Source organism: Engystomops pustulosus, chromosome 1, assembly GCF_040894005.1.
Source record: "Engystomops pustulosus chromosome 1, aEngPut4.maternal, whole genome shotgun sequence".
NCBI classification, from domain to species: Eukaryota; Metazoa; Chordata; class Amphibia; order Anura; family Leptodactylidae; genus Engystomops; species Engystomops pustulosus.
Window position 1 is genome coordinate 22,865,546 of NC_092411.1, and position 63,123 is coordinate 22,928,668.

Sequence of the window (63,123 nt, forward strand, 5' to 3'; positions counted from 1 at the left end):
TAAAGCCAGCACTTGAGAACACTCCTGAGTGTAGAAGTATTTAATATATTCTAAGTATAGGGCAATCACTATGGGGAGCTAATAAAATTACTTTAAACTGTTCATACAACCTCTACTCGGGAGAACTCAGAAGATTAATAAATACTGTACATATACTGCCACTCGGGGAAGCTGCAGAAATGAATACATACTGTATCTGAAACCAACATGACAAGGGACTAAGGAGACCACTACATAGAGTATGCACACAACCACAAGAAAGAGACCAGGAGATTACTACACACTGGATAACCAGCCAGGGACTATACAGGCTAGGGGAGTTAGGAAGTATACTACGTACTGTATCTTACATCCTATTAGCACCAATAGGAGGTGCTAAAGAGATTACAAATTAGTTTAAATACAGCTATTGTTAGAATGATGTTAAGTGAAAAATAATAATAATAATAATAATAATACATACAAGACCACTGGGGGGAGCTCAAAAGATTAAGAAATATTGCAACCTGGATTGAATAATTCCGGGTTTATACCAGGTAATACATGGAACAATATTTGATGTTATACACTCACCGGCCACTTTATTAGGTACACCTGTCCAACTGCTCGTTAACACTTAATTTCTAATCAGCCAATCACATGGCGGCAACTCAGTGCATTTAGGCATGTAGACATGGTCAAGACAATCTCCTGCAGTTCAAACCGAGCATCAGTATGGGGAAGAAAGGTGATTTGAGGCCTTTGAACGTGGCATGGTTGTTGGTGCCAGAAGGACTGGTCTGAGTATTTCAGAAACTGCTGATCTACTGGGATTTTCACGCACAACCATCTCTAGGGTTTACAGAGAATGGTCCGAAAAAGAAAACACATCCAGTGAGCGGCAGTTCTGTGGGCGGAAATGCCTTGTTGATGCCAGAGGTCAGAGGAGAATGGGCAGACTGGTTCGAGCTGATAGAAAGGCAACAGTGACTCAAATCGCCACCCGTTACAACCAAGGTGAACGCACAGTACGTTGAACTTTGAGGCAGATGGGCTACAGCAGCAGAAGACCACACCGGGTGCCACTCCTTTCAGCTAAGAACAGGAAACTGAGGCTACAATTTGCACAAGCTCATCGAAATTGGACAGTAGAAGATTGGAAAAACGTTGCCTGGTCTGATGAGTCTCGATTTCTGCTGCGACATTCGGATGGTAGGGTCAGAATTTGGCGTCAACAACATGAAAGCATGGATCCATCCTGCCTGGCTGGTGGTGGTGGTGTCATGGTGTGGGGAATATTTTCTTGGCACTCTTTGGGCCCCTTGGTACCAATTGAGCATCGTTGCAACGCCACAGCCTACCTGAGTATTGTTGCTGACCATGTCCATCCCTTTATGACCACAATGTACCCTGTAACATCTGATGGCTACTTTCAGCAGGATAATGCGCCATGTCATAAAGCTGGAATCATCTCAGACTGGTTTCTTGAACATGACAATGAGGTCACTGGACTCAAATGGCCTCCACAGTCACCAGATCTCAATCCAATAGAGCATCTTTGGGATGTGGTGGAACGGGAGATTCGCATCATGGATGTGCAGCCGACATATCTGCGGCAACTGTGCGATGCCATCATGTCAATATGGACCAAAATCTCTGAGGAGCTTCCAGCACCTTGTTGAATCTATGCCACGAAGGATTGAGGCAGTTCTGAAGGCAAAAGGGGGTCCAACCCATTACTAGCATGGTGTACCTAATAAAGTTGCCGGTGAGTGTATATAATGGGGCACATTTACTAAGGGCTTTGCGCCTGTTTTCTATCCAACTTTGCATGTTCTTTTTAGTGCAAACTGCTTGCACAGGTATTTAAGAAGTGTCCGCACCACATTTGAGTCACACGCAACCTTTTTGTGGCGCAGCTTCCCTATATCTGATGCAACTCAAATGGCCCATGGTACACAAAAAAAAAAGTGGTACACTCTGTCGGAGCTATGCTGAGGGCAACATATTCATGATGAACCTATGTACTATTACCATATCTGTATAGTAGGCTTAGATTTGCTATTGCATCACGGAAGTAATCTTGAGTCTGTTTTCATATCTATACAGTAAGATGGTTTTGTTACAGTTAGCTTGCATTGCTTATCATCTATAAAGTAAGCTTGGTGCTGTTACCATATCTATACAGTAAGCTTTGTTCTGTTCATGTATCTATAAGGTAAACTGGGTTATCTTACTTTTCCTGCACAGTAAGCTGATGGTCCCAAACCTATACAGTAAGCTTAGCTCTGTTACTATATGTATATACAGTACGTTGGGTTCTCTTACCGTATATATACAGTAAGCTTGGCTATATTACTGTGTCTATACAGTAAGGCTGGTTTGGTTACTGCATGAATACAGTAAGCCTAGATGTGTTACTGTATTTCCTACCATACTTATACAGTGACGTGACATACTACAATATCTATACATTAAGCATTTATTAGCTATCTTATCTATAGCGTAAGCTTAGTTCTGTTACCATTTCTTCATCCTTTTTCATTTTATTCCACTCTTTATTTTCATTTTTTTCAAAGTAGAAATTATGAGTGAGAAGCAAGTGAGCAATAACCAGCTCCATATTCACATGAGATATTAAACAAGAACAAAGTAACAAGAAAGAAACATTGGTCTAATACAATGGATGGTTTCAAATTAGAAGTTTAAGCATGACAGCACCATAAGTAGCCTAGCAATACAGCTTAATTCTGCTATGGTATCTATGTAATAATGTTCCATCTGTTTTCATATCTATACAGCTAGTTTGGTTATGTGACACTATTAATAATTAATACAGTAAGTTTGTATTTCCTACCATACTTATACAGTAATATGACATACTACAATATCTATACACTAAGCATTTATTAGCTATCTTATCTATAGGGTAAGCTTAGTTCTGTAAACATTTCTGAACAGTAATCTTAATTCTGCTATGGTATCTATGTAATAATGTTGCATCTGTTTTCATATCTATACAACTAGCTTGGTTATGTGACCCTATTAATACAGTAAGCTTGGCTCTGTTGCCATATCCATCCAGTAAGCTTAGTTCGGTCACTGTATGTATACAGGAAACTTTGTTCTGTTACTTCTGTACAAAAACTATCAAGCATTCCATGGCTGCTGTGGGCAATACTTGATGGCTGCAGGGGGAAGGGGGTGTAAGCACTGTAAATACAGTATCAACATAAACTACTGACTCACATAGGTTGGAGATAAGTAGATGATAGCACCCTCTTTTATGTGCTCCATACACTTGGAGTGCAGTTTGGTGCTCCTGTCCTATACTGTGCTCTATGACATTATAAGGTTATTATAGTTCAGTAGAATAATATCTATAGTGTCCATCACCTCCCAGTACTCAGCACTGGGTTAACCCTTCCTGTGCCGGGCTGCAGGGTGAGCAGTCGGGCGGTGTGTGCGCCATGGTGTGGGTGTGGTGCGGCGGTGTGTGCGCAGGAGCAGCAGTCACAGGCGCAGGAGCAGGCAGAGCACTCAGCAGCAGCAGCAGCAGCAGCAGCAGGGGCAGGAGCGGCAATGGCTTCATCTCAAGGGAAGAGCGACCTGCAGTTTGCTGACTGGATGGCAAACCTTCCCGAGAGGATCCACCGGGTGCCACTCACTAGTTTAGCCATCCCAGGTAGGTACTGCCACCCAAACCACAACTTTATACCGGCACCGCACGGTGTGAATGGAGCCGTAGGGTAACTGCCGGGTATATGACCTCCTCAGCCTGTATAGAGGGGCATAGACTGTATATATAGGCTCTATAGGTGGCAGTCACGTGGTGGGAGCAGGCAGCAGCAGGTGGCATGTATAGTCTGATATCTGACGAGCAGGGGTCCTTACCTGTATGACCTGTCACTCTGTGAAGGACACATTAGTCTGTGCGCACAGGACAGACTCCAGGATGATGGGTGCTGTGTCCTCACACCAAGGTCCTTACAGCGCTGGGAGGCTGGAGGTGAAGGATTTGTTCTTAGACCTCACTACATGGGATAGATTTTGCTACAATGTATCTGCTGAAGTCAGGCTGATACAAAGGGAAGGATGTGCTCTCACTGCAAGGGTCAAGTGTCTATATGACAGTAATGCATGTGCTGTCACTGCAGGGGTTAAGTGTCTATACCCAGTAATACATGTGCCGTCTCTCCAGGGGTTAAGTGTCTATACCCAGTAATACATGTGCTGTCTCTCCAGGGGTTAAGTGTCTATACCCAGTAATACATGTGCCGTCACTGCAGGGGTTAAGTGTCTATACCCAGTAATACATGTGCCGTCTCTCTAGGGGTTAAGTGTCTATACCCAGTAATACATGTGCTGTCACTGTGGGGGTTAAGTGTCTATACCCGGTAATACATGTGCTGTCACTGTGGGGGTTAAGCGTCTATACCCAGTAATACATGTGCCGTCTCTCTAGGGGTTAAGTGTCTATACCCAGTAATACATGTGCTGTCACTGTAGGGGTTAAGTGTCTATACCCAGTTGTACATGTGCTGTCTCTGCAAGGGTTAAGTGTCTATACCCAGTAATACATGTGCTGTCACTGTAGGGGTTAAGTGTCTATACCCAGTTGTACATGTGCTGTCACTGTAAGGGTTAAGTGTCTATACCCAGTAATACATGTGCTGTCACTGCAGGGGTTAAGCGTCTATACCCAGTAATACATGTGCTGTCACTGCAGGGGTTAAGTGTCTATACCCAGTAATACATGTGCTGTCACTGCAGGGGTTAAGTGTCTATACCCAGTAATACATGGGATGTTACTGCAAGGGTTAAGTGTCTATACCCAGTAATACATGTGCTGTCACTGCAAGGGTTAAGTGTCTATACCCAGTAATACATGTGCTGTCACTGCAGGGGTTAAGTGTCTATATCCAGTAATACATGTGCTGTCACTGCAAGGGTTAAGTGTCTATACCCAGTAATACATGTGCTGTCACTGCAAGGGTTAAGTGTCTATACCCAGTAATACATGTGCTGTCACTGCAGGGGTTAAGTGTCTATATCCAGTAATACATGTGCTGTCACTGCAGGGGTTAAGTGTCTATACCCAGTAATACATGTGCTGTCACTGCAGGGGTTAAGTGTCTATACCCAGTAATACATGTGCTGTCACTGTAAGGGTTAAGTGTCTATACCCAGTAATACATGTGCTGTCACTGTAAGGGTTAAGTGTCTATACCCAGTAATACATGTGCTGTCACTCTAGGGGTTAAGTGTCTATACCCAGTAATACATGTGCTGTCACTGCAGGGGTTAAGTGTCTATACCCAGTAATACATGTGCTGTCACTGCAAGGGTTAAGTGTCTATACCCAGTAATACATGTGCTGTCACTGCAAGGGTTAAGTGTCTATACCCAGTTATACAATGTATCTGCCATTAGTTCTAGTGTTTATTAAACATTACACCCAGATATAGTACAAATCTGGTCACATGACCTATAAAGAGGGGCTCTCATTATGATGTGTGGACTCTGCCGCGCCTGGAGCCCCCTGCGCCTGGACCCCCGCCCGCCCCCTGGATCATTAATATTCTCCTCAAGTCTCTGCTAAATCGAAGTTTCATCCAGCGCAATGTTAGGCACTGATCAAAGGTTGCAGCACAGGAGGCTGCGGCTCAGCCATGAGGTCAGGCACAAGGCTGGGGCGGGGGGATATCACAGAGCTCCACTTTGGGGGCACTGACCCCACCAGGGGGTATCTAATGTAAGAGCAGAGCTGGGGTCTCCATGAATAACTACAATGGCCAATATCTGGCAGCAGAATTCATTAGATGGGAATCTGTGACCTGGAGCGGAGTAGCCCTGGCTTTAACCCTTCGCAGTACACAGAGGTCGCCGGCTAATTTGTATGGGAGCGAAGGTTAACAGAGGAGACGTCGGGATTAGGCGCTATAGTCTGGATGGATGACTAGTCGCTGACTATTGATTGGGATGTAATGGGTTTTCAGTGTGTGACAGTGTTTTTACACATACATTATACATGACACGTTTACTTTTTAGTAGTTTTTTTTTTAATGTTCCTATTATTTTACATTTCCTGCTATTTGTACAAGGTTTTCAGGCAGACGTGTTACCCCAGGATGCACTTAGACCCCAGGTCAGCTCCTTTCTTGCCTCTATCCCTACTGAAATAAATGTAACCCATAAAAGGTCTAGTGTCCATTACCAGCTACAAAGGAGATAGTGGGCTGTCAGGCGGCCATTCATACCTTAAAGAGAGAGTAGACTATGCAGGGGGTGTCCACAGGGGTGAACCTAACCTCTCTGCTGATTGAGACCAGCTATAGAATGGCGCCCCCTATGCCTCATCCAGTGCATCAGGTTATTTTGTTAGTAAGTAGGGTATTGCACACATGCTGACACCAGGTGTGAAGCAGATAACTGTCCCCCTTGACACTGCCGCCCATCTTGCTGCAAGTTGTGCTGCCGTCTGAGGCAAGAGGTCAACTTGCCTCATGGCTGGAGCACCCGTAGGTGTGGTGTCGAAATGCTTCAGGATGGATTACTATCACTGCCTTTATCAAGAAGGAAGAGCAGCTCTGGAGCACAAACTGTTCCATAGATTCAGCTTATTAGAAGCAGGTGGAGCTGCACTGTACCTTTATACTGTGACTATTACAGGACATCCTCTGTATTATGTGTGTTGTCTCCCGTGGCAAGCTCGCTCTGGTTGCCCTGGCAATAGTCTGGCTTTCTATAGGATTTGCCTGGAGGGACTGGTGATAGCCGGACCCGCTGCTGCTTGGCACATGTTACAGATATAAAGGACATAAAGAGATACTCTAGATACAAAAAATGCATCACCTGACTACACCACAGAGACCCCTACAATGTGTACGACAGTGGGGTCTGTCCTCCTGTTCTCATCCCAGTGGGCATGTGCGCCACTACTTCACACTACAGCAGTGATGGTGACAACTAACCAATCAGATCCCCCAACACTCATCACTTTAATCATGGGAAAGTGATACAGGCTGGCGGTGTACCCCTTTAATGGAGGCAATGTAGCCCCTTCAATAATTTTTCCTCTTAATAAAACCCCAAAAGGATCCTTTGTGACCTTTAAATAACTTTTAATAAACAACTTTAATTTGCTGGGAAAGGTCCTGCCAGCAGGGGTGAACCAGAAGTTTTTGTAGTCTAAGGGTGAATCATAAAATGGCGCCCGCTCCGCCGCATCCATTAGTAATATATGGTAAATATGGTTCTCCATGTAGTGTCACACACCCACGCTGAGATCTGGTGTGAAAAAACACTATTTTTAAGTGTCAAGTTCTGTCTTGTAGCAGGTGACTGCTCCCTTGATGCCGCCCCCCCATCTTGCTGCCTGAGGCAAGAGGCTCAACTCGCCCCATGGTTTGTGCACCTCTGCCGGCTAGTAAGGCCGACGGCACACGTGCCGTTTTGAACTGATTTTTGGGCCATTTTTAAGCAAGTTTTTTAAAAAACGCATGCGTTTTTGACTGGTTTTACTGATTATCTTAATTAAAAAAAGTCAAAAACGCATGCGTTCTCAAAAATGCATGCGTTTTTTAACAGACTGCTTAAAAACGGCCCAAAAACGGGATTCAAAACGCCATGTGTGCCACTAGTGGAGAAATACAGCATTACAACGAAAATCACTGGAAAATCCATTCACTCCACAGGCAGGTTCTTTGTATATCTGATCTAGTGATGGTCCTTTAGGAAACTACTTCTATCCATTTTCTTAAAGGGTGTGTGAAAATGGATTTTCTTATCCAGTAACCCCTTTAAGACAGTTCTGTCCTATAGTCTCTGCTCTAGTCTGCTACTACTGTACACAGATCAGAGGGTGGCGCTCCGATGTTGGCAGAGGGTATAATTGTTGTGATGGTGCCTTGGCATCTGTCATAGAACTATAGGACCTTGCCAGGGACAACAGGAACCAGCACAGCACAGACACTGCTGCGGGAGGGGATGACAAAGCTGCAGAGGGAGAGAATGCACGGAGCTCCTTATATTAGGATTTAATACCCAGGGTGCAGTGTATACCTTCTGCAATCCTTAGAAACAATTTACATGACACATTTGGGTGTCACGTTCCATCACATTTTCCTTCACTAGATACAATTTAATTTTTAAAAAATTTATTTTGCCATTTTTCCCCATTTATTTGCCGCCAGATGTGTGTAATAAGGGAAGAAAAGTAGCGGGAAGATAATGTCTCCCCCTTATTTTGCTGATGTATTCACAGAAGGATAATTGGTGTTTATTAGATATATGGTAATAAGCGTGATGAGCGCCGGCCCCAGATTACGGCGTACAGCTGGAAGCTGCAGCTGCTGATGGATTTATCTGCTGCTACTCAAGTGTTTCCTGTAAAATAAGATGCAGATTTGTCTCCGTCTTATATGAAAACCTATTATTCCACATGTCACTGACAGCAGCCGCGCTCCAGACCGGTATTCATCACAGAAAACGTTTTCTTTAAAAAAAAAATTTTACGCAAAATAGAGAATTGTCTCCATTACAGAAAATAGAAAAGTGTTTGGAATTTATTTGGTAATAACACAAGGAAAAGGGGAAGGAAATCATACATGAATTGTGTGCAGGAGGCTAAGGATCTGAACAAGGACATTTCCATTAAAGAGAACCTGTCAGCAGGTGTGACCAGGCTGCAGATTTATATTCCAGGATTGGGGCCGTTCCAAGTTGGGGTATGTCCTCACACTGCTGTGCTCTCTGCAGCCGGTGTAAAGTATTTCCAATGGAGATAAGTGTAATCCTACCATTGAGTATATTGTAAGTAGCAGCAGGATTGTGGATCTATTTTACAGGATTATAGCTTCTCCAAGTGCACTGAGGGGCATATCCTCACACTGCAGTGTTCTGTGCTCTCTGCAGGCAGTATTAGGGACTCTCACTGGAGAGCTGTGTAGTCATACCTTACTGTATGTTGTTAATAGCAGCAGGATTGTGAAATATGCATTTATTTTTCAGGATTATAGCTTCTCCAAGTGCACTGGGGGCATGCCCTGACACTTCTGTGCTCTTATCTCTGTGCAGGAAACATCCTTTCCTTCTGTTGCATGACAAGAGTTTAACCAAAAGACTGCTATAGATTGTTCCCGTGGCAAAGTACACTTTAATAAGCTACAACCATGGAACATAAATGTATTCACAGTCCTGCTGCTACTAACAACATACACAAAATATTCTTTAATCAGAAGTCAAACCCCTAGTGATTCCAAAAATAGGGGTCTGCAAGTTCCCCATTGTGAATAGAGGGCTGATGTGTATGATTGGCCATTGCTCTATTCACATTGGTGGGACGGCAGAATATCGTTGGAAGTCACTCTTACTCCTTTGTATGATGACTATGGATCCCAGGAGTCAGACTCTCACTCCCTGCTCTGGGGTAAATGGCATTAGTAAGTACCATGCCTTATATTCGCAGTGACTCTGAGCAGCCCCCACAATAGTTTGTTACTTCATTTACAACTTTACTGCTGAATCCCATTCACTTAAGTACAATGGCTAAAATATTAAAATCAATGTAAAATACCCCCTTTTCCGGCTCCTCACATCCGCTCTGGGGTGGAAACTGAATACTTCCCTGAATTATAGTGCTGCACTGCAGCTGAAAGGATCCAGATGTTAAGGACCCTATATACACAAAAGCGCAATATTGTTCCCATATAATACAGCTGTAGAGCGATCAGAGGGCTTTGTCACATAACATCACCAACCACAGTCACCCCAGAATAATGGTGTCCAAAATAGCAGTGACAACTATTTTCCTTAAAAGTTCTTTATCTTCGTTGCACTTAAAGGGAACCTGTCAACACATTTTTCACAAATACAGCTTTTGACAGGCTCCCACAAAGCCCTAATCACTAAATCCTTGCTTTGTTTAGCTAAAAATTGTTTTACTCACATCCTCATAAAATCAAATTTTTTATCTTTCCTAACATCAGCAGAGAGTCCTAGAGGGGGTGTCCTGCTCGGCTAAGAGGGGGTTTCCTGCACGGCTAAGAGGGGGCTAAGAGGAGTCCAGCGGCTCCTTCCCATGTCCCATGCCTCCTTCTCAGCATTCAGCGCTTCATGTCATGTGACTCTGATGATGTCATCTACGGTCCTTTACATATCTAAAATCCACCCCATGTATATATCTGATTACATGAAGTAATCACATGGAGGCATGGGGAGGAGTAGAGGTCCATGGAGGCTGCTGTCATTTCATGTGATTAGATACATACATGATTTTGCAAATGTTAGTGGGTAAAGGACCTTAGATGACATCACCCAGATCACACAACATGAAGTGCTGAATGGTGAGAAGGAGGCATGTGACATGGTGAGGAGCTGCTGGATGAAAGCCTGTATGAAAAGGATCCTGAGGGGCTCCAGGCTCCATAGGTGTTAATGGAGCCTATAGCCTCTCAGGCTCATTTGCATACAATCTTTCATCCTGGTGGTAGATGCCCTTTAAGCTACAACAGACGTCAGATGCCCTTTAAAGAACAATGGCATTTAGTTAATAGAGTTCTTTGGGAACCTATCATCAGCAATATGTGGTAACAGGTTCCCTTTAATGTATCATAGTATCATAGTAAGGCTGGAAGGAGACGCAAGTCCATCAAGTCCAACCTTTAAGAATTAAATAAATGTTTTATCCCCATAACCCGTGATATTTTTTCTCTCCAGAAAGTCATCCAGGCCTCTCTTGAACATGTACATAGAGTCTGCCATAACAACCTCCTGCGGCAGAGAGTTCCACAGTCTCACTGCTCTTATAGTAAAGAACCTTTGTCTATGGTGATGGTAAAATCGCCTCTCCTCTAGGCGTAGAGGATGCCCCCTTGTCCTGGTCACAGGCCTAGGTATAAAAAGATCTTTGGAGAGATCCTTGTACTGTCCGTTCTGGTATTTGTACATTGTAATGAGGTCTCCCCTCAGTCGTCTTTTTTCTAAACTGAATAATCCCAAGTTTTTTAATCTGTCAGTGTATTCTAGTTCCCCCATTCCCCTAATAATCCTGGTTGCTCTCCTCTGCACCCGTTCCAGCTCTACTATATCCTTTTTATACACTGGTGCCCAAAACTGTACACAATATTCCATGTGTGGTCTGACCAGGGATTTGTATAAGGGCAAAACTATGTCTTTATCATGAGAATCTATTCCTCTCTTGATACATCCCATTATTTTATTTGCTTTAGCAGCAGCCGCCTGGCTCTGGTCACTAAAATTAAGTTTACCATCCACCAATACCCCCAAGTCCTTTTCAGCTTCAGTTTTACTAAGTAATTGACCGTTTAGTACATAATTATACTTTTTGTTTCCATGGCCCAAGTGCATAACTTTACATTTATCTACATTAAACCTCATCAACCATTTCTCTGCCCACTCCTCAAGCTTCCACAAATCCCTCTGTAATGCTAAACTATTGACCTCAGTATTTATTACTTTACACAGCTTAGTATCATCTGCAAATATTGAAACTTGACTGTGTAAACCCACTACAAGGTCATTAATAGAAATATTAAAAAGAAGTGGCCCCAATACTGATGTCCTCACGGAGATCTCTGCTTGCTATTAGTCTGAACATTGCATGTACACGGTTTTGGTCTGCAGAATTGCACACTTTCTACTGAATCAGGGCAGAACCTCATGCCTAGCATGTAACTGCCATGACAGATGTTTCTCTATAAAAACAGCAAGCAGAGATCTTGAAAAGATGAAACAAACCCCATGAAAATTGTTTAAAAGCTGTGAAATGTTTCTCCATAAAATACCTTATTGAGACAACATCCGTATATGGATAGCAGCTCTGGCCGTCAGCTGATATCCACGTAATAATTCTAGACACTCATTCAGATGAAAACATTACTGCCATATCATGTATCCATCAGCCAAATCCTCCAGACAGGAATATGGTCTTTTTTTCCTAATTTAAAATCTCGTTAGTATGGCTAATAGTGTCAGTATCCAAAGCAGGTGCCATATAAACCCCCAGAAGCCATAATAATGGATGAAGGACATATATGGCGGTATTATGTGATGCTGTACTGCAAGAGGTCTGGGGCATGAAGCTGCTTAATCTATACGAGACCCCCAACTATAATGTATTATTTATCGTACTGGGGAAGGCGCGCCTTGTGTCCCCCCATGTGGTCATCAGCTGGGGTACCGGCAAACCCCCTGCACCTCCTCATTATGGGAGATGCCTCTCCATCCGAAAACTGAGTGACTTGTGTAAAAACGAAATATAAAATAAGTAAAGATGGAGTAATTGCCTCCATCGACCAGCAATCACATCTATATACACTGGCACTACTGCGGGAGTAGCGGCTTTCATCTCCACACACGTGGCGGTGTAATCTGTGATTTCGGATGCATACATTTTCTGTTTGGTAACGTTGTTGTTGCGGCGGCTCCCGCTCGGCACATCCGCTCGGAGCGGGCGGGCGGAGAGATGAAAGGAGTGAATGGAGCACAATATGTATCTCTTTCAATTAATATCACGCAGAATTTCTCTTACAAATGGAAATTGAGAGTTGGCTTTCCGCCTGTATTTCTTGCTAATTTCGGAATTGATAACGCTAATGTTTAATGGATTTGGCTTGTGAGGATCCTGCCAGACACAGGCGCTCCCGTTCACCGCGTAATGAGCTTTTCTTATCCGTTTTTCAAAAAGAAATTTAAAAAAAAAAGTAGAAAGAGAGAATGAATTTCAATGATTAATATAACCGAGCAGATAATTACTGATATTAACTCTGTAGTAACCTGCAATATTGTCCTGGCCAGAACCATATACTGATCTTTAATCCAGGTCTCCATTCTTTACAGTGACCTCTGCCCAGGTCACAGAGTATAGAAGTCAATAGATGAAGGACACAGGTTACCTCCCCTTTCCCACACTATGACCTCATCAAAGGTCACTAAGCATGCCCGCTACACAATCCCATATAGGTCAGTAGGTTATCTCCTGTTCCTTCCTGTACATCATATGGCATGCCCTCAACACGCTTCCTAAGAAGTGAATTAATGATGTCTATAGCTCCCATCCCCCTCCTCATTAATGCACAGGTCATGGAGCATGCCCCCAACACCCGCCCATAGAAGGTATAGGTGATGCCCACACCTCCCACTCTCCCCCTCCCAGCATAATGGCCCCCGCACAGGTCTCGGAGTATGTGCACTCTCTGATACAAGTTTGCCAGTTTTTTTGCATGGAGAAAGTTGGTTTCCCAACCTGCATCTCCCATGGTGAACGTGACCGGTCTGGCCAGGGAGCCCCTTAGTAAATCCGGTGCACAGTAAGCCAGGGCCGCTCCCATAATCATGAACAAAAATAAAAGAAAAATCTGGTATCGGAAAATACGAAAATATTTTACTACCTAGTTTTAATCACTAGAAGAAATGTATTTGATTTTTTTTAGTGAATCATTCCCTTTAAGGGCAACATTTTCCAAGGGAACTTGCTGCCCACTGGTAGAATCTGGGCTGCGATCCCTCGCCCGCCTACACGAGTCCTTCTAGTATTGAGTGCGCCTTGTGTTGTTTATCTGGTAGGGTCCTCAATACTGCTCTTATTGACCAGTGGTTTAGCACCTGCGTAGTGGGTATGTAATGCTAGGGTAACGGGTATGTAATGCTAGGGTAACGGGTATGTAATGCTAGGGTAACGGGTATGTAATGCCAGGGTAACGGGTGTGTAATGCCAGGGTAACGGGTGTGTAATGCCAGGGTAACGGGTGTGTAATGCCAGGGTAACGGGTGTGCAATGCCAGGGTAACGGGTGTGCAATGCCAGGGTAACGGGTGTGCAATGCCAGGGTAACGGGTGTGTAATGCCAGGGTAACGGGCATGCAATGGCAGGGTAACGGGTATACAATGGCAGGGTAACGGGTTTGTAACGCCAGCCAGTAAGGGGGGAGATGGGAAAACTGTATACAAATCACTAAGAGACCATTGACAGAGGAAATGACACTATGGGGGCCAAACCCACTACTAAGGTTATGCAGACCCCTATACTTTTTTCTAGGACCCTGTGAAATTAAAAATAATTTAAGGCACTTTAGGTAACCTTGGTAGGTATGTCAGTAACATACAAATCTTTTTCTATTAAAAAATGGAAGATCAATTGGAGACTTTCTGGGTACAAAAGTGAGATGAAGCAGCAAAGACTGTACCCAGGTACAGAAGTCAGAGGAGCAGTGTGAGTGCTGAGAGGAGACTGATCCTGGGTACAGGAGGAAATGGAGCAGTGTGAGAGTGCTGAGAGGAGACTGATCCTGGGTACAGAAAGGAGATGGAGCAGTGTGACAGTACATACAGGAGATTGAGCATTGTGGGAGTGCTGAGAGGAGACTGTTCTGGGATGCAGAAGGGAAATGGAGCAGTGGGACAGTGCTGAGAGGAGACTCCCCTGGGTACAGAAGGGAGATGGAGCAGTGTGACATTGCTAAAAAGGAGACTGTCCCAAGGCATAGAATAAAGGGGAGCAGTGTGAGAGTGCTGAGTGGAGACTCTTTTGGGATGCAAAAGGGAGATGGAGCTGTCTTAGAGTGCCGAGAGGAGACTGTCCTTGGCTATGGAAGGGAGATGGAGCAGTGTGACAGTACATAGAGGAGATGGAGCAGTGTGACAGTACATAGAGGAGATGCGACAGTGCTGAGAGGAGACTCCCCTGGATACAGAAGGGAGATGGAACAGTGACACAGTGCTGAAAGGAGACTGTTCTGAGGCATAGAATAAAGGGGGAGCAGTGTGGCAGAGAAAGGGGAGTAGTGTGAGTGTGTTGACAGGAGACTGTCCCCAGGTACAGAAGGGAGATGGAGAAGTCAGAGAGTGCTGACAGGACACTGTCCCCAGTTACAGAAGGGAGATGGAGAAGTAAGAGAGTGCCGACAGGAGACTGTCCCCAGTTACAGAAGGGAGATGGAGAAGTAAGAGAGTGCTGACAGGAGACTGTCCCCAGGTACAGAAGGGAGATGGAGAAGTAAGAGAGTGCTGACACGAGATTGTCCCCAGCTACAGGCGGGAGCTGAAGAAGTAAGAGTTCTGGCAGGAGACTGTCCCTGTGTACATAGGGGAGGGGTTTTATTTCTTGCTGCGTCATAGAGAAGCTTCCTGTCAACAAAGAAGAGACTTTAAAGGAAACCTACCACTTGTAGTGGCAGGTTTCAGATGGAAATACCGAGCACCAGCTCAGGGTGAGCTGGTGCCGGAGCTTATTTTTGTTAGTGTTTTAAACCGCTGTATCGCGGTTTAAAACACTATTTAAACTTTATAGCCGGTGCAGGGAGGTACGCGCTCTGCGCTTACCGTGCGCGCGGCTACATAGGAAGTGAAGGAGAGCCGCGCGCATGGTAAGCGCCGAGCGCGTACCTCCCTGCTCCGGCTATAAAGTTTAAATAGTGTTTTAAACCGCGATACAGCGGTTTAAAACACTAACAAAAATAAGCTCCGGCACCAGCTCACCCTGAGCTGGTGCTCGGTATTGCCATCGGAAACCTGCCACTACAAGTGGTATAAAATGGGGTTAGAAAACCAAGAAAAAGGCTGGCACGGCGCTATTATGGAGAGTCTTCTGGTAAGTTCAAATTGTTTATTCCAAAAACTGTAAACGCGTTTCGGGCGGAACACCCTTCTTCAAGTACAAATGGAAATAGCTAATCGTTGTGCGCTGGATCAATTCAGTGCTGGAGCACCTCACTTCAAGTGGTAGGTTTCCTTTAAAACTTATGAAAATGTCAAGATAATTCTGATTACATTATATGAGAAAATATTTAATTTGGCAACAAGATTCCAGTTTTGTATAAAACTAATAAAATGTTACATCGGAGACGACAGTCATTAATTCCCACATCCGCATAATGCATATAAGTGTGTGCTGAGCCGTGTAACGCCCCGATGTCTCTGTGACTCGGGTGTAGTCTCGCGGGTCTTATCATCCTTCCACGCTTTATTAACATCTTATTCCACATCCAGAAGCAGGACAGGGGATCGGAAATTGCAAATCTGAATCCCCACAATAGACATCAGTCATAATGTCACATTCATAGATGGTATCCAGACTGAAGTGAGATTCTATGTATCCTAGTGTGTTGAATCTGGTTCTTTTGGGACCCTTCACCCGTAAAAATTCTTAATTCTATGTATGTCTCCTCTTTGCACGACTTTTTCGAGCTGTATATATGGTTCTTTGTGGGGCTGGATCACTCACACGTCCCTACACTATAATTATCCATTTGTGCTCATATGTGGGAAGCATTGTAATCTATATTTATTAGGCTCAAGCAGCTAAAGCCTCTATAATTTGGAGCCGTACATTCTCCAGCCTGTCACTATAAAGCTGTGATGAAGTGAAGGGGGTGATGGGAGTCCAATTGACTCCTCCTTTCATATTCAGAATTATGCATTTCCTCCCCATCATGTCGCGCGGCTTTATGTCACAGCGCAGTGTTTTTTATTCAACACATACAGAGATCCCGGTAAAAGAATGCAAATATATTAGAAGTTTCAGGTTGCCGTGGCAACAGTCAGACTTCCCATAAAATTTACAAATGATTGGTAAAGAGGTATTTTACGAAAATGCTGAATTTTACCTTCGGGTTAATTTGCTCCGCTTGTTGTAACCCTTTCACTTCCGGAGGTTTTTGAGATAAATTCTTATACTTTCACATGCGTAAACAACATTATAAAATAAAATCAAATGATATTATGGTTTTTTTACCAAAATAGACACCTGGACGGCTTCATGCAATTTTGTATCAAAGTATAACATTTATTAAAATACAGGCGGTCCCCTACTTAAGGACACCTGACTTACAGACGACCCCTAGTTACAGACGGACCTCTCTGCCCACTGTGACCTCTGGTGAAGCTTTCTGGATGTTACTATAGTCCCAGGCTGCAATGATCAGCTGTAAAGTGTCTGTAATGAAGCTTTATTGATAATTCTTGGTCCAATCACAGCAAAAATGTTTGATACTCCAATTGTCACTGGGGCAAAAAACATTTTTTTATCTGGATCCACAATTATAAAATATACAGTTTCGACTTACATACAAATTCAACTTAAGAACAAACCTATGGAAACCTATCTTGTACATGTACCTGGGGAAACCTGGAACAATTGCACCTGTTAAAATCTGAAGTACATGATACCCAGTATTCATACCTGCCACTTATCTTTATACAGTTATCTATAGCATGGTCACCAGGTCTGAATAGATCACAAATCTCTATGATCAATAAATATCCTGATTATGCACAGAGAGGATTTCAGGTGGAAATTCTCATCTCATCACTTTTTTAAAAACATCCAACTTCCCCCAAAATGAAATGGTTACTGCTGATAGGTAATAGGGGTGATGCCAATAGAGGAGTTCCTGGATGGTATCTCCAAAAATTGCTTATAGTATAAGGGCAATGGTACACATGGCGTTTTGAACGTGTTTTTGGCCGTTTTTAAGCAGTCTGTCAAAAAACGCATGCGTTTTTGACCAGTTTGAATTAAGATAATTGGTCAAACCTGCCAAAAACTGATGCACTGTTGCAACGGACTCTTAAAAACGGGCCAAAAACGCGTTCAAAACGCCACGTGTGCCATCACCCTAAGGCAGTAGTGGCGAACCTATGGCACGGGTGCCAGAGGTGGCACTCAGAGCCCTCTATATGGGCACCCTTGCCATCACCCCAGGGTAGAGTTTGCCAGACAGGACTCAAGGCCTCTTGCAGTCCCAGGCAGCCCAGGACCCTAGAAGGAAGCCACAATGATAATCCAAACTTCTTCTCCTTCTTTCTACTGTATTGGTGTCCTCAGGTGCCTATACTATTTAAACCAGTGAAAGAGCAGGGAGTAATGAGTTACTGCTTAAATTGTCGCATTGGCACTTTGCAAAAAATATGTGGGTCTTGGTTGTAGTTTGGGCACTCGGGGGCTAAAAGGTTTGCCGCCACTGCCATAAGGGAAAAGGTGACCAAAACAAGGTGTAAATGGTAAGAGGAATGATGACATGAAGAAAAGCTTCTGTGTGCCACCTACAGATACCAGATCATTTGCAAGTACAGCGATTAAGGTAGAAAGAGAGAATATATCATGTCAGGGATAACTTGTGGATGTATGGGGAGGTGATGGCATGAAGAAAGGTTCTTGTTTGGCATCTAGGATCACTGGGTGCTGTATATGAGGAGGGGTGACAGTACCAGACTAACTGGTTTGACGGATGGGTGGTGACATTAAGAACATTTCCTCTATGCCGTCTAGATATATTGTATATTATGCATGAAAAGAGATGACAGTATCAGACTATAATTGTCAGGAGGCAGGAAAACATAAAGAAAAGTTAATGTATAGTATGTGGGATAACTGTATAACGTCTGTGCTGGGAGATGACAATACCAGGCTGTTACTGGTGAGAGGGGAGATGACATGAAGAAAGGTTCCTGTATGGCATTTGGGATTTCTGGTTACTATTTGGGGGATATATGACCGTAGTAGACTGAGATTGGTAAGAGGGGGATGATAGGTTCCTGCAGCCACCAAGAGATACTGGAAGCTACACAAAAACAGAGATGATTGTACCAAAAAGCTTTAGCACTGGTTGTTCTATAGGGCAGATATGACAGTAGTGGACTGAATAATCCATATATCAAGCCTGGGATCACGTGTAGCCACATAGTGGAATGAGATGGCTGTAACAGACGGAATTGGTAAGAGGGTGATAAGATGAAGAAAAGTTGTTTTTCTAGCTTGGGCAGATATTGTACAAAAGAAGAGATGACCTTAACAGTCTGTGGTTAGTAAGAGGGGGAATAACAGGGTCTGAGGAAGCTAGGCGACTAGCGATACGCGTGGGGTCTTCTCCCCAGCTCTTCTCCTTCCCCCCACCGCATTCTACGACAGGACTTTGCCATCTTTACAGGTAAAACCGAGCGTGGACCCTGGGCTAGCGCCCATCACACTTTTTTTTTTTTAGTATCTTGGGTTTTTTTCCCCCCAGACTTTGTACATTTGTACACTTAGTCAAACCGCACCTTGGTTTTGGGACATAGCAAGGTTTTTTCCAACTGATTCATCATCGTACATTGCCTTACACTTGTGCAGAGGAAGGGGTTCTCTGCAGGTAGGGGGAGCTGGTGGTGTGCAGAGCAACCAGCACTATCATATGCTGGGTTGCTCTGCCTGTTGAATTTGTGTGCTTTGCACACTTTTTAATGGTTTTTATTGTTGTTTGTTCTTGCTGTGCTCTTTTTGCATTATTAATAAAATTGTATATCTTTGGTCATATAGCGTACATCTGTGTTCATTTATAATTTTAGTAGTTTTTGGTACAGCTTTGGCCGCCATTGTATGCTTTTTACTTTAGTGGTGCCGATCCCAGTCTCTAATCCTGCAAATGTAAAGTTATGCACTTGGGCCATGGAAACAAAAAGTATAATTATGTTCTAAACGGTCAATTACTTGGTAAAACTGGAGCTGAAAAGGACTTGGGGGTATTGGTGGATGGTAAACTTAATTTTAGTGACCAGAGCCAGGCGGCTGCTGCTAAAGCAAATAAAATAATGGGATGTATCAAGAGAGGAATAGATTCTCATGATAAAGACATAGTTCTGCCCTTATACAAATCCCTGGTCAGACCACACATGGAATATTGTGTACAGTTTTGGGCACCAGTGTATAAAAAGGATATAGTGGAGCTGGAACGGGTGCAGAGGAGAGCAACCAGGATTATTAGGGGAATGGGGGAACTAGAATACACTGACAGATTACAAAATTTGGGATTATTCAGTTTAGAAAAAAGACGACTGAGGGGAGACCTCATTACAATGTACAAATACCTGAACGGACAGTACAAGGATCTCTCCAAAGATCTTTTTATACCTAGGCCTGTGACCAGGACAAGGGGGCATCCTCTACGCCTAGAGGAGAGGCGATTCTACCATCACCATAGACAAAGGTTCTTTACTGTACGAGCAGTGAGACTGTGGAACTCTCTGCCGCAGGAGGTTGTTATGGCCGACTCTATGTACATGTTCAAGAGAGGCCTGGATGACTTTCTGGAGAGAAAAAATATCACGGGTTATGGGGATAAAACATTTATTTAATTCGTAAAGGTTGGACTTGATGGACTTGCGTCTTTTTCCAGCCTTATATACTATGATACTATAAGAAAAGAGAGGGGATGACAGGAAGAAGAGTTACTGTATGTCAACTAGACAGCAACTGGACAACTGGGCTCAATGGAGTTAATGGACAGGAAAGTGTCCATAGACTAATACAGTGACAATATGTGACAGGAGAGCTATATACAGACACTTAAAGGGGCATTCCCATTTCAGAAAATTAATGTTAATGTTGTTATGATAAAAAGTTATACAATTCTCCAATATACTTTCTGTATCAATTCCTCGCCAGATTTCTAGATCTCTGCTTGCTGTCCTTCTATATAAAGCTTCTCTGTTTACTTCCATTGGACAAAAATCTGACCATGGTCACACAGGTGCAGGGCTTGTTAGTATCATAGAGAGTAATCAGAGCCGTGTGATATAACGAGACGTGCACCTGTGTGACTATGGTCAGGTTTATGTCCACTGGAAATAAACATATATAACTTCTATAGAATGACAACAAGCAGAGATTTAGAAAACTGTGAGGAATTGATACAGAAAGTAAATTGAAAATTGTATAACTTTTTATAATATAAAAATTAACATTAATTTGCTGAAATGAGAATATCCCTTTAACACTATACTATACTAAGGCAGGTACTACCCTGCCTTATGAAGTCCAGCAGCAGTACAGTAGAGCACAGGGTAACCTCCCTCCCACAAACCCACCATTTTTAATAGGGTCAGTACCCCCGTTAGATGTTATTGACTGCAGCCAGTCTCTGTATACTATAGTATCAAGAAGGCAAAAAAAACCCATAAAATAAACTCTACAAATTAAATTATTCCAAATTTGCTGCAGTTTTTGCACAAAATAGCAGCTAAGCTTCCCAAATCCCCCTCCTGGCCCTAATAATTGTTATTTCCAGCCCTTTAGTAATCCTATTTCTCAGCAGAAAAGGATAAATCTTGGCAAGAAGAGAAGTAACCTGACATTTTCCATCAATGGTTGATTTTAACTCTGTGTGATCTCTGATAAGTGCTGGGTGCTGGCGGTCTAGTTACATACCACTAATATCTGCTAAGATCTGCTAATAAAAAACCACAACCCCCCAACCTCCACCCGCCCAGCAAAAAGAAGAAAGAAATCACTAATTTGGAACATATGGTCCATTAGCCTAATGACTAAGTAGGTAAATAAGGTTTTCTCCAAGAGACAGAAGGTCGTGAATGTTGGAGGGACGCCGCTTGGCCGCTACTTTTCATTAGCTCCATTATAATTGCTGCATATGAAGTGGAAGTAACTTGGTTCTGCTGTAATACATGGGTGTCTGGAACACCAAGGTGGTTTATCCTACAGCAAAAATAAAAGGACACTCCATTATTTAAGTCCTACTCCTACCCCATAGTGGCCCCCAAATAGTATAATTTCCCATTCCTTAGCTACCCGCCACTTTCAGTAGCCCAATACTAGTCTCTTCTCAGCCTCCAGAAATTTGCAGAAAGAAATATCTGTATAATTTTAAAATAATTATTTAAAGATTTTTTGAAAATATCCAGTTGTTGGTTTCCATGGAAGGAAATATTTGATATATTAGACTTATATGATGGACCCTGGAACTCTCCTGATCTATTAGGATCTAAAAGGATTAAATCTCAAACCAGAATAAAAAAATTATCTGTGGACACCAGGGTGTAAAAATAATCGGCAAAAATAAAGACAACAGTTTTTCTGGATCCAATGTAACAGATTGCAACAAGTGTATCAAACTGTTAATTTTTTGCCTAGAGATGTTTCAATCAGAGCTAAATTGTGCAAAAACGGAGGTGATAAGCATTACTTGTGGCTTTACAGGTCGATAGATGAGTGTAATTAGGAAGAGGAGCGATGACATAAAGAAAAGCTCCTGGATCAGAAAATAGAGGTTTTTGGAACTTCACAGATGCTGAAGTACCTGATATATTACAGCAAATGGCAATGGCAAGGTGAGATTTTGGTGTACAAGGCAGATTTCATACCTGTTACTCCATCCAAGAGCAATGCAACATCAATACATTGAGACAAGTTCAGTAATTGTAACCCTTGTCTTTGCCTGTGTCTGTGCCTTTATCTTTCCTGCGAGCTCCCTATTACATAGGTTCTTCCGATTCAGTGAAAATTCCATATCAGTTGCTTATAAGAGAGAGTTCCTGGTAGTGCTGCCTCTTCTACCTTGATCCTCTTCAGGTAGTTGTTGGTTAACGGTATGTTTTTGGTCCCTAGATCAGTGGTGGCGAACCTATGGCATGGGTGCCAGAAGTGGCACTCGGAGCCCTCTCTGTGGGCACCCAGGCCATCACCCAGCACAAAGTTCACCATTCAGGACTCAAGACCTCCCTGCAGACACAGGAAGCCCAGGACGTTCAGCATTATTTTAAAGTTACTTGAAGTATAGGAGGAGCAAGGAGGTGTGGACAGAGCTGGATAATGATTGTAGACCCTTCTCCAGACCTCTTAAGGGGACCTTAGAGGGAAACTCCAATAATAATCAGAATTTCTCCTTCTTTCTACTTTATTGGTGTCCTCAGGGTGCCAATACGTTTGAAAGCTGTGAGTTACTTTATTTACCTTAAATTGGCATTCGGCACTTTGTAAAAAATATGTGGCTTTTGCTTGTAGTTTCAGCACTCGGTCCCTAAAAAGGTTCGCCATCACTGCCCTAGATTGTCTTGTGAGCATGTCCTCCTGTCATAGCTGGTCCCGGGAGTGTATTTACCAAATATGCAACTCGCACAATTCTTTAGGGTCCAACATATATGTATAGTAGATGCATGCTTCACACCAATCTTTGCTTCATACTCTGCTATCCTAAAACCCGCAGACCGCAGCTGCAAGGTCCATATCTCCTCTAATTCTGATATTGGGCACTTTCTTTTTGGTCTTCTGGACTGTCCTATGACCCTGCCATTGTCTCTTTGCCTCTCCTACTATCATTCTTGCCCCCAGTCTTTGCTCCACCTCACCTGGGAAGTCCTTTTACATCCTGAGCACCATCTCAGTGAAAGTTTCTGACTAAGTTCCTGACTTCATTCCTGACTCTTCTTTGCTCCAGATTTTTCCAGCAGGGGATCTACCATCAGTTGAGAGGAACTCTGCAGACTTCACTTATACTTACCAAATACTTATCTTCTATGATCTGATGGCAAGCACTCTCTTTTTGGACTGTTGACTGTCTTATGACACCCTGTTCATCTCGCCCTGTGTGATGCTGCATGAGAACTCAGTAACCACTCCTAACTGCGTTTATAAATTTTTGATCCATTCTTTGCTAGCAGGGCATCTGCCAACAGTTGACACAAAATCTGCAGACATCACCTAGGAAGTCTTGTTCGCCTCTGATCTGACATCAGTTACTATCTTTTCAGACTACTGGACATCTTGTCTTCATTCCTGACATCTGCTCCTGACTTTCTTGCACTAGACCCAGAGTCATAGCTAGGGTTTCAGCATAGGGGTGGAAGTCCGAAAACCTTGCTATACCAATATTACCACCACATTACCATTAGCTTGGTCATATCAGTACATAGAAATGTAGTGACTTCTCTAATTGTAGTCATCCACATTCTGACTCTTCCATTCAACCAGGACCACTATGACTTCTACCAGCTACATCTTGGCTGCCATGGTCTTTACACTTTTATATAAAATTGTTGTCCATGTTCATGGATATGAAAGGAAAGTCTCCAATTTATATCCATCAATCTGGCATTTTTATTGAGTGGTAGTATTGTGTCTAATATACAGGATAGGAGTGGTAGTATTGTGTTGTGCCATAGATACTGGATAGGAGTCATAGTACTGTGCCATAGATACTGGATAGGAGTCATAGTACTGTACCATATATACTGGATAGGAGTAGTAGTACTGTGCTGTGCCCATATATGGAATAGCAGTAATAGTATTGTGCTGAACCCATATATACAGAATAAGAGTATTTGTACTTTGCTGTGCCCTTATTTACAGGATTAGGAGTAGTAGTACTGTGCTGTACCCATATATAAGATAGGAGTAGTAGTAATGTGCCCATATATACAGAATAGGAGAAATAGTAATGTTCTGTGCACATATATACAGGATAGGAGGAGTAGTACTGTGCTGTGCCCATATATATACAGGATAGGAGGAGTAGTACTGTGCTGTGCCCATATATACACATGATAGGTGTAGCAGTACTGTGCTGTGCCCATATATACACATGATAGGTGTAGCAGTACTGTGCTGTGCCCATATATACACATGATAGGTGTAGCAGTACTGTGCTGTGCTGAGCCATGTAGGTTAGGAGTAACAGTGATGTTCTGTCTACATGATACACGGTATAGAAGTAGTAGTGCTGTGATATGCCTATATTTGGAGGATATGAGTAGTAGTGTTTTGCTTTGCCAATATATATATAGGACAGGAGTAGTGTGGTGCTGTTCCCAGATACTGTAGGATAGGAGTAGTAGTGTTTTGCTTTGCCAATATATATATAGGACAGGAGTAGTGTGGTGAGTAGTGTAGTCCCAGATACTGTAGGATAGGAGTAGTAGTGTTTTGCTAGGTTCAAAATAGGAAAGGAGTAACAAGGGACATAAACATACACAAACCGATACACATACACCATCCATACTTACCTCAAGCATCTCCTGTATTTCCTTCCTCCTGCAGTTCTGCCCTTTCTGGACCTTTGGAAGACTCGCAGGTCCTGAAAGGTGCATGATAAAACACGTGTTACTATAGAGAGCAGAGCAGCACTAGTCACTGCATTCACCTATATCTGTGTCTTAGAAAGACAGAGTGAGATGAAAGCTGTGGAGTGGGCCCCGCAAAGTCCTGGGGCCCAGAGCCAATGCCAGTTTGCCCCCCCCCCCCCTAGCAGCTACACCTCTGAATACACCCCCAATAAGGAGGTAGATTTTCTACCTGCAGCTTGAGAAGTTATAGAGGAGAAGAATAGAGAATAATTGGAAAACTGTATAGACTCTGCACGTGAACATACTCAGCACTAAACACTTTGCAGCTCAGACGATCCACTTCTCTAGCGAGGATTGTGCCGCTCTCATAGCTCCAGACACCTACGCTCTCCCTCAGACCCATAAATCCCTGATGTTTTGGGGCGGAACAGTAAATGGCGTCAGATCTTGAAGTTGTTTTTATCATTATTTTCCTATTTACAATAAGTTATCTCCTTGTGACTCGGCTTCTCCCCTTTTCTGAATATTTGGGTTTAAATACAGTATTTAGAGTTTCAGAGAGTGTGTGGGCGGACGACGTGTATGCCACTTATTATAGGCTTCTAGGAACCATGATTGAGCGCTACTTCTCTCTGAAAGCATTCAAGAGCCAGCTGGGTTTTCCAAATTATTATTGTCTAAGTTTTGACATTTTCAGGCAGCGACTTCCCGAGTGTTAGTTCTGCTAAATATTTGGCATCAAGAAAATTAAACTAAATGGCTCAGAATATAAAAACATAAGTTTAGTCATTATGAACAGGGAGGTGACGTTAACGGGAAACTGTCAGCAGCATTGGGGACAAGAAACTATGGGCAGGTCTCTATGCAGCGCAGTGTTAATATCCCAAACCTGCCGAATCCTGTGCCAAGTCTGTCCATTCCAGGTTCTGGTATGATGTCTCCCATACCTTACCTATAGGAGAATCTGCCTCATAACAAACTCTCTCGCTCTGAAGCATCAGCAGGATCATGCAGGACATTATAGTACTGTAATCAATTAAATAAAGCATATGGGGTGAGAAAGAAACCTGCTGGCATCTACAGCAGCCTCAGTTTTGCCTGTGTCTCTCTCTTATTAAGAAGCATAAGGGTCAGGTAACACATTATAGAAAAAGTACTGACAAGTACAAACATGAATTAAGAACGTGGGGTGAGATGGTAACTTACCGTTAGCTTCAGCAGTGTCTCCATCTGTGCCTATGTCTCTCCTTTATCACACAGAAGCATCATTAGGATCATATAGCACATTATATAGGTACTGACCTGTACTGATGGGGATAAAGAATATGGGGTGAGATAGATTCTTGCCATTATATCTAGCAGCCTCTATGCCTGTGTCTCTCTCTTTTACTAAGAAGAATAGGCAGGGTCATGTAGGACATTACAGAATAAGTACTGGCCACTATGAACGTGAATTAAGCACTTGGGGTGAGATGGTAACTTACCGTTTGCTTCAGCAGTCTCTCCATCTGTGCCTATGTCTCTCCTTTATCACTCAGAAGCATCATCAGTATCATATAGCACTTTATATAGGTACTGACGGGAATAAAGCACATGGGGTGAGATAGATACTTGCCATTATATAGCAGCTTCTGTGCCTGTGTCTCTCCTCTATCACCATAAAGCTGCAGCAGAATCACATAATAAAGGGAATGACTGACCTGTACTGATGGGAATATAGCACTTGGGGTGAGATAGAAACTTCAAATTATCTCTGGCAGCTTCTGTCTGAGCCCGTGCGTCGGCTCTTTCACCCTGCCCAATCTACCTCTCCCCTATCAATAAACTTCTGTGGAATGTAATGATGATATCTGTATGAATGATGATGGAGAATCATGAGAAAAACATGGATAATTCTGACATTTCTGATATCATATACTAAACTGCAGCAACTAACGTCAGGAAGCTTCTGCTAGGATTTCTCTCTTCTCCTGTCTAACCATCAGGCGTACCTTTAGGAGGAGGCATCATGGGATTGGGATTAGGAGGCATTATGGAATTGGGATCAAGAGGCATCAAGAGATAAGGATACTGTAGAAGCAGAAGAAGGCTATAGCTATGGATAGATGGCCACTTTCACTTTTCTTCTGTCTATCCATCAGGTGTACCTTTAGGAGGAGGCATCATGGGATTGGGATTAAGAGGCATCATGGGATTAGGATTAAGAGGCATCAAGAAATGAGAATACTGTAGCAGCAGTAGAAGGCTATAACTATGGATAGATGGACCCGTTAACCCTTCTCCTGTCTCGCCATCAGGTGTTCCTTTAGGAGGAGGCATCATGGGGTTGGGATTGGGAGGCATCATGAGATGAGGACACTGTAGCAGCAGTAGAAGGCTATAGCTATGGATAGATGGACCCATTCACTCTTCTCCTGTCTAGCCATCAGTTGTACCTTTAGGAGGAGGCATCATGGGATTAGGATTAAGAGGCATCAAGAAATGAGGATACTGTAGCAGCAGTAGAAGGCTATAGATATGGAAAGATGGCCATGTTCACTCTTCTCCTGTCTAGCCATCAGGTGTACCTTTAGGAGGAGGCATCATGGGGTTGGGATTATGAGGCATCATGAGATGAGGATACTGTAGAAGCAGAAGAAGGCTATAGCTATGGATAGATGGCCACTTTCACTTTTCTTCTGTCTATCCATCAGGTGTACCTTTAGGAGGAGGCATCATGGGATTGGGATTAAGAGGCATCATGGGATTAGGATTAAGAGGCATCAAGAAATGAGAATACTGTAGCAGCAGTAGAAGGCTATAACTATGGATAGATGGACCCGTTAACCCTTCTCCTGTCTCGCCATCAGGTGTTCCTTTAGGAGGAGGCATCATGGGGTTGGGATTGGGAGGCATCATGAGATGAGGACACTGTAGCAGCAGTAGAAGGCTATAGCTATGGATAGATGGACCCATTCACTCTTCTCCTGTCTAGCCATCAGTTGTACCTTTAGGAGGAGGCATCATGGGATTAGGATTAAGAGGCATCAAGAAATGAGGATACTGTAGCAGCAGTAGAAGGCTATAGATATGGAAAGATGGCCATGTTCACTCTTCTCCTGTCTAGCCATCAGGTGTACCTTTAGGAGGAGGCATCATGGGGTTGGGATTATGAGGCATCATGAGATGAGGATACTGTAGCAGCAGTAGAAGGCTATAGCTTTGGATAGATGGCCACATTCATTCTTCTCCTGTCTAGCCATCAGGTGTACCTTTAGGAGGAGGCATCATGGGATTTGGAGGCATCATGAGACGAGGATACTGTAGCAGCAGTAGAAGGCTATAGCTATGGATAGATGGACCCGTTCACTCTTCTCCTGTCTAGCCATCAGGTGTACCTTTAGGAGGAGGCATCATGGGATTGGGATTAGGAGGCATCATGAGATGCAGATACTGTAGCAGCAGTAGAAGGGTATAGCTATGGATATGGATGGCCACGTTCACTCTTCTCCTGTCTAACCGCGCCGCAGTCTTCTCCTGTATTTACAGCACAATCAGATCCTACGCTAAAGGTTTCCTAATGTAAAGTTGTGGGTCTGGCGGCGTCCCCCGGGAGCTGTACAGCGGAGAGCATTATCTATACGTCAGGCAGAAGGTTTGCAGTAATTCAATTACGCCTCATGTTTTATTTCATTAGATGGTCAGTAACATCCAGCAGATTGACAGGACTGATGTACAAGTCATATATACACCCGGGGGCGGGGGGGGGCTGTGCGGACGATGATAGTGACAGATTATATAATACAAGATGCACATGGCCATCAGCCTCATCCAGACTCCTTCATTGTCAGAGATAGCAGAGTCGAGTTTGTCGTTTGGCACAACTTGCTGTAGATTTAATTATAGATCATTTGTGTCCATCTATTGTATTTTTTGTACATACATCCCCAAAGCCATTTATTTACTTCTCTACATGTAAAATAAAGCAATCCTGTAACTAATATTTTATTATTTCCTGTGTTTACAGCTCCTAGGCAGAGCAATGTGGCTCCATGATAACAGACAAGACAACTTGCTGTAGTTTGATCATCTTAAACTTTCTTTCATATTTCTACTAGATCTTTTTCAATGTAAATTAGTCGATAACAGATGGAAGGCCGGAAGGGAGTATGGCTGCAGGATCTGACTGCACAGGGACTAGTTTGTAGTCTGTTACCATGGAGACACATAGGTAAACATAGGAGCTGTAGACACAGTAATGAAAGGTTACTGCAGAGAATATAGCAAGGAATAGGTTACACTTAAAGGGATATTCAAAATGCTATATGGACACTGGCAGGATACATAAACGTGTTTGAACCCAAATCAGCTTCCAATTGGTGGAGGTTTTGACCATCAGAACCCACCCCAAGTCACATGAATGAGAGAACTGTTCCTCCTAATTCTTGGCAGGTACCCTCGCACCCCAGACCGCCTATGGATAGGGGATAACAAGGAAACCTTTAAGTTACTCCCCTGCAACACAATCTTCATTCATTCATTTTGAAGGTTCAATAGCACCACCCCCAGTCCATAGCATGTGTCTGGTATTACACATGAACTCTAGTGAAGTAAATGGGATTGAGCAGCAATACCAGACACAACCTATAAATGAAAGTGTTGCTGTTGTGAGAAGAGACATTTTTTAAAATCCTGGACAACCCCTTTAAATAGTCTAATTGGGTGTTACCGTCCTAACCTGTGCCACCACTGACCATCTAGCTCCAGGACCTTGATATAAGCAGAGTAGCACTCGGATGGTGTGTTGTTAGTTGGGAATAGCATTGATAACAACATTGATTTTAGTTAGGACTACCTACCTGGGGACTGTAGATGGCCGTCATCCAGACCGCACTCTGGTTTGTCCCAGGCTCTGGTTACAGGTTATATATAACTCTGCAGGGAGGCTGAAGAACCAGATGAACATACAAACCTTTAGTAAGAGATCAGATCGGGAGAATTATTAAGCTGACAGAAGTGGAATTTTCTTATAGATCTCAGAAGAAATGCAGATTACATCTTATTGGAGGGGTTTTCTTTAAATGCTCCTGGAGGCCACTACTGACCACAAGCCGATGGTCCAGGAGCGCGGCCACCACCTTCTCTGTCTCCATCCATCCTCTTCTCACCTCTGCTCTCTTCTATTCCACTGTGATCTTACTTCCCCTTATCTTCTATCCTTCTCCCTCTATTCCACATTCTCCCTTTTGATCTCCCCTTTCTTCCTTTCCCCTTCATGTGTTTCTCTACCCTTCCATCTCTTCTGTATTTATTCAGCTTCTCTTTACTCCCCCTCCATCCCTTCCTCCATACCTTTACTTTCCCCCTGCCTTCTCTATCTTGTACTTCTTCCCTTCCATTCCTTTCTCTTTCTTCCCATTGCTTTTCTTTTGTTTCTGTTTTCTTACACTGTTACTCCTCCGTCTCGCTTTTCCCTTTCCTTCTCTTCACTTTTTACATTTTATTTCCTTTTGCTTTCCCTTTGTTTTTCCTTCCTCTTCGACTTTCCTTCTCCTCACTTTCCTTTTACTCTCCTTACCTTCCATCTCTTCTTTTCTCTTACCATTACTGCTCCTAGTTTTCCATCTCTTTATTTATTCTCATCTTTTCCTTCTTTCCTTGTCTTCTACCATTTCTTTTCATTTCTATTTCTCTTTTCTTCAGTTTCTTTTAATTGTCCCCTTACCTTTCCCTCCACATGACTTCCCCTTTATATTCCCATTTCTTCCTACCTTCCTTTGTTAATTTTCTACTTCCTTTGCTTTTCCTTACCTATTTTTCCCTACACTTTCATGACTTCTTCTTTTCCATTTTCCTGCTCTTCCTCTACCTTCTCTTCTTTCTTTTATTTCTCCTCTCACTTAACCCTTCCATCCTTCATCTTCTTTGATTTTGCTTGTTCTCCTTTTTTGTGCATCTCTTCCCCTTTTCCTTGCCCTCCTGTATTACCCCGTTACTGGTGCCCCTTCCCTCGGAGTGACCGGCACTTTTGTGCACTCGCTCTGTGGAGCTACAGACCTTGTTGCTATTTCTGTTCCAGTTTCTTACTATCCCGCAGTCCCTTTTTGTGATGATGAGAACAATAGTCGTGTTGCTATGTCAGAGATCTGTCAGATTCTGCAGCTAAGACGGGAACAGACCATAATATGTGGGATTCTGCTGATATCATGAAGAAGTGAACGCTCCAAGCACAGTATGGCTTTCATACAAAAAGGGTCGGCTTTACTTTATCCTCGAAGTGTCTGAGCTCTCATATTGTCAGGATTACTGCCACCCTACAGGACACCAGGAGCTACATAGAAATAATAGGAATGACATGGTATAAAAATAACCAGGCACTCAAACAAAGTCCCCTCTATTCTCTGTTTATCTGGGAACCTGTTCTAGGTTGTTCTGTAAATCATTTAAAGGGAACCTGTCGTCAGGAGTGACCATGCAGACTGAAGGCAATGCAAGGTAGTGTTCCTGGAGAGTGCACTGTAGGTGCAACCTCCCACTGCTGTGCCCTGTGCTCTCTGCAGCCTGTGTAAGGCATTGTCCCTGGACGGATGTGTAATCAGAGCTCTGTAATAATTATTTGTGATTGCACACATCCTATAAACTCGCTGCTGTTTATCTTACATGGTGATGTGCAGGTTTCATCGGGTGGATAGCGCCTGTAAGTGCTGAATAGCTACAGTTCTGATGGTTTGCCCCATTCTGCAGCAGGTGTCATTGTCATTACTGAACCAGGATCCACTGTCACTATCTCATCATTACTCAGAGGGAAGATAACTGATGCTCGGCAATTCTCTGCCATTACTCCAGTCTGACAATGAAATGACAAAAAAGCTAATTTAACCTTGAAAACTCCAACTTGTACATAGACTTATGGGTTTGTGCAGGTAACTTAAAGAATTCCATGTATCTGCTCTGCCAATGTGTTACAAAAGAGCACATTACAAAAGAGTTACATTTTTGGGGATGTGCATGATATCATGTTTTTTGTTCCCCAGTCATCCCAATTCTGATGGCATACTAATTATTTGGTGTTCACACTGAGCTCTGACTGGGGCAGTCACTGATCTCTCACTATTATGGGCCATCTCCATCTTAAAGGAAACCTGTCGGGATTTTGACAAAGCAGACTGCAACCGATGCTCTGTATTGTCCATGAGAGATGTATAAGCACACCTTAGTTAGTAGCAGCAGGACTGTGGATTTATATTCTAGGATTGTAGCTTCTCCAAGTGCTCTAGGGATGTCTCTTCACACTGCTGTGCTCTCATTACTCTGCATTGACCTTTTGCTTTGAGTGATTTAAGTGGAATTTAACCAGATTCCTGCTATAGATTTTACTCAGAGCAGAGGGCAGGGACCAGTTCAATGCAGAGAAGTCAGAGCACAGCAGTGTGAGAACACGCCCCCAGTGTATAGTCCTGCTTCTACTTCTGCCTTGGCATGTGACTCTTGGAACTTGGCAAATGGGGTCCTCCAATATACCGGAATCTAAGCTTCTGTAACCAATTCATTGATATAAGATTTCCTTCTGTTACAGGATCACATGACTCCTTCAGTTTCTACATCGATGAAGCGTCCCCTGTCGGACCAGAACAACCAGAAACCGTCCAGAACTTTGTCTCAGTCTTTGGGACAGTTGCCAAAAAACTCATGAGGAAATGGTTGGCCACTCAGACCATGAACTTCACGAGTCAGATGGAGGCTGGAGTAAGGTATTTTGATCTCCGGATTTCGACCAAACCCAGAGACCCGGATAATGAGTTGTATTTCGCTCATGGATTATTCAGTGCCAAAGTCAACGAAGGTTTGGAGGAGATCAACGCCTTCCTGTCCTCTCATAAGAAGGAGGTGGTGTTTTTGGACTTCAACCATTTTTACGGCATGCAAAAATCCCATCATGAAATGCTGGTGCAGATGCTGAAGGACATATTTGGGAACAAGACTTGCCCGGCCATCTTTGCCCAGGAGGTGAGTCTTCAGTATCTGTGGGAGAGGAATTACCAGATCCTGGTCTTCTACCACAGTCCTGTAGCTCTGGAGGTCCCTTTCCTTTGGCCCGGGCAGATGATGCCAGCGCCTTGGGCTAACACGACAGACACAGAAAAATTAATCCAATTCCTGCACTCATCGATTACGGAACGGAGGAAGAAAGGCTCCTTTTTTATATCTCAAGTGGTATTAACACCAAAAGCGAGCACAGTGGTCAAGGGAGTCACCAGCGGGTTACGGGAGACCATCACAGAGCGGTAAGTGACTTACAGTAACACCACATATTATAGTCCATGTCACTACTCCATATAATGTATAGTTTTACACCTTTTCTTGCTTGAAATACACTCACACTGCTGTGTTCTGCACTCTCTGTGACTGCTGTTGTATCCAACCAGAAGCCTAAGAGCAGAGTGGAGGCACTGTGTAGAAGTTCAGTGCATAAAGCTCAGAGCACAGCAGTGTAGGTCATGAAGAAAATGCTGAAGGTTTCAACATCTGGAGGATCCTACCTTAAAAAGGTTGTTCCTCTATGCACCCAGCAATTGGGGCAATCGTTGGGTGGATCAATGCACATATTTGTAATGACCCAGAGTAGGGGTCATTACTTTCTATTTCTACTTCAGGTATACTCTGTGTTAGTGCTTGAGGGAAACCGGTCACCTTCCTTTTATCAATCTGACAGGCTTATCTACCTTACCTGTGTATAACTCCTGCCTGATTTCATTTGTATATGTCTACCATCGATGTGCTGCTAATTCAAATCTGTGTTTTGGTTTTATATCACCTGGTGGTAAGCAGGATGTCATATTGGCTGGAAGCCCAGAAACTTCCAGAGGCAGACTCCAGTAGTTCATAAAAGGATTTCTGTCCCAGTTATGGGGAGATTTTCTTTTACTTATGGTCTCTTGCTGGAGCGGAGTGTTGGTGAGGAGTGACAGAGACACTTATTATATTGAGATATTGATATTCTAGAAAAGAGCCATTTTTGAAACAATGAACTTTTAAAGGGCTTTTCCATAAAAATGTTTACAGAAATCTGGCTAAGTGTCTGGTGTCATGGCCGCCATTACATAGTGTATAGGGGTGGTCATTTCGTGATATGAGCGGGGAGCATCTCTGTTCTCTCATCACTTCATATGATAATTGCTGTTTTTCATCCTCGCCTCGTGCATCCAGTCCTCTATGGGAGATTCTGTGAATTATTAGTATTTGCTAATTTGCTATCTGGCAGAGACGCACGGACTTCACACCGCGCAGGTTTTAATTTGTTTGTACAGCAGATAAAATCCATTTCGTGCGATGGCTGCCAAGGAAAAATAGGGAAATCAGGGAAATCATTACAAAAAAAGCAGCACTAATGACTCGACACACTTAAGGCAACAGGTGAGGATAGATGCCGCTATGGCGGGTGTCGGGCACTCACTGTCATGGCAGATGAGTGACATCTTCTCAGCCATTATGGTGGTCATGGAAACAACGGGATTTCTTTTTATTCTCCAGAATTCCATAATTCATGAGCAGAATTTTGCTGACAACAGACATGAGATCTGCGGCCGAGCTGTCAGCGCGCAAAACACATAATTAGCCGAAAATTCCTAACATAACCCAAGCCGACAGATGGAATTACTGCCGGTTACTGCAGATATTCTTAGTAAATACCTGTCACATGGAGAACAATAATATGTATCCATGTATCCTCATGTATCCAAGGACTGTATGTCACGTATCTACACCTTATCATGTATCCCAGGACTGTATCTCATGTATCCACATTGTATCATGTATCCCACAACTATGTTTCTTGTATCTACTTTGTATCATGTATCCCAAGAGTGTGTCTCATGCATGATGTATCTACACCTTATCAGGTATCCCAGGACTGTAGCTTGTGTATCCACATTGTATCAGGTATCCCAGGACTGTATCTCATATATGATGTATCTACATCGTATCATGTATCCCAAAATTGTGTCTCATACATGATGTATCCACACTGTACCATGTATCCCAGAACGCTGTCTCTTGTATCTACATTGTATCATATATCCCAAGACTGTGGGGCTCATTTACTAAGGGCCCCGCGGACCGCACTTTCGTTGGACATCCTGACGCTTTCCTTTTGCGCCGCTGGGACAGGAATCTAAAAGGGGTTTTTGGCGCATGCCATCGGATTTTGGCGCCAGCTTTCTTGCGACACAAATCACAGGTCGGGCCGTTGGACGATCCGACAGATTGTGGGATTTAACTTAAAAAATTGTGTCGCAACCCATGCACTTACATGCACAGGAAGAAGAAGGTGAACTCCGGCGGACCTGAGCAGGGAAGCGACACATGCAGGATATCAGGTGCACGATCTTTGTGAATCCCGGCAGAGTTCATCCTCGTCGGACAGTCCGGATCGGAGGTCACAAAGGACCATGTTCTATATCTGGCTTATCAACTTACAACTCTGTCCAGCATCATTGATGACCTTCACGGACTATCACCAAGCAGTAGAATGACAGGTATTGATAGGTAGCATCAGGTTTGTTCTCTAGGCGTCCCACAGAGATACAAGCCGCAACAGTATATAGCTAGCCTTCAAATCTGTTCTGTTCTAATCTATTTCATTCTATTCTATAGTCCCGAGTTTTTATACCCTATGTCTGCGTCACCAAACTATGTGGAAAGACATGTGTACGCATATGTGTTTCTCATCATTCTCCTAATGGTATAGTTTCTCATGAAAGTGGCCAATTTCCATTGGAAAGCAACCAAGGAGATGGACGCATCCAAGAAATATGTGATACCTAACAGAGTGTCAAATGAGGATAAGCTATGTTGACTTGGGTTCATTCACAGTTGAAATAAAGTTACATGAACTGTCTTTTCAAGAGAAGACATGTTGTATCTTCGACTCCATTTTGGTTTTCCATTACACTATTATTAGCAACAGATGAGAGATATATACCGTACCATGGTGGAGCATGTGGTCATTTCTTGTATTGGCTGGAGTGTTCACAGCAGGGTGGTCCGTGTACCCCTAATTGATGTAGTGGCCTGCTCCATTCACATCTATGAGCAAGTAGACTACACCTGAGGACTGTGCTATATCATATAGCTATAGACATTGATTGGATACAAGATCAACCTACTGCTCCATCAAATAGAGGGATGGGATGACTCCTCCCTACTACTGTGGTGACTCAATATTTTGGATACAATGTTACTAAACCTGCAACTTTGTGTCTTATATTTTCCTCACTACTATACAGCATGTGATTGCCAGATGTAGCAGATCCAAACTCTACTCCCTATGTACATGTAAAGGGACATCCATACTATGTTCCCAGGTTGTAGCAGCATTTATATGGTTGGGTTATTATATTCTGCTAATCCTGGCTTGGCGTTACCCTCCATTAAGTAATGTTGCGTCGCACCGTGTTAATCTACATTGGTTCTCGTGGAACAGATACATAAGCATGGGCGGGTACAAGGCGTCCAGAAACCTATAAATAACACTATGGAAACTCGCAGTCCTGACACCAATCCTCGCCACAATAGCGGAGCGTGAGCGCAAGCGTCCTCCGCAGACAAAAGAGTCAGCAGGCTGCAGCCAAATATAAGGAAAATGCTGACAAAAACAAACGAGACAAGAAAGTTTCTGTAGTCACATCGTGGCAGGGCTGAAAATAGGAATTACAAGACAAGACTGGCAAATTCTATAGGCCCCACCGCACTGTACTACTCTACACCACATCGAAAATGTAAAGAGATTGTGGTCTCCCTAATGGTCTACAGTTTGTAAGTGATCTGACATTTTAGTGCATAAAAACAGGAATGTAATTCGCTTTGCTGCATAGAAACTATAACATAACTAAAGATATGATAGTACCAAAAGATTACTACAAAGATACAGCTCTAGAACCAAGCTTACTACATAAATACCGCACTGGAACCAAGATTACTTCATAGATAAAGCTCTAGAACCAAGCTTACTACATAAATACCGCACTGGAACCAAGATTACTTCATAGATAAAGCTCTAGAACCAAGCTTACTACATAAATACCGCACTGGAACCAAGATTACTACATAGATACAGCTCTAGAACCAAGCTTACTACATAAATACCGCACTGGAACCAAGATTACTTCATAGATAAAGCTCTAGAACCAAGCTTACTACATAAATACCGCACTGGAACCAAGATTACTTCATAGATACAGCACTGGAATCAAGATACTTCATAGATATATTATCAGAACCAAGCTTATTACATAGATACAATGTCAGAAGCAAAATTACTAAAAAGATACCATACCAGAAACAAGCTTCCTACAACATCCAATATAGTCACTGGGTTCCTACAGTAGCCAATTCAGAGAAAGGGCCACCACAGTAGCCAATTTAGTCACAGGACCCCTACAGTATAATCACAAGGCCCCCACAGTAGCCAGTCGAGTTAATGGGCCCCCTAGTTACAGTGCCACCACAACAGCCCATAGTTACTGGGCCCCAGCAGTAGCCAATAGTCATAGGGCACTATATTTCTATACAGTTATATATGTCATGCATTGAGTTACATTGTATAAATACTCCAGACTGATATATTGTAACAAACTAGCAGAGAGATCACAGAGCATTGTCCAGACTGGATACAATTGTCTCCACTTTTTAGCTGAGAGCAGGACTAGCTATGTACAGGGTCACTGCCTCTGAATGAAGACACGAAGGTCCTCATTCATTGCAAGCAAGCAGAGACCAGAATGATGAGAAATTTATACACAAATTAGGCTTTATTCATGGATAATAATAATGGTCGTTGCTTTTAACAAATTTTGGATTAATGATTTGTACGAATGAGTCAGTGACTTTAAGAAACTTTATTTCATATCTTTGCTTCTTTGTGGCTCTCCCACTCCTTTACTACTACACTGACTTTCATTAATAAATTGATTCTAAATTCAGTTTTAGACTCCCAAGAGGAGCTTCAGTTCCCAGGGATATTCCATGTACATAACAATCTATGCTGGAGACAAAAGTAAGTTTCTATTTTGTCCCAAGTGCTTTATTTCCTTCAGCAAAGGTTTGTACTTCTCTATAATGTTATATATGACCCTGCTGATGCTTCTGAGTGAGAAGGCAAGACACTGCTAGAGAAAATGGCTGCTGGAGATAATAGTAAGTTTCTATCTCACCCTAAGTGCTTTATTCCCATCAGTGCAGGGTTATCGTATTCTATATGAACCTACTGATGCTTCTGAGTGAGAGAGTTATGGAGCAAATGCTTATCTCCTTTCTGTGTGCATTGTAGGGGGTTATCATAGCAGCTAGTCTCCAGCCACCAGCTGTAAAACAACTGAGAATGATGTACGTGTAGTAACACTACATTATTATTAAATTCTGTCATTAACTCTGATTACGCCTCCACAAGTCACTACTAAATTTAACAACAATGTGACAAAAAAACGAACATATTAATATTTGTCATTTTGTAATACAGGTGGTCCCCTACTTAAGAACACCCGACTTACAGACGACCCCTAGTTACAAACGGACCTCTGGTAATTGGTAATTTACTGTACTTTAGCCCAAGACTACAATAAACAGCTATAACAGATACTAAAGGTATCTGTAATTAAGCTTTATTGTTGATCCTGGTTCTTATAACAATCCAACATTCTTAAAATCCAATTGTCACAGAGACCAAAAAAAATTCTTGCTGGGGTTACAATTATAAAATATACAGTTCCGACTTACATACAAACTGAACTTAAGAACAAACCTACACAACCTATCCTGTACGTAACCCGGGGACTGCCTGTATTCTGCCTATGGTGCTAAAGCCCTGAGTACAGTATAGATGTTTTTGTGCTGTATTTCTTGATGCCTTGAAGTTTGCCACTGAAATTTTTAGATTTTTTTTTTATTGTTCTGCAGCAAATTTTATCATTTAAATTTGTTAATTTGTTGCATATTTCTAAACCTCACCAGTTAATTTGGACACTTTTAGGAAAACATGAATCCTATAAGCGCATGAAATAATAGTCTGGCGCAGGTTGTGGTGTCTGTCCTGACTAGTAATAAGCAGAGCGTCCTAGTGGAGGTGACGGGGGAGCAGACGGACGCCTTGTCTGGGCGGTACAGGAGCAGCGCGCACCCTCATCCGCTGATAATGTAAATTGGATTTTTATTGCCGATTGAATTAAAAAAATGGAACTCAGAAATTCCATTCCGGAATCGTTTATTCTTTTTGCTGCCTGCGCTGCTTTTGGATTAACCCCGTCCTCTTCTTCCTTGCAGACGCTGAGGGGATCAGACAAGCACAATCTGAATTCATCAGCGTCTGGAGACTTTGCCCTCCGCTAATAGAGGATCAGTGAGGACGGGTGAATTATGTGACTGATGAGCAATTATTTTTCGTCTTGTTGTGCGGACTCTCTGCGGCGATTATGTATGTGTTACACGTCCGCACAATTACCGTTGTCTGATTACCTCTATCATCGCCCTGACCGCACGCCCGCCTACCGGAGGTCCTCTATCTCTCTCCTGACCTGTCTGCGCAGAGTTAATTTAAAAAGAAAGCGTCGCTCTTCCCGATAATGGGATATTTTTAGCAGGGTCACTGGCGGCCTCGTCTACATGCAGTACACGCTGTATATGCTTGGGTGACTTATCTGTAGGAGAGAGAACATTAGGAGCACAGTGCGGTTATTGGGTAGCTGGGACGCGCTGCATGTGGGCATTGTGCCCCGCCGGCCGCTATGATTACAGAATTCAACTTAGATTGTGAAAAATGCCAACTGAGCTGGCGAGGACAGCGTGTGCCCGGTGACGACAGGCGGCAGTGTGGCATCATCATTATAAGAGATACTGACTATGGGGGACGTGGTGAGAATGTATCAGGATAATGTGTATGTAATGATGGTGTACTATGCATGGGGGATCCGTATACTAGTTTGGTGTCCTGTGTGATACAAGGTGACAGAGGATGCAACTGGGGCAGTTGTGAGGACACATTGGGGCAGATTTACTCACCCGGTCCATTCGCGATCCAGTGGCGCGTTCTCTGTGGACACTAAGGCAGTTCCCCCGATGTCCACCAGGTGTCGCTGCTGCGCTGAATTCCGTCGGAGTTCACTGAAGTTCCCCAAGCCAGGCCAGGTGCAGGTAAATGCGTGTCAAGCGACACATTTTTTTTAAAAAAATACAGCGGTTTCTCCGAATCCAATGGGTTTTCCGACAGCCACGCCCCGAGGTAACCCGAGGTAAAAATGCGATTCGGGCCCTTAGTAAATGGCCCCCATTATGTTCCTAGGGGATAAAATGGGAGCACTGTATACCTGAAGGGGATAGTGTATGTTACAGCGCTGTACGCAAGAAGGGAAAATTGTGAGACCAATGGTATCCCCAAATGGGGGAAAGGAGGAAAGACTACAACAACAGTGAGTGGAAAATTAATAAATCTTTATTGATATAGTATATTAAAACCATAGACTGAATATAGAATGCAGGATGCAAGACATACAGAACAGTGATACACAGAAGAAATGCAGTCGTGCACAAGGACAGCACATGGAACGCAAAGGAAAGGTCTAGTCTGCATGAATAAATGAAGGAACTGGGATAAATAGTGTAATGGCCCAAGGATATCCTAATGAAGCGCTATGCGAGGTAGTGTCCATGCTAGTGCGGTAAAAAGAGTTTTCAGGTATCCAAGGTTATATAAATGCCAGTCCTTACCAAGTAGTCTGATAAAAGTGTTCCGGTGTCCGAGACGGCTGCACGCCCCGACGCGCGTTTCGGCTCCAAATGAGCCTTCGTCTGGGGGGGAAGGGAAAATTGTATACGGCTTGTAGACACTGTATACTACTGGGGGTGCAGTTTGCTACTGAGGGGCACTGGGTGCTGAGCAGAGGTCACTATGAGGACACTCTGCAACAAATGGTGTACTGTGTGCTATCAGAGACACAGTACTGTATGTTACTCAGGGTCACTGCACCGTATGTTACTCAGGGTCATGGCACCGTATGTTAGGGTCACTGCACCAAATGTTACTCAGGGTCGCTGCATCGTATGTTACTCAGGATCACTGCACCGTATGTTACTCAGGATCACTGCACCGTATGTTACTCAGGATCACTGCACCGTATGGTACTCAGGATCACTGCACCGTATAGTACTCAGGATCACTGCACCGTATGGTACTCAGGATCACTGCACCGTATAGTACTCAGGATCACTGCACCGTATGGTACTCAGGGTGAATGCACCGTATGGTACTCGGGGTGACTGCACCGTATGGTACTTGGGGTCACTGCACCGTATGGTACTCGGGGTCATTGCGCCGTTTGTTACTCGGGGTCACTGCTATTTTAGGAGCACTGTAAGGTATGTGTCCTATTTTGCTGCATGGGACACAAAGGTGGGTTAAAGGGCAAACTGCACCCAATATAACCTAGCACTGCATGTTTCTGGATGTCTGGTGACACATTTTTGGGCACATTTTCTTCTCCGTTGTTCCTTATCTCTATGATGGAAAACCTTAAGAAATGGCACTGTGTCGGCCCAGACGAAATATCTGCAGATATCCTGCATTAGTCATTAATGGCTGAGGGGAATCATCTCGCACAGCGGCGGATCCTATAATAATGATAAATTCTAAATAATTATAAAGTTTTCAATAATAGGAGCTCAGAGTCCCCAGAATCGCTGCGCACCACCGTTTCATCGCTGTGACATTTATAGCTTGTCATTAGGATTCCTCATCCCAAGCTTTTATTTTTGGCTTCATTCTTCACCTCCCCTAATTTTGCAATCTAAATATGAATGAAAAGACAATCGGTCCCTCCACAGTCACTGGGTGGATACTGGGTCCTAATGCACCAACCCACTATAATAAGGGTCAGTAATGGAGTCAGCCGACATGAGGGAAAACTGCTGCAGTCCTCCCACGCCCAGCTACTCTAATAGCCAGTCACTGTCCCTGCAGCGCCCCCACTGAAGGATTGAAGTATAACATTGTGTCCTTTCTATGCAGGTCCGTTCCTTCATCTATGGAGATGCTTTTTGTATCCATTCTACGCTCTTATCAAGAGATGGGGTTTTCTGAACAGAGGACCCAACTGCCCCGCTTTATTATTACAGGGTTCCCGACCCTATTACAGCATACAGGACCTTTACACTTTGACCTGTTGATTTGAATTATTGCTTGTGCAGGAGTGTTGTATCACTTTGTACCACCAGGTGGCAGAGCAGACTCTTCTTACTTTGTAGAGGTCAAACTGTTAAAGGTTTTCATTCACATCTGTATATGACCTAGTCAGGACTCGACAAATCCAGGAGCGGAGACCCAGGTAGACTCCTGGAGAGAAACCTGTGGATAGATCCAGGACTGCTGACCCACCGGACTACGCTTTAACTTGTTCATAAGATACAATCTAGTGATACATTGAAGATACATGGGCAGATACAGTGTATCATTTATTCAGAATCCCATCATGTCTTCTAGTCCAGAGCTCATAATTCTGCTTCTGGTTGCATGGAATTGGTATACAATGTATAATCGTGACAATATAGTTATGTATTTAATGTTTGATTTATAGATCCTTGAAGGTGGACTGATGTCCTAGGACTCTGTGCACACTACCGGGTCCACAGGATAGGGAATAAGATCTTTGAGGGTCTGACGATGGGACCCCCAATCATCAGGAGAACTCAGTACATGTATGACTATTCACTGGGACTGCTCTGCATATGGATAAGGTTGTCTGGGTGATGAGATATGAGAATCTTTTACCATTTTGTTGTACTTTTTCCCCATAAAGCGCTCCACCGGCCGCGCAGCAGATTATTGCGGCTCCTCATGCAGAGAGACGCGGGCTTGAATGTATTTAGTGGCTCTATGGGGGGTCTCCGGGTGTTTGGCTCCACTAATTTCATTCACCACAGGATTACGTCGTTTTGGATTTGGCTGTAAAATCCTCTACTGGCTCCAGCTGCACAACAACAACCAATGAAATAAACTACAGACCCCTCCACGTCCTCCGGGGCTGTGGTATATGAAGCCGTATGATATATAGGATTATAGATACAGTTCATATCTCCCAACCTTTGCAGGAGAGAAATGGGAACAAAAGATGTGGCACTTGCTGCATTCATTTTTTTTTTTGCTCCAAGGCACGCCTTTTGCTCCTTACCCCCCATTACGGTATAATCTCCCCCTTAGTACCTCCATCTCACACTCACGTTGTGTCCCCCAGTCCCCTTTCAAATTGTAGCCCCTCTGATACTGTGCCCCCAGCTTCCCCTCATACGCTATTAAAGCGACCTCAGCAGATCCCCATCACATTGTGCGCCCGCAGCACACCCACTTATTGTGCCCACCCCCCAGCAGCTACCCCTCATATTTTGGGTGGGACAGAGTCGAAAAGCAGGGCTGTCCCGCTGGATCTGAGATGGTTGGGAGGTATAGATACTGTATATACATTGTATACAAGACTTGTGGGCACATTCCTGGCTTTATCTCCATGCCAAATGGTCGGCCGCCTGAACTAGCGTAGAAGAGTCTCACCGGTGCAGATGGATCCAGTGGTTTCCAGAGAGCAGGGGCCCCGTCATACGATAATTGTGCCCCATAGAACATCTGGTCCTAATGAGAAACCCTTTTAAGTTTTTTTATTGGCAATTATATGTGACAAATGGCTGGCACTGTTATCTGGGCACCATATGGCGCTGATATGTATACTATATGACACAATGGGGGTCATTTACTAAGGGCCCGAATCGCGTTTTTACGTCAGGTTACCCGAATTTTTCCGTTTTGCAGCGATTTTCCATGAATTGACCCGGGATTTTGGCGCACGCGATCGGATCGTGGCGCGCCGGCATGCACATGACGGAAATCGGGAGGGGGGGGGCGTGGCCGTTGGAGAAACCACTGTATTTTAAAAAAAAAAATGTGTCGCTTGACACGCGCTTACCTGCACCCGGCCTGGCTTGGGGAACTTCAGTGCACTCCGACGGTATTCAGTGCAGCAGCGACACCTAGTGGACATCGGACGCACTACCTTAGTGAATCGCTGGAAGACCTAAATCCTCCACACAGAACGCGCCGCTGGATCGCAAATGGACCGGGTAGGTAAATCTGCCCCATTATGTCCCAGGGAAGGGGGCACAGGGCTGGACCTGACAGCATTTTGCTGGTGTCATAGCCAACAACATGGCAGACTATGTTCATCAGTCTGTGTTTAAAGCGAACCTCTCATCAGGAATGTAATTTTTAGCCGGTGACCGGTTCCAATAGCCTCTGATATGCCGATTATAAATGTCTTTGTCAGTATCTGAATCAATTTAGTACTTTATAATAGATTATTTTACATTATCTGTCTCCCTGCAAGCAGCATGTGGTGAGTCCCCAGGGACGGGCGGCTGTAGCCTGTGTCAGTCTCCTCTCCTCCACACTCATGCAGCTCCCTCGCTACTACTCATGTGGAGGTGGATGGTGTGGAGGAGAAGAAGAATGTATGAGGAGACACAGGCACACACAGGCTGAAACTGCCCCCTCCCAGGACTCGCCACATACTGCTGGTAGGGAGCCAGGTAATGTAAAATAAACTATTATAAACTAGTGAAATTATTCAGAATGCTGACAAATGCATTTTCAAAACCGGTACAGTGTAGGCAAGGTGCAATTATTGACCGTCCAGTGCCCCCCAGCCCCTTGTTTTATATTGCTCAAAAGAATAAGGTTGTGAATGTTGGATGTTGTAGACATTTTTAGAATATTGTGATTGCTGTGATATAATGGGCTTTGTGTTTGTCTCCTCCGCAGCGCTCTCCCCTCCATGATGCAGTGGGTGCGGACGCAGAAGCCGGGTGAAAGTGGTATCAACATCATTACGGCAGATTTTGTAGAATTAGGGGACTTTATCAGCACCGTCATCAAGCTGAATTATCTGCTGGACGAGGAGGACTACACGACTTGATACAAGCGCAACAAAACCTCCCCAAAAACATGAAATGCTGCAGTGTAATTGTCTTAGCGATGTCTTATTGTACAACACAGAACTCTTCCTACCAATTCTCCATGTCGCTTGGGTCTGTTTTACAGAGGTGAAGTGAGGGGCGAGTTAAGGGGGTTGTCCAGAATCAGAAGAAACATGGCTGCGTCCTTCCTAGAACAGCGCCACTCCTGTCCGCAGGCTAATGTGGTATTGCAGCTCAGCTATATTTACTTCTTTGTAGCTGCAATACCAGACACAACCTCAAGAGAAGGGTGGTGCTGTTTCCGGAAGGAAGCAGCTGCCTGGATGACCCCTTTGATAACATCTCAGAGAAGAGGACGCATTTATTTGTTATTTCAAGGGATTTTGTCTTTTAAACCAAAGTATTAATAAGTTTTGAACTTTTTATTTTACAACTTTTATTGTCACGTAGAAACTTTTGGTAAGTTTTTGGGATCCCATTGGTTGAGAGAAAACTTTATATATTTGTTTTTGGTTAATGGTAAAAGTAATGGTACAAGCCCCGCCCTGGCTCCACCCAGCAGTGACAACAATATCCTCCAGACACGCCCACTCTGGGGAAAATTGGCAAAATGCTTTGCCCTTTTTTGGTTAGATGTGATAAACTGGATGGTTGGGAGATGATGATGAGTGGGGTCAGACTGTAGAGGACCTTGCGGTTCTCCGCACTTATGTAGAAGCCCCGGCTCCTCCATCATATTGACCAGCACCCATATACAAATAACAGGAAACCTATCAGCCAATCACACAAGATATTAGGTCACATACATCTCACACATGATAACATCTTGTTGGTAAGAACTTCTCTGGGTGTGGGTGCTCTGGGTGCTCTGCTGTGGATTGGCATCAGGTAAATATTTTGAAAATTTAAGACAATTTTTGAATAAAAATATAAACTCCTTGCCATCCCTCACTGGCACCTTACCAGGTGCAGGCAGAGAAGGGAATTATTATTATATGGATACATGGGCATGATGGGAGTTGTAGTCTCTACAATAATGAAGAGCCACAGTAGAAACTTGAAGCTCTCCAGCAGGGGCATTATGGGAAATGTAGTCTCTACACTGCTGAAGAGTCCCAGTGGATACACAAGGTTCTCCAGCATGGGCCTAATGGGAGTTATAGTCTGTATACTGCTAAAGTCACGGTAGGTACATGCGGCTCTCCAGCAGGGGCCTGATGGGAGTTATAGTCTCTACACTGCTGCAGAGCCACAGTAGACACTTGAAGATCTCCAGCTCAGTCAAAATGGGAGTTGTTGTCTCTGCACAGCCGAGGGGCAACAGTAGATCTGATTTATCATCTGTCCTATTCCTTGCCATAGGAGATGGTATATAAAAATTTTGTGGGTTTTAGGGTTTTCAAATTTATTTTTTTTATATTTGAAAGACTATGAATATAGTTATTACACCACATTCTTTGGGGGTTCTTTGAGGTTGTAGTTCCAAAATTACTGCATCTACGCGCAGCCCAAAAAGAGGTGACCTATGTTGGCCCCATATAGAACCAGTAACCTATAGAGGAGTATGTGTGTTTCTTGAAGTGTGTTTGCGAGGCTGCGCATTTTATAATGTAGATATTGATTGTTTTTGCACAGTGTGTCTTGTATGAAGCAATGATGATGAGGAAGATTTTCCAAATAGATTAGGACTTGGTAACTTTAATTAAAAAAAAAAAAAAACAGCGCCACCCCGGTCCACAGGTAGTGTGCGGCATAACAGCATTCATTTTAATGGAGTGGAGCTGCAGTACTGGACATGACCTATGGCTAGGAGTTTGTTTTACTTGTACATCCCCTTTAAGAAAGGATTTAAATTTTAGTTAAAAAAAATGTTCCAGCTACTGATTGTCCAGACGGATAAAATCAGAATTGTGTCTGGAACTTTATAAGCTTTTCAGACATAAGTTTTCTTTTTCCAAATGATTTCTCATCATATTATTATATAATTATATTGTATTATTAGGCAAATGAGCTACCGCTGCACCTATCACTACACAGCGCTGCATATAGTGATTGACATTAACCCTAGAAAGTGGATGTAGAAAATGTGTGCACCACTAGATGTGGCCCCGCCCATCGTGCACTGACGGTCTGATTTGCATAAACATACAAATGTAATTTTCGTTAAAATAACAGATCACTGGGAGAGAGAAATATTATGCCAGAAAAGCTTAAAAAGTCTCACAAACAATTGATGGTTTAAATAATTGTTACTATTGTAAAAAAAACGCGTGCATGTGACTTTTTGGAGGCGGGTGAGGGGAGGTTGTCTTAGTTTTAGTATGTCAGTATTACGCCTTGAATATAATTCATTATCTTAGAGCTCAGTATTTAAAATGCAAAAAATCCATCTACTTTTATATTTCAAGGTCGAAAGAAAAAGAGCAAAAGAGGAAAACAGCAGAAAATATTTTGCCAATAACTTATTTGTGACAATATCTGTAGTGTGATATAACATAACACATATTTTATCAGTTTACTTTTTTTTTTCCAACAAATCTATAAATCCCCCCACATTACACAGCCATATTGCTAATTATTAACATTCAACCTGCCTGCAGCCACCAGTAGGGGGAGCCCATGTATATGAATTTAAAAGACTAATTAAAGGGCATCTACCACCAGACTCAAGGATTGTAAACCACAGACATACTGGTGTGCACCCCCTCTGGCAGGATCTGCAGTTCTTTTAGCTACTTATGCCCTTGTTTTAACGAAAAAAGGTTTTAAAAATTATGCGAATGAGCACCAGAATTCCTCAGGCTCTTTTACACAGATTTTGAAACAATTTTTCATAAAAAAACAGGGCTAAAACAAGAGCGGATCCTGCCAGAGGAGGGCACACACCAGTATGTCAGCGGGCTTGGATTACAATCCTTCATCCTGGTGGTAGATGTCCTTTAATATCTGTATGCAGTGAGCTCCCTCTAGTGGTAGATGCTCAAAGCCTTATAAATAAATGTAACACATGTATACCCGACCCCTTCATACCCCAAGACCATTCTCCTTCATATCCAAAGCCAGGTGCATTGCAACCCTATTAGCTGCATCTCGGACTCAAAATTTTGTGAAATAATTAAAAAAAAAAAACCCAAAGCCCCCATTTCCTCTCATCTCCACCATTTCTTTCTGTATACACAGGAAGTGGCACTTATGGAAGAGCCAATCAGTGGTTGAGGCGGGTCACTTCTTTGTGCAGTTATTGGCTGATTGGCATTTCCTGTATGTTAAGAGGAAGACGGAAATGGTGGGTGGAGCTTCATAAAACATTGGAACCGGATCACTGGGGATCAATGTGATGGATGTAACATTTGACTTTTTTAAAAAAATTGTCATTGGTTGAATAATCCCTTTTTTGGGAGGGGGAGGGGTGTTGCCTGTGGAACTTCCTGGTTTTGATTTGAAATTTTTGCCTCCCTAATTGGGTGCAATTGCCACATGGGCCACCGTAACAACATTATCATCCTGTAAGGTTGTTTTGTTCCATTTTTTTTTTTTTTCGTTTCCTTCCGTTTTTTAGTACTCAATAAAATGCCTTATTAAGCATTGAAATGACAGGCAGGGTGCAATCAGAAAGGACGATCTTTGCCAAATTTTTGTTCATTTTTTTTTGTAGGAGGGGTTCGGGCTAAATTAAAATTGCGCAAAAATTTGTAGTTCTGTTCTTGTGAATGTAAGTGGTGTGAATCTGTCTTGTGGATTGCAGTTCAACCTAATGTATGTAAATTTTGTAAAATAATTTCACAATTTATTTTTTTATCGTTTTGAAGATGGACGACCGTTATTTAGTTTCAGTTGAAGATGGGAATTTACACTTTCTTGTAAAATAAGAAAAAATATATATGCAATTATTAGCTATGGACACGCAAAGAGCACAACCCTACATAAAAATGATAAATAAATGTATGAATTTTTTTCTATTTAGCTTCCCTTAAAGGATTAGCCACTTATAGCCAACTTACGCCCATTGGATCTGCAAGTCACATGACCCACCAGGAGCGGGACTCCGGACTTCCTATGACATCCTGTGTCTTGTTACCCTCTGGATGAAGGAGGGGGCTGTGCAGTCATTATTGTAATCATGAGTGTTATTATGGAGAAGGCTAAATACAGGAAGTACTGCCCCCTCCATCCACTGGAAACCAGCAGGAAATGGGAGGTCACAGGAAGTCCTGAGTCCTGCTGCTTGCCACGTGTCCTGCGGATAAAGTTTCCCAGAGTAAATACAATATTGGGGACCCTATTAGGGTTATTAGTTCTCAACCCCTTTAATTATGTCTGAACATTTATTTGCTTAACAAGGTAATGTTATTGGGACATGGAGGGTAGATAATCCCCCATCTTACCCCAACGCAGATATTACCAAGGAAAACAGAATAGAATTTGCTTGCTTTGTTTTCTTAAAACAAATCTCCAAATCCTCTGCATAGTCATAAAGTACATTGCTGTCTTCTATAAAACACTAGGGGGATCCCTGCAGCTTAGTAATATCCCAAGTTCCATGTATACTGTATATACACAATATGTTGTAATATCCTGAGCTCCCCCTATTGGTGGTGTATATACAGAATGTTGTAATCGCCTGAACTTCCCTTTAGTGGTGGCTGTATATACAGTATGTAGCAAACTGCTGTGCTTCCCTAGCGGTGGAGTATATAAAATATGTGGTTATCTCCTGAGCTCCTCCTAGTGGTGGTTGTATTTACAGTTTGTAGTAACATCCTGAGCTCCTCCTAGTGGTGGCTGTATATACAGTATGTAGTAATCTCCTGATCTTCTCCTAGTGGTGGCTGTATATACAGTATGTAGTAATCTCCTGAGCTCCCCCTAGTGGTGGCTGTATATACAGTATGTAGTAATCTCCTGAGCTCCTCCTAGTGGTGGTTGTATTTACAGTATGTAGTAACATCCTGAGCTCCCCCTAGTGATGGTGTATATACAGTATGTAGTAATCTCCTGAGCTCCCCTAGTGGTGGCTGTATATACAGTATGTAGTAATCTCCTGAGCTCCTCCTAGTGGTGGCTGTATATACAGTATCTAGTAATCTCCTGAGCTCCTCCTAGTGGTGGCTGTATATACAGTATGTAGTATTCTCGTGAGCTCCTCCTAGTGGTGGTGTATATACAGTATGTAGTAATCTCCTGATCTCCTCCTAGTGGTGGTGTATATACAGTATGTAGTAATCTCCTGAGCTCCTCCTAGTGGTGGTGTATATACAGTATGTAGTAATCTCCTGAGCTCATCCTAGTGGTGGTGTATATACAGTATGTAGTAATCTCATGAGCTCCTCCTAGTGGTGGCTGTATATACAGTATGTGGTAATCTCCTGAGCTCATCCTAGTGGTGGTGTATATACAGTATATAGTAATCTCCTGAGCTCCTCCTAGTGGTGGTGTATATACAGTATGTAGTAATCTCCTGAGCTCCCCCTAGTGGTGGATGTATATACAGTATATAGTAATCTCCTGAGCTCCTCCTAGTGGTGGTGTATATACAGTATGTAGTAATCTCCTGAGCTCCTCCTAGTGGTGACTGTATATACAGTATGTAGTAACATCCTGAGCTCCTCCTAGTGATGGTGTATATAAAGTATATAGTAATCTCCCTAACTCCCCCTAGTGATGGCTATATATACAGTAAGCATTAATCTCCTGAGCTCCTCCTAGTGGTGGCTGTATATACAGTATGTAGAAATCTCCTGAGCTCCCCCTAGTGATGGCTGTATATACAGTATGTAGTAATCTCCTGAGCTCCCCTTAGTGGTGGCTGTATATACAATATGTATTCTTCTCCTGAGCTCCTCCTAGTGGTGGCTGTATATACAGTATGTAGTAATCTCCTGAGCTCCTCCTAGTGGTGGTGTATATACACTATGTAGTAATCTCCTGAGCTCCCCCTAGTGGTGGCTGTATATACAGTAGGTAGTAATCTCCTGAGCTCCTCCTAGTGGTGGTGTATATACACTATGTAGTAATCTCCTGAGCTCCCGTAGTGGTGGCTGTATATACAGTATGTAGTAATCTCCTGAGCTCCCCCTAGTGGTGGTTGTATATACAGTATGTAGTAATCTCCTGAGCTCCCCCTAGTGGTGGTTGTATATACAGTATGTAGTAATCTCCTGAGCTCCCCCTAGTGGTGGCTGTATATACAGTATGTAGTAATCTCCTGAGCTCCCCCTAGTGGTGGTTGTATATACAGTATGTAGTAATCTCCTGAGCTCCTCCTAGTGGTGGCTGCGGGAAGAAAGACTATTACTTTGTTTCTTCAGGGGATTTGAAGCTTTGTGTAGTAACAGGAGTGCTCTGTCAACTATAAATACGTACAAGAGATCAATCAGCACACATTTTTTTTAACCTTAATATGTGACATGATGGTAAAAAATTTAAGTTGGACTATAAGGGGATATAATTTTTAGACTTTGTGCTAAGGGATATTTTGTTCTTTCATAAGAAACAAGATGTAAGATTTTCATGATGAATACGTGGCCTCTATTTTTTGTGAATGTCCATTTTTAGCTGTGAAGTATTTAAGAGTTTCTGTATTATTTGCATTCATTTTTATAGCAAATTTCATTCTGTAAAAAGCTCTTCTTTATTTCCTTTGTGATATTTTTTTGGTGTCTTGTTGCTGTTACTGACTATGACCTCGCCGTTGTCCCGCTCCCAGGATGCAGATACGTTATGCAGTTACGACCTTGGCGTTTTGTAAGTCGCTTGTGTCGTTTTGTAAATAATGATGATTTTCTTTTTTTTTTTGGCCAACGGCGAAAAATAATGTAAAAAAAAAACATTAAAAGTAAAAGGTGAGTCTTGAACCTGCCTTAAAATATGGACCTAATGTGAACGCTCTGTGAGTTGCGGGAACATTGCGGGAAGACTAGCACAAATTTATGATCTGTGTCTTCTACAATCCCCCAAATCATGAGAAGTAAGGCTGCCCCGAAGAGGGAGGACCCCAACGCTATCACTACAACGTATACATATATATATATATGCACAGCCGCTAAGCACAAAGATACTGATCCATCATCTCATACAATACAGAGGAGCACAGAGGATAATCTATACATCTTCTATCCATCTATATATTCATCTTATGTCTATTTATCTACCATATTCATTGCATATCATCTATCTCATATCTATCTATCTCCACATCGACTATCTATCTCCTTTCTATTTATCGATCTTCTATGTATCGCTTATCTGTTTATCTCCCATCAATCTCCTATATCTATCAGTCTCTCATCTTCACACCTGTACAACCTATTTTAGATCTAGAAGGGGTTTGCTAATAAGTGGCTCCCTCCTGGCGGTTGAGCTCATGACAGGTATTACATGGATGGCCGTTCACTTCTTATGTAATACACCACCTCCCCTGTAGTGGGCGCTGCAGGGTAGATGGTCAGCTTGTCCTCCCAATGACAGATCCTGAAATGACCCATAACAGGAGAGATAACACCAGGAGGATATTATGTGGCTTTTCCTTTATTATTCTTGGTTATTTCCCATCTCCGGACACATGATGGCCGCACAGAGGTGACTGTGATGCATCACATGTTGGAGTTTTTCTGTACCTTGGCCTTCGTGGTGGTTGCGTTGCATTTCTCTTGTGAGTGATACTTTGAGTTGACGCTGGAGTGTGAGTGTCCGTCTCTGGTAACAAAGGCTGTGCCTTTTCTTTAGGAACACGTAAGTGTGTGCTACAATATGTAACTGTACAAACAACCTATGGATCATATCTGTGGATTTCTATGATGAGAATGTGCAATCAATGTAAGAATTTGTATTCAGTGAAAAGTCTCAATAAACTTTGGTCCTTGTAGCCTCCTGTCCTGTGCTGCCGCTTCAAGGGGAGAACGCAAGGGGTGGGGGTGATTTATTTACCTATCTCTGCACATGGCGTTAGATAGCAATCCTCACACTGCTGTGGCCTGTGCAAGAGTTCTGTGGTTTTCAACTATACGCAAGATAAAGCTTTTACTCACAGTTAAGGGTTAAGAGTTGTGGAGTAGTTCAGCGCTAACAACACAGCAGTGTGAGGATATACTCACTCCATAATCCAGGAATATATATCCATACAGGCGGTCCCCTACTTAAGAACACTAGACTTACATGCAACTCCTAGTTACAAACGGACCTCTGGATATTGGTAATTTATTGTACTTTATCCCTAGGCTACAATAATCAGCTATAACAGTTATCACATGTGTCTGTAATGAAGCTTTAGTGTTAAAATTGATTCTTATGAAAACCCAACATTTTTAAAATCCAATTGTCACAGAGACCAATAAAGTTCTGTCTGGGATTACCATGATAAGAACAAACCTACAGACACTATCTTGTATGTAACCCGGGGACTGCCTCTATTTCACACTGGCTACAGAGAGAAAAGAGCACCGCAGTATGAGGATATGCACATGGAGAGGCTCCAATCCTGGAATATAAGCCCATAGTTCACAGTCCTGCTGTTACTAACAACATACACAAAGGTATGATTACATATATAAAGGGACAATACCTAAAATTGGATGTAAAGAGCAGAGCAGTGAGGACACCCCCTGTCCCAGAATTATGTCATGGTGGCTTGGTCCACAGAAACGGGCAGAATCCACAGTCTGTCAGGGCCAACAAAAAGAAGGGTAGGCCACAATGAAGTAAAGGATCCCTCTGGGGAACTCCCGGTGTGTGGTAATGGATCCCCGGGCAGGTGGTGAAGGGGAAACCTGCAGATGGGAAGCACTGCAAAAACTCAGTCTCTTTATTGGCAGACAGTCCAGAACATCAGCAGGTAAGAGGCTGTAAACTTTGAGAGTACTTCAGTTGTAGTCCAGCGGTCGGAGGGCTGACTAGTAGGAGCCAGATAGGCTCTGCTGCTTGGGCAGCAAGATGGCAATCTATGTGGTAGCAGCAGACAGAGACGTACATTAAGGAAGGACAAACTCTGCCTGAAGACTGAGCAAAGACAAGACACAGAGCTTTGGCACAAGCTCTTATTTATAAACTTTTGCAGAGCCACCAACGGATCTCCAGCCTTGGATTCTGCAAAATAGCACAAACATCACATCTTTACCCTTATTTAGTAGACATGATGTCCTGCAGGTGTCAATACTCCATTTGGGAAGTAGGTGGCAATAAAGGTTGGCTATTGGAAAGAAGACAAAGCAGGAGAACTCCATCTTTAAAGTGAAAGGAAGTTTAAAGGTAGCATGGGGGAGCTGGACTAACCCTCTGAGTGGGAGATCGTTAATGCATGGTTGGAGCTCTGTAGAAGGGCCACATCAGAGCAATCTGGCCCCTTAGTTGATCATGTGGATCATCATTGATAACATCTTCTGGAAATTCTCATTAACTTGACAAAGATGATGCATCTCCAATGTCTTCTACATTCTCTGAAGTTTTTCCCTGACTCCCAAAACCATCCCGTAGATATCAGATCTAGCAATGGACAAAGATTCCCGCGGCTGCACACTACCACTGCGGACCACACTCATCTCTTGGGCAATATGACCAAAAAAAGTATAGATAATGACACCCGTAAGGACAATCGCACCCGTAACACATGGCACCGACCGCGGGTGTTAGCGATGGATATATCCGCTACGGAGCGTGAAGGGGTTAAGAAACTTGTCTTCGTGGGAGGAATACCCCTTTAACCTCTACTATGCTTCCAAGCAGGTAAAGCTAATATAATTGAATAAACAATTCCCCAGCTCAGGTTGATTAGTGCTTGACTAGTCATGCTTTACTTAGCAGCCATAATGTGTAAGGCAGTCTGTCCCAGCTTTCCCAAGGTCCTGAATGGTATAATTGTTTTTTCAGCAAAACCACACAGCTCAGGGATTAACCCAGATATGATCCTGCATCAGTGTAGCTACAGCATTCTCCAGGTATGTTTGCTTTATAATGCATCAAATCAAATGGTAGGTTTCCTTTAAGACTGGTGGGGGGCCCTAAATCTCTATGTATCCATGGGCCCAGGATAGCCTTAATCTGCCACTGGTCAGCTCCTTGAAGCACATAACTACCACCCCTACCCCTTTTAATATGGAGCACTAGCAACACTCCATTCTTACATGTATATTATAGTACACCCATATTGCTTCATAGTCAAAACATCAAAGTCCCATCACTGTTGGCAGAGCCAGTGTTAGGGAGCAGAAAACTGGGTATTTGCCCAGGGACCCCTGTCCTAAAGAGGCCCCCCTGCATGTAGACTTTTGTGGGCAGAGGAAGTATTGTTCCTTTAATACCCCTTGGATAAATGCCTTGGGTGCAGATGCTGATCATCCGTCTCCTGTCTATATATCTGTCATCTATGTGTCTAGTTATCTATCTCCAATAATTTGTATATTTCCTATCTACATATCTGTCAGTCTAACCAGTTATCTTTCTATGAATCAATCTTCTATCTCTCTTCTCCAGTATCTTACTCTTATATCTAACCATCTTCTATCATTCTATCATCTATCTTGTAGTCTATATATAATCTACTTTATATTTAAGCATCATTCATCTATCTATAATTATATATCATCTTTCATATTTATCTTCTATCATCCATCTCCCTATCATCTGTCTCTCTCCTATAACATCCTCCTGCAGTCACATATTACAGATACTTACCTACTACTGTGTGTTACTATTGTGCAGGGATAAAGGAGCCTCTTACTGACTGTGACTGATCATAAAATAGTTTTATTTTGGGGCCCCACTTTTAGCTTTGCCCATGGTCCCAATTTGTCTAAAACCGGCCCTGATTGTTGGTGTGACATGCAGGTAGCCCACTTTTCTGTATTTAGCATAGTTTGCCCCTGAAAATCCCAGCTGTTGTGAAATGTTATAGTTGTGTGTTTGTTCATGGTGTTTGCAGATTAAGCGACTAGTGAAATATGGAGGGGATTGGTGCAACGCCAGGAGGAAGAACATCTACCAATACTCCTGATGGTGCCATCTGCAGGAAACTGGCATAAGATGAGATTAGGTCCCTTCCAGGTAAGTATGGAGAAGAAGGGATCTTCTATTCATACTTGTAAGTGAAGGTGAGTCTTCTCATGTGGAGGGTCATTTCAATATTGTAATAAAATATTTTTTTGCAAATTTGGGCATAGCAGTTCACTATGTATGGGGCGGTCAGAGCGCCCATACTGAACCCTGACCACTGCTGGCTATGATAGAAAGGTGTCAGGACACACAGGACATGGCAGCTCGCTGTGCATGGGGGGGGGGCTGCAGTCACAGAGGGGTCGGCGCCCCCAAGCTGACCCCTGACCACTGCTGGCTATGATAGAAAGGTGTCAGGACACACAGGACATGGCAGCTCACTGTGTATGGGGGTGTAGTCACAGAGGGGTCAGAGCGCCCATGCTGACCCCTGACCACTGCTGGCTATGATAGAAAGGTGTCAGGACACACAGGACATGGCAGCTCGCTGTGTATGGGGGTGTAGTCACAGAGAGGTTAGAGCGCCCATGCTGACCCCTGACCACTGCTGGCTATGATAGAAAGGTGTCAGGACACACAGGACATGGCAGCTCGCTGTGTATGGGGGGTGTAGTCACAGAGAGGTTAGAGCACCCATGCTGACCCATGACCACTGCTGGCTATGATAGAAAGGTGTCAGGACACACAGGACATGGCAACTCGCTGTGTATGGGGGGGTGTAGTCACAGAGGGGTCAGAGCGCCCATGCTGACCCCTGACCACTGCTGGCTATGATAGAAAGGTGTCAGGACACACAGGACATGGCAGCTCGCTGTGTATGGGGGTGTAGTCGCAGAGCGGTCAGAGCCCCCATGCTGACCCCTGACCACTGCTGGCTATAATAGAAAGGTGTCAGGACACACAGGACATGGCAGCTCGCTGTGTATGGGGGGTGTAGTCACAGAGGGGTCAGAGCACCCATGCTGACCCCTGACCACTGCTGGCTATGATAGAAAGGTGTCAGGACACAGGACATGGCAGCTCGCTGTGTATGGGGGGTGTAGTCACAGAGGGGTCAGAGCCCCCTTGCTGACCCCTGACCACTGCTGGCTATGATAGAAAGGTGTCAGGACACACAGGACATGGCAGCTCGCTGTGTATGGGGGGTGTAGTCACAGAGCGGTCAGAGCGCCCATGCTGACCCCTGACCACTGCTGGCTATGATAGAAAGATGTCAGGACACACAGGACATGGCAGCTCGCTGTGTATGGGGGTGTAGTCACAGAAGCGTCAGAGCACCCATGCTGACCCCTGACCACTGCTGGCTATGGTAGAAAGATGTCAGGACACACAGGACATGGCAGCTCGCTGTGTATTGGGGGTGTAGTCACAGAGCGGTCAGAGCGCCCATGCTGACCCCTGACCACTGCTGGCTATCATAGAAAGGTGTCAGGACACACAGGACATGGCAGCTCACTGTGTATGGGGGGTGTAGTCACAGAGGGGTCAGAGCGCCCATGCTGACCCCTGACCACTGCTGGCTATGATAGAAAGGTGTCAGGACACACAGGACATGGCAGCTCACTGTGTATGGGGGGTGTAATCACAGAGGGGTCAGAGCGCCCATGCTGACCCCTGACCACTGCTGGCTATGATAGAAAGGTGTCAGGACACACAGGACATGGCAGCTCGCTGTGTATGGGGGGTGTAGTCACAGAGGGGTCAGAGCGCCCATGCTGACCCCTGACCACTGCTGGCTATGATAGAAAGGTGTCAGGACACACAGGACATGGCAGCTCACTGTGTATGGGGGGTGTAATCACGGAAAGGTCAGAGCGCCCATGCTGACCCCTGACCACTGCTGGCTATGATAGAAAGGTGTCAGGACACACAGGACATGGCAGCTCGCTGTGTATGGGGGGTGTAGTCACAGAGGGGTCAGAGACCCCATGCTGACCCCTAATCACTGCTGGCTATGATAGAAAGGTGTCAGGACACACAGGACATGGCAGCTCGCTGTGTATGGGGGGTGTAGTCACAGAGGGGTCAGAGCGCCCTTGCTGACCCCTGACCACTGCTGGCTATGATAGAAAGGTCTCAGGACACACAGGACATGGCAGCTCGCTGTGTATGGGGGTGTAGTCACAGAGGGGTCAGAGCCCCCATGCTGACCCCTGACCACTGCTGGCTCTGATAGAAAGATGTCAGGACACACAGGACATGGCAGCTCGCTGTGTATGGGGGGTGTAGTCACAGAGAGGTCAGAGCGCCCATGCTGACCCCTGACCACTGCTGGCTATGATAGAAAGGTGTCAGGACACACAGGACATGGCAGCTCTCTGTGTATAGGGGGTGTAGTCACAGAAGCGTCAGAGCACCCATGCTGACCCCTGACCACTGCTGGCTATGGTAGAAAGGTGTCAGGACACACAGGACATGGCAGCTCGCTGTGTATGGGGGGTGTAGTCACAGAGCGGTCAGAGCGCCCATGCTGACCCCTGACCACTGCTGGCTATGATAGAAAGGTGTCAGGACACACAGGACATGGCAGCTCGCTGTGTATGGGGGGTGTAGTCACAGAGGGGTCAGAGCGCCCATGCTGACCCCTGAACACTGCTGGCTCTGATAGAAAGATGTCAGGACACACAGGACATGGCAGCTCGCTGTGTATGGGGGTGTAGAGACAGAAGCGTCAGAGCACGCATGCTGACCCCTGACCACTGCTGGGTATGGTAGAAAGGTGTTAGGACACACAGGACATGGCAGCTCGCTGTGTATGGGGGGTGTAGTCACAGAGCGGTCAGAGCGCCCATGCTGACCCCTGACCACTGCTGGCTATCATAGAAAGGTGTCAGGACACACAGGACATGGCAGCTCCCTGTGTATGGGGGGTGTAGGCACAGAGGGGTCAGAGCGCCCATGCTGACCCATGACCACTGCTGGCTATGATAGAAAGGTGTCAGGACACACAGGACATGGCAGCTCACTGTGTATGGGGGGTGTAATCACAGAGGGGTCAGAGCGCCCATGCTGTCCCCTGACCACTGCTGGCTATGATAGAAAGGTGTCAGGACACAAAGGATATGGCAGCTCGCTGTGTATGGGGGGTGTAGTCACAGAGGGGTCAGAGACCCCATGCTGAACCCTGATCAATGCTGGCTATGATAGAAAGGTGTCAGGACACACAGGACATGGCAGCTCGCTGTGTATGGGGGGTGTAGTCACAGAGGGGTCAGAGCGCCCATGCTGACCCCTGACCACTGCTGGCTATGATAGAAAGGTGTCAGGACACACAGGACATGGCAGCTCCCTGTGTATGGGGGGTGTAGTCACAGAGGGGTCACAGCGCCCATGTTGACCCCTGACCACTGCTGGCTATGATAGAGAGGTGTCAGGACACACAGGACATGGCAGCTCACTGTGTATGAGGGGTGTAGTCACAGAGGGGTCAGAGCGCCCATGCTGACCCCTGACCACTGCTGGCTTTGATAGAAAGGTCTCAGGACACACAGGACATGGCAGCTCCCTGTGTATGGGGGGTGTAGTCACAGAGGGGTCAGAGCACCCATGCTGACCCCTGACCACTGCTGGCTATGATAGAAAGGTGTCAGGACACACAGGACATGGCAGCTCTCTGTGTATAGGGGGTGTAGTCACAGAGGGGTCAGAGCGCCCATGCTGACCCCTGACCACTGCTGGCTATGATAGAAAGGTGTCAGGACACACAGGACATGGCAGCTCGCTGTGTATGGGGGGTGTAGTCACAGAGGGGTCAGAGCGCCCATGCTGACCCCTGACCACTGCTGGCTATGATAGAAAGGTGTCAGGACACACAGGACATGGCAGCTCCCTGTGTATGGGGGTGTAGTCACAGAGGGGTCACAGCGCCCATGCTGACCCCTGACCACTGCTGGCTATGATAGATAGGTGTCAGGACACACAGGACATGGCAGCTCGCATTGTATGGGGGGTGTAGTCACAGAGGGGTCAGAGCGCCCATGCTGACCCCTGACCACTGCTGGCTCTGATAGAAAGATGTCAGGGCACACAGGACATGGCAGCTCGCTGTGTATGGGGGTGTAGTCACAGAAGCGTCAGAGCACCCATGCTGACCCCTGACCACTGCTGGCTATGGTAGAAAGATGTCAGGACACACAGGACATGGCAGGTCGCTGTGTATTGGGGGTGTAGTCACAGAGCGGTCAGAGCGCCCATGCTGACCCCTGACCACTGCTGGCTATCATAGAAAGGTGTCAGGACACACAGGACATGGCAGCTCCCTGTGTATGGGGGGTGTAGTCACAGAGGGGTCAGAGCGCCCATGCTGACCCCTGACCAATGCTGGCTATGATAGAAAGGTGTCAGGACACACAGGACATGACAGCTCACTGTGTATGGGGGGTGTAATCACAGAGGGGTCAGAGCGCCCATGCTGACCCCTGACCACTGCTGGCTATGATAGAAAGGTGTCAGGACACACAGGACATGGCAGCTCACTGTGTATGGGGGGTGTAATCACAGAGGGGTCAGAGCGCCCATGCTGACCCCTGACCACTGCTGGCTATCATAGAAAGGTGTCAGGACACACAGGACATGGCAGCTCGCTGTGTATGGGGGGTGTAGTCACAGAGGGGTCAGAGCGCCCATGCTGACCCCTGACCACTGCTGGCTTTAATAGAAAGGTCTCAGGACACACAGGACATGGCAGCTCCCTGTGTATGGGGGGTGTAGTCACAGAGGGGTCAGAGCACCCATGCTGACCCCTGACCACTGCTGGCTATGATAGAAAGGTGTCAGGACACACAGGACATGGCAGCTCTCTGTGTATAGGGGGTGTAGTCACAGAGGGGTCAGAGCGCCCATGCTGACCCCTGACCACTGCTGGCTATGATAGAAAGGTGTCAGGACACACAGGACATGGCAGCTCCCTGTGTATGGGGGGTGTAGTCACAGAGGGGTCACAGCGCCCATGCTGACCCCTGACCACTGCTGGCTATGATAGAGAGGTGTCAGGACACACAGGACATGGCAGCTCACTGTGTATGAGGGGTGTAGTCACAGAGGGGTCAGAGCACCCATGCTGACCCCTGACCACTGCTGGCTATGATAGAAAGGTGTCAGGACACACAGGACATGGAAGTTCGCTGTGTATGGGGGGGCTGTAGTCACAGAGGGGTCAGAGCACCCATGCTGACCCCTGACCACTGCTGGCTATGATAGAAAGGTGTCAGGACACACAGGACATGGCAACTCGCTGTGTATGGGGGGGTGTAGTCACAGAGGGGTCAGAGCGCCCATGCTGACCCCTGACCACTGCTGGCTATGATAGAAAGGTGTCAGGACACACAGGACATGGCAGCTCGCTGTGTATGTGGGTGTAGTCGCAGAGCGGTCAGAGCCCCCATGCTGACCCCTGACCACTGCTGGCTATAATAGAAAGGTGTCAGGACACACAGGACATGGCAGCTCGCTGTGTATTGGGGGGTGTAGTCACAGAGGGGTCAGAGCACCCATGCTGACCCCTGACCACTGCTGGCTATGATAGAAAGGTGTCAGGACACAGGACATGGCAGCTCGCTGTGTATGGGGGGTGTAGTCACAGAGGGGTCAGAGCCCCCATGCTGACCCCTGACCACTGCTGGCTATGATAGAAAGGTGTCAGGACACACAGGACATGGCAGCTCGCTGTGTATGGGGGGGTGTAGTCACAGAGCGGTCAGAGCGCCCATGCTGACCCCTGACCACCGCTGGCTATGATAGAAAGATGTCAGGACACACAGGACATGGCAGCTCGCTGTGTATGGGGGTGTAGTCACAGAAGCGTCAGAGCACCCATGCTGACCCCTGACCACTGCTGGCTATGGTAGAAAGATGTCAGGACACACAGGACATGGCAGCTCGCTGTGTATGGGGGGTGTAGTCACAGAGCGGTCAGAGCGCCCATGCTGACCCCTGACCACTGCTGGCTATCATAGAAAGGTGTCAGGACACACAGGACATGGCAGGTCGCTGTGTATGGGGGGTGTAGTCACAGAGGGATCAGAGCGCCCATGCTGACCCCTGACCACTGCTGGCTATGATAGAAAGGTGTCAGGACACACAGGACATGGCAGCTCACTGTGTATGGGGGGTGTAATCACAGAGGGGTCAGAGCGCCCATGCTGACCCCTGACCACTGCTGGCTATGATAGAAAGGTGTCAGGACACACAGGACATGGCAGCTCGCTGTGTATGGGGGGTGTAGTCACAGAGGGGTCAGAGCGCCCATGCTGACCCCTGACCACTGCTGGCTATGATAGAAAGGTGCCAGGACACACAGGACATGGCAGCTCACTGTGTATGGGGGGTGTAATCACAGAGGGGTCAGAGCGCCCATGCTGACCCCTGACCACTGCTGGCTATGATAGAAAGGTGTCAGGACACACAGGACATGGCAGCTCGCTGTGTATGGGGGGTGTAGTCACAGAGGGGTCAGAGACCCCATGCTGACCCCTAATCACTGCTGGCTATGATAGAAAGGTGTCAGGACACACAGGACATGGCAGCTCGCTGTGTATGGGGGGTGTAGTCACAGAGGGGTCAGAGCGCCCTTGCTGACCCCTGACCACTGCTGGCTATGATAGAAAGGTGTCAGGACACACAGGACATGGCAGCTCGCTGTGTATGGGGGTGTGGTCACAGAGGGGTCAGAGCCCCCATGCTGACCCCTGACCACTGCTGGCTCTGATAGAAAGATGTCAGGACACACAGGACATGGCAGCTCGCTGTGTATGGGGGTGTAGTCACAGAAGCGTCAGAGCACCCATGCTGACCCCTGACCACTGCTGTCTATGGTAGAAAGGTGTCAGGACACACAGGACATGGCAGCTCGCTGTGTATGGGGGTGTAGTCACAGAGCGGTCAGAGCGCCCATGCTGACCCCTGACCACTGCTGGCTATGATAGAAAGGTGTCAGGACACACAGGACATGGCAGCTCGCTGTGTATGGGGGGTGTAGTCACAGAGGGGTCAGAGCGCCCATGCTGACCCCTGACCACTGCTGGCTCTGATAGAAAGATGTCAGGACACACAGGACATGGCAGCTCGCTGTGTATGGGGGTGTAGTCACAGAAGCGTCAGAGCACGCATGCTGACCCCTGACCACTGCTGGCTATGGTAGAAAGGTGTCAGGACACACAGGACATGGCAGCTCGCTGTGTATGGGGGGTGTATTCACAGAGCGGTCAGAGCGCCCATGCTGACCCCTGACCACTGCTGGCTATCATAGAAAGGTGTCAGGACACACAGGACATGGCAGCTCACTGTTTATGGGCAGTGTAATCACAGAGGGGTCAGAGCGCCCATGCTGTCCCC

The 63,123-nt window shown here is 44.7% G+C and overlaps 1 protein-coding gene across 1 annotated transcript; it reads left to right on the plus strand.

The window, feature by feature from the left end:
- Positions 1–3,507: 3,507 nt before the first annotated feature.
- PLCXD3 (phosphatidylinositol specific phospholipase C X domain containing 3) lies at positions 3,508–52,672 on the plus strand. The gene is made up of 3 exons (XM_072135528.1): positions 3,508–3,664; positions 32,384–33,092; positions 44,654–52,672. Exons 1-3 carry the CDS (start codon positions 3,562–3,564, stop codon positions 44,805–44,807), a joined length of 966 nt encoding a protein of 321 aa, XP_071991629.1. The 5' UTR covers positions 3,508–3,561; the 3' UTR covers positions 44,808–52,672.
- The last annotated feature ends 10,451 nt before the right edge of the window (positions 52,673–63,123 follow it).

What these genes read in the sequence shown, in the direction of transcription:
- PLCXD3 (XM_072135528.1), top strand. Translation starts at nt 3,562, where the DNA reads ATGGCTTCATCTCAAGGGAAGAGCGACCTGCAGTTTGCTGACTGGATG. An exon ending in CACTAGTTTAGCCATCCCAG is followed by an intron (nt 3,665 to 32,383) that starts GTAGGTACTGCC and finishes CTTCTGTTACAG; the next exon opens with GATCACATGACTCCTTCAGT. An exon ending in CGGGAGACCATCACAGAGCG is followed by an intron (nt 33,093 to 44,653) that starts GTAAGTGACTTA and finishes TCTCCTCCGCAG; the next exon opens with CGCTCTCCCCTCCATGATGC.